The sequence below is a fragment of the Lithobates pipiens genome, unplaced genomic scaffold (genome assembly GCF_037356315.1).
Source record: "Lithobates pipiens isolate NorthernLeopardFrog02 unplaced genomic scaffold, aLitPip1_a1.2 Scaffold_190, whole genome shotgun sequence".
Taxonomy (NCBI): Eukaryota; Metazoa; Chordata; class Amphibia; order Anura; family Ranidae; genus Lithobates; species Lithobates pipiens.
In genome coordinates this window covers 61627-133715 of record NW_027507765.1, presented here as the reverse complement: position 1 = coordinate 133715, position 72089 = coordinate 61627, and the positions used below count along the sequence as shown (strand labels likewise).

General features: G+C 39.1%; 2 protein-coding genes across 2 annotated transcripts; both read right to left on the bottom strand.

Annotated features, from left to right (window-relative positions):
* Positions 1-24664: 24664 nt before the first annotated feature.
* On the bottom strand, positions 24665-37467 carry LOC144000168 (uncharacterized). Its single transcript, XM_077493988.1, has 3 exons — positions 37356-37467; positions 26814-29494; positions 24665-25111 (listed from the first exon to the last, which is right to left on the bottom strand). Exons 1-2 carry the CDS (start codon positions 37465-37467, stop codon positions 28776-28778), a joined length of 831 nt encoding a protein of 276 aa, XP_077350114.1. The 3' UTR covers positions 24665-25111; positions 26814-28775.
* A 234-nt stretch (positions 37468-37701) lies between these two features.
* On the bottom strand, positions 37702-39865 carry LOC144000167 (uncharacterized). The gene is made up of 2 exons (XM_077493987.1): positions 39295-39865; positions 37702-38519 (listed from the first exon to the last, which is right to left on the bottom strand). The coding sequence occupies exons 1-2, from the start codon at positions 39863-39865 to the stop codon at positions 38053-38055; spliced, it is 1038 nt and encodes a 345-aa protein (XP_077350113.1). The 3' UTR covers positions 37702-38052.
* Between the last annotated feature and the right edge of the window lie 32224 nt (positions 39866-72089).

The window sequence follows — 72089 nt, the reverse complement described above, 5'->3', positions numbered from 1 at the left end:
GTGTGAGGACCATTCTTCCCAATGACCACAAGTGTAAGGACCATTCTTCCCAATGACCACAAGTGTAAGGACCATTCTTCCCAATGACCACAAGTGTGAGGACCATTTTTCCCAATGACCACAAGTGTGAGGACCATTCTTCCCAATGACCACAAGTGTAAGGACCATTCTTCCCAATGACCACAAGTGTAAGGACCATTCTTCCCAATGACCACAAGTGTAAGGACCATTGTTCCCAATGACCACAAGTGTAAGGACCATTCTTCCCAATGACCACAAGTGTAAGGACCATTCTTCCCAATGACCACAAGTGTAAGGACCATTGTTCCCAATGACCACAAGTGTGAGGACCATTCTTCCCAATGACCACAAGTGTAAGGACCATTCTTCCCAATGACCACAAGTGTGAGGACCATTCTTCCCACCGACCACAAGTGTGAGGACCATTCTTCCCAATGACCACAAGTGTAAGGACCATTCTTCCCACCGACCACAAGTGTGAGGACCATTCTTCCCAATGACCACAAGTGTAAGGACCATTCTTCCCACTGACCATCACACTAATGTATCATGAGTTGTAGATTTCTAATTTTTAGCAGGGGGTTCCCCGAGACCGGAGAACTATTTCAAGGGTTCCTCTTTGTTGAAAAGGTGGAGAAAGGCTTGCCTATACGGTCCAGAGTTTCCAGTGGCCTTGCAAGTATCATATGAAGGACAACGTGGAATATGGCTGGAGATTTTATTCATAATTTCCTAAATGAGACGAGAATCTTCATACGCTACTTGTGTGAATATTCGCTTCAATTATCCAATCAAAAAAGCAAATCGAATTCCTGTTTACTTATTTCACCTGCACACGATTGATAACCGATAATTCACAAAACACGTTGGATGTTCTCCAGTCACATCTGGAAGTCCACGGAAGTCCACGGTTCTGGAAGCCACTGCACCTTGTGTGGTTCTCTTGGTTCTCCAAACTTAAGGGTGAAGTCTCATATTAGATCTCTTTTCATCAAGTTTACAGTCGTGTTATCACGTGAGGTTTGTGTGGTTTCTAGATCTTGTAGTCGTGTGAGGAGCTGCCCAAGATCTTTTCTCTCTCAATAACTTTTCCCGAACAGGCGAACATTACTGTGGTGTCCACTGTCCATGTCCCTATTGCTGAGGATTCCATATACACCACAGAGTCCACTGTCCATGTCCCTATTGCTGAGGACTCCATATACACCGCAGTGTCCACTGTCCATGTCCCTATTGCTGAGGACTCCATATACACCGCAGAGTCCACTGTCCATGTCCCTATTGCTGAGGATTCCATATACACCGCAGAGTCCACTGTCCATGTCCCTATTGCTGAGGACTCCATATACACCGCAGAGTCCACTGTCCATGTCCCTATTGCTGAGGATTCCATATACACCGCAGAGTCCACTGTCCATGTCCCTATTGCTGAGGATTCCATATACACTGTGGTGTCCACTGTCCATGTCCCTATTGCTGAGGACTCCATATACACCGCAGAGTCCACTGTCCATGTCCCTATTGCTGAGGACTCCATATACACCGCAGTGTCCACTGTCCATGTCCCTATTGCTGAGGACTCCATATACACTGCACAGTCCACTGTCCATGTCCCTATTGCTGAGGACTCCATATACACTGCACGGTCCACTGTTCATGTCCCTATTGCTGAGGATTCCATATACACCGCAGTGTCCACTGTCCATGTCCCTATTGCTGAGGACTCCATATACACCGCAGAGTCCACTGTCCATGTCCCTATTGCTGAGGACTCCATATACACTGCAGAGTCCACTGTCCATGTCCCTATTGCTGAGGATTCCATAGTCCATATACACTGCAGAGTCCACTGTCCATGTCCCTATTGCTGAGGACTCCATAGTCCATATACACTGCAGAGTCCACTGTCGCCGCTATTACTAGTATAAAAGATATAATAATAATATAAATCGAGTATAATAACAATAGTTATATCGATCCTGTAAAATAATAATATAAATCGAGTATAATAATAATGTGAATCGAGTATTATAATAATAATAATAATCTAAATTCTATATAATAATAACATAAATTGAGTATAATAATAAGCTCTAATGAGCAGATTCCTCCTGTATAGAATTGTATTGTAACTGTACTGTCTGCCCTCAAGTTATAAAGCGCTGCGCAAACTGTTGCTGCTATATAAATCCTGTATTTTAATAATAATAATATAAATCCTGTTTATTATTATTAATAATAATAATAATAATAATGATAATAATAATATAAGTCTTGTATAATAATAACAATACTAATATAAGCTGTGTATATTAATACTATAAAATGAGTATAATAATAATATAAATCCTGTAAAATAATAATAGTTATCTAGATCCTGTATAATAAAATAAATCCTGTATAATAATATTAATCATATTATAAGTCCTGTATAATAATAATAATATAAATTGAGTATAATAATAATATAAATCCTGTTTATTATTATTATTATTATTATTAATAATAATAATAATAATAATAATAATAATAATAATAATAATAGTATAAGTCCTGTATAATAATATTAATATAAATTGAGCATAATAATATTATAAGTCCTGTATAATAATAATATAAATTGAATATAATAATAATATTAATCCTGTTTATTATTATTATTATTATTATTATTATTATTATTATTAATAATAATAATAATAATAATAATAATAATAATAGTATAAGTCCTGTATAATAATAGTAATATAAATTGAGTATAATATTATAAATCATATATAATAATAATAATAGTTATATAGATCCTGTATAATAATGATATAAATCCTGTATAATAATAATAGTTATATAGATCCTGTATGATAATACAAATCCTGTATAATAATATTAATAGTATTATAAGTCATGTATAATAATAATATAAATCCTTTTTATTATTATTTTATTATTATTAATAATAGTATGAGTCCTGTATAATAATAATATAAATTGGGTATAATAATAATATAAATCCTATATAATAATAATAATAATAGTTATATAGATCCTGTATAATAATAATAGTTATATAGATCCTGTATGATAATATAAATCCTGTATAATAATATTAATAGTATTATAAGTCCTGTATCATAATAATATAAATTGAGTATAATAACAATATAAATCGTGTTTATTATTGTATTATTAATAATAATAATAATAATAATAATAATATAGTATTATAAGTCCTGTATCGTATTAATATAAATTGAGTATAATAATAATATACATCTTGTTTATTATTGTATTATTATTAATAATAATAATAATAATAATAATAATAATAATAATAGTATAAGTCCTGAATAATAATAATATAAACTGAATATAATAATAATATAAATCATATATAATAATAATAATAATAGTTATATAGATCTTGTATAATAATAATAATAATATTATTAGAAGTCCTGTATAATAATAATATAAATCGAGTACAATAATTATATAAAACCTGTATAATAATAATAATAATTTCCTGAACAATTACAGAACTTTCTGCTGCAGATTGTTCTGCACACAATTGGGGTGAAGAAGGATTTCAAGCACCATGGGGATGGAAGGTGACTCCAGTCGGCACATAATAAGGAAGTGCTGGAAGTAAATATTGGTCGGTGTTTATAGTCGCTGACCTCATCTTCTGGAGTTATTGATGGAATTACATCGCTCCCATAATGAGGAGGCCTAATAAACACAGGATTTCACCTCCTCGGAATAATCAAAGTGTAAGCCCTGTGTGAGACACATCTCAGCCCCGTACATTATAGCAGTTATAGGGCGAGACATATGAAACACTTTAATACCTGCAGGACCAGCGGGGTGAGGAGAAGGAAATTGGTATTTGGTGGATTTTACTGGGATTTTATTCCCGCCGTTCGCTTCCCATTTCCTGCCAATAATATTCCTTCATGCAGCAAGAAAGCAATCTGTGTGACTGACATTGCTGATTGTGAGGGGGGATATCCCAGAAGGTCCTCCAGCCGGCCGGGCACTCCGCTCCATACGCATTTAATAACCACAAAGACCCTCCCGTAGCTTTAACAGAACTCTGTGTTCAGCAGAAAGAAAGAGCTCGGCTTTTCCAGAAAAATTACACCTAAATCTTCCCATGGAGGGACACAAGGACCAGATACATCCCAGATATTCCACATATGAGTGTCTGTGTACTGGAGGGACATGGAGGGACACAAGGACCAGGTACATCTTAGATATCCTACATATGAGTGTCTACAGATTACAGGAATTATAGATATGAGTGTCTATAGATTACAGGAATTATAGATATGAGCGTCTATAGATTACAGGAATTATAGATATGAGCGTCTATAGATTCCAGATATTTTAGATATGAATGTCTATCGAAACTATTCTCAACCAGGGTTCCTCCAGAGGTTGGTAGGGGTTCCTTGAGCTGTGGCCGATGAACCACCTATTTGATGATGCCTATAGAGTTGAAGGTTCAGCATCACTTAGCAAAGCCAACAGCAGCAGCATGACACCAAATATCTTTTCAGCTGTCTTTAATGGTGGCATTCTGAAGAGCACTTTAAGGGGGACATTCCTCCTATTGGCCGCCAGTGTAAGGGGCATTGTTCCCATTGACCCCTGATAAATTGGTTTAAGTAAGGGTTCCCCGAGACCTGAAAATTATTTTTGGGGTTCCTCCAGGGTTAAAAGGTTGAGAAAGGCTGGTTTATAGATTGGAGGAATTATAGATATGAGCGTCTATAGATTACAAGTGTTTTATATATGAGCGTCTATAGATTGCAGGAATTATAGATATGAGCGTCTATAGATTGCAGGAATTATAGATATGAGCGTCTATACATTGCAGGAATTATAGATATGAGCGTCTATACATTGCAGGAATTATAGATATGAGCGTCTATAGATTGCAGGAATTATAGATATGAGCGTCTATACATTGCAATAATTATAGATATGAGTGTCTATAGATTGCAGGAATTTTAGATATGAGCGTCTATAGATTGGAGGGACACAAGGACCAGGTACATCTTAAATATCCTACAAATGAGCAGCTATAGATTACAGGAATTGTAGATATGAGTGTCTATAGATGGCAGGAATTGTAGATATGAGTGTCTATAGATTGGAGGGACACAAGGACCAGGTACATCTTAAATATCCTACATATGAGCATCTATAGATTGCAGGAATTTTAGATATGAACGTCGTCTATAGATTGCAGATTTGTATATATGAGCGTCTATAGATTACAGATTTGTATATATGAGCGTCTATAGATTACAGGAATTGTAGATATGAGTGTCTATAGATTGGAGGGACACAAGGACCAGGTACATCTTAAATATCCTACATATGAGCATCTATAGATTGCAGATTTGTATATATGAGCGTCTATAGATTACAGGAATTGTAGATATGAGTGTCTATAGATTGCAGGAATTGCAGATATGAGTGTCTATAGATTGCAGATTTGTATATATGAGTGTCTATAGATTGCAGAAATTGTAGATATGAGTGTCTATAGATTGCAGGAATTGTATATATGAGTGTCTATAGATTGCAGGAATTGTACATATGAGTGTCTATAGATTGCAGGAATTGTATATATGAGTGTCTATAGATTGCAGGAATTGTAGATATGAGCGTCTATAGATTGCAGGAATTGTATATATGAGCATCTATAGATTGCAGGAATTGTAGATATGAGTGTCTATAGATTGCAGGAATTGTAGATATGAGCTTCTATAGATTGCAGGAATTGTACATATGAGTGTCTATAGATTGCAGGAATTGTAGATATGAGTGTCTATAGATTGCAGGAATTGTAGATATGAGCGTCTATAGATTGCAGGAATTGCAGATATGAGTGTCTATAGATTGCAGGAATTGTATATATGAGTGTCTATAGATTGCAGGAATTGTATATATGAGTGTCTATAGATTGCAGGAATTGTATATATGAGTGTCTATAGATTGCAGGAATTGTATATATGAGTGTCTATAGATTGCAGGAATTGTAGATATGAGTGTCTATAGATTGCAGGAATTGTAGATATGAGTGTCTATAGATTGCAGGAATTGTATATAGGAGCATCCATAGATTGCAGGATTTGTAGATATGAGTGTCTATAGATTGCAGGAATTGTAGATATGAGCGTCTATAGATTGCAGGAATTGTAGATATGAGTGTCTATAGATTGCAGGAATTGTATATATGAGCGTCTATAGATTGCAGGAATTGTAGATATGAGTGTCTATAGATTGCAGGAATTGTATATATGAGTGTCTATAGATTGCAGGAATTGTAGATATGAGTGTCTATAGATTGCAGGAATTGTATATATTTTTTTTCATTTAATTCATTATTCTTTATTCATTCTTTTCTTCCATTACAACATATTAAAAAAAAAAAACGATTCAAGTATTCCATGTGTGATATTTGTCCAGCGTAGTTTCTATCACCGGCATTGTTATACTTTCCAGCAAGCTTTCCCCTTCCCTCCCCATTAGAGAAATACTCGCTGTTTATAAACAACCGTGCTGGTTTTCTCATTTTTCTATATTTCACTGCTTATGCCGCACCACGTCTTGTCTTCATTTTTAAACTTTGTTAAAATTCAGTGTTCCCGTCTACTAATATTAACTTATCTAGAGATTATCTTTCATATTTATCCCTTTTGATAGTTCGCAGCTCTTACTCTAAGTTTAAGCCACTAGGGGGAGGGGGAGGGGGGAGGCCGATTCTCACCAGCCGCGCTCTCCACGTCTTTTCAAATTCTCGAATTGTTCCCCTCTTTATATAAGTTAGTTTTTCACTTCAATATAGTTTCTTTCATTGTATTGATCCTTTCGCTCACTTGCTGGGGGTTTCCTCGACTGCCATCTCAGAGCTATCAGTTTTCTAACCTGGAATAAGCACCTTAATAAATGCGACTGTCATGCTCTGACCCTCATCTAGTTTCTCCCTGTATCCCAACACACAGAGCTTAACCTCCTGACCCAAGGATGTCCCAAAGATCCCATTTATGATATCCAAGACCCCCTCCCAATAACGAAACAGCTTTGGGCATCTCCACATCATATGTATGAGGTCCCAAGTTTCCTGGCATCTAGGGCATTTTGCGTCCGATCTCTTGCCATACCTGTATAACTTCTTGGGGGTATAGTAAGCTCTGAGTGTCAACATTAAAGGGGTTGTAAAGGTTTGTTTTTTATTTTCTAAATAGGTTCCTTTAAGCTAGTGCATTGTTGGTTCGCTTACCTTTTCCTTTGATTTCCCTTCTAAATGTTGTTTTTCTTTGTTTTCTTTTGTCTGAATTTCTCACTTCCTCTTCCTCCTCAGTAAGCTGTTCTGGCTGACTAAACACGGCTCGGATGATGGTGTGAAGTTTACTGAGGAGAAACAGGAAGTGAAAAATTCAGACAAAGAAAAAAAAAATTTAGAAGGCAAATCGAAGGAAAAGGTAAGTGAACCAACAATGCACTAGCTTAAAGGAACCTATTTAGAAAATAAAAAACAAAGCTTTACAACCCCTTTAAGTGGGAAACCTTCTGTGAGGGTGATACCGATATCTTAGGACCCATCTCCAGTATTCTCCTCCACTGTTCTTCCATTATTTCTCCAGTATCCACTTCCCATCTCTCTCTATAGTTATCAAGGAGATCCAGCCTAGACGTTTCTCCTTTACACAGTTGACCATATATTTTGGAAATGTGCCCCTTGGTTGTCTCTGTTTTAAATTACTTTTGAAAAAAACAAGGTCTTAAATTGAGGAATTGTATATATGAGCGTCTATAGATTACAGGAATTATAGATATGAGTGTCTATAGATTACAGAAATTTTAGATATTAGCATTTATAGATTACAGGAATTGTAGACATGAGCGTCTATAGATTACAGGAATTGTAGACATGAGTGCCTATAGATTACAGGAATTATAGATATGAGTGTCTATAGATTACAGGAATTGCAGATATTAGCATTTATAGATTACAGGAATTATAGATATGAGTGTCCATAGATTACAGGAATTATAGATATGAGTGTCTATAGATTACAGGAATTATAGATATGAGCGTCTATAGATTACAGGAATTATAGATATGAGTGTCTATAGATTACAGGAATTATAGATATGAGCGTCTATAGATTACAGGAATTATAGATATGAGCGTCTATAGATTACAGGAATTGCAGATATGAGTGTCTATAGATTACGGGAATTGTAGATATGAGTGTCTATAGATCACAGGAATTATAGATATGAGTGTCTATAGATTACAGGAATTGCAGATATTAGCATTTATAGATTACAGGAATTATAGATATGAGTGTCCATAGATTACAGGAATTATAGATATGAGTGTCTATAGATTACAGGAATTATAGATATGAGCGTCTATAGATTACAGGAATTATAGATATGAGTGTCTATAGATTACAGGAATTATAGATATGAGCGTCTATAGATTACAGGAATTATAGATATGAGCGTCTATAGATTACAGGAATTGCAGATATGAGTGTCTATAGATTACGGGAATTGTAGATATGAGTGTCTATAGATCACAGGAATTATAGATATGAGTGTCTATAGATTACAGGAATTGTAGACATGAGCGTCTATAGATTACAGGAATTGCAGATATTAGCATTTATAGATTACAGGAATTATAGATATGAGCGTCTATAGATTACAGGAATTATAGATATGAGCGTCTATAGATTACAGGAATTGCAGATATGAGTGTCTATAGATTACGGGAATTGTAGATATGAGTGTCTATAGATCACAGGAATTATAGATATGAGTGTCTATAGATTACAGGAATTGTAGACATGAGCGTCTATAGATTACAGGAATTGCAGATATTAGCATTTATAGATTACAGGAATTATAGATATGAGCGTCTATAGATTACAGGAATTATAGATATGAGCGTCTATAGATTACAGGAATTGCAGATATGAGTGTCTATAGATTACGGGAATTGTAGATATGAGTGTCTATAGATTACGGGAATTGTAGATATGAGTGTCTATAGATTACGGGAATTGTAGATATGAGTGTCTATAGATTACAGGAATTATATATATGAGTGTCCATAGATTACAGGAATTGTAGACATGAGTGCCTAAAGATTACAGGAATTATAGATATGAGTGTCTATAGATTGGAGAGACACAAGGACCAGGTACATCTTAAATATCCTACATATGAGCAGCTATAGATTACAGGAATTATAGATATGAGTGTCCATAGATTACAGGAATTATAGATATGAGTGTCTATAGATTACAGGAATTATAGATATGAGTGTCTATAGATTACGGGAATTGTAGATATGAGTGTCTATAGATTACAGGAATTATAGATATTAGTGTCTATAGATTACAGGAATTGTAGACATGAGCGTCTATAGATTACAGGAATTGTAGACATGAGCGTCTATAGATTACAGGAATTGTAGACATGAGTGCCTATAGATTACAGGAATTATAGATATGAGCGTCTATAGATTACAGGAATTGCAGATATGAGTGTCTATAGATTACGGGAATTGTAGATATGAGTGTCTATAGATTACAGGAATTATAGATATGAGTGTCTATAGATTACAGGAATTGTAGACATGAGCGTCTATAGATTACAGGAATTGTAGACATGAGTGCCTATAGATTACAGGAATTATAGATATGAGCGTCTATAGATTACAGGAATTGTAGACATGAGTGCCTATAGATTACAGGAATTATAGATATGAGTGTCTATAGATTGGAGAGACACAAGGACCAGGTACATCTTAAATATCCTACATATGAGCAGCTATAGATTACAGGAATTATAGATATGAGTGTCTATAGATTACAGGAATTATAGATATGAGTGTCTATAGATTACAGGAATTATAGATATGAGTGTCTATAGATTACAGGAATTATAGATATGAGCGTCTATAGATTACAGGAATTATAGATATGAGTGTCTATAGATTACAGGAATTATAGATATGAGTGTCTATAGATTGGAGAGACACAAGGACCAGGTACATCTTAAATATTCTACATATGAGCATCTATAGATTACAGGAATTGTTGATATGAACATTAATAGATTTCAAGAATTGTAGATATCAGTGTCTATAGATTACAGGTACAGTGGGGAAAATAATGATTGTCTCCCCTGCAGATGGTGTAAGTTTTGCCCACTTACATAGAAATGAAGGGTCTATAATTTTTATCAGAGGTGTATTTTATATGATAGAAACAGAATATCAACCAAAATCCAGAAAAAAAACACAGGATACAAATGTTATAAATTGAGTTGCAGTTCAGTGAGTAAAATAAGTATTTGATCCTCAAGAAAAACATGACTTAGTGGTTGGTGGAGAAACCCTTGTTGGTGATCACAGAGGTCAGACGTTTCTTGTAGTTGGTGATCAGGTTTGCACACATCTCAGGAGGGATTTTGCTCCTCTCTTCTCTACAGATCTTCTCTAAATCCTTAAGGTCTCTTGACTGTCACTTGGCAACTCGAAGTTTCGCTCCCTCCATACATTTTCTATAGGATTAAGGTCTGGAGACTGGCTAGGCCACTCTATGACCTTAATGTGCTTCTTCTTGAGCCACTCCTTTGTTGCCTTGGCGGTATGTTTTGGGTCATTGTCATGCTGGAAGACCCATCCATGACCCATCTTTAGTGTTCTGGCTGAGGGAAGAAGGTTCTCCTCCAAGATTTTACAATACATGGTCCCGTCTATTGGCCCCTTAATGCGGCAAAGTTGGCCTGTACCTATGCACAGATATATGTATAGATCTGTATAGTATGTATAGATTTGTATCGACAATTATCCCCCACATTACATCACCAATCTTGTCTCCAAATACCACCCAAACCATCCGCTCCTTCCAAGACCTCCTGCTCTCTAGCTCCCTTGTCTCCTCCTCCCATTGCTTGTCTCCAGGACTTCTCCAGAGTCTCTCCCATCCTCTGGAACTCCCTACCCCAATCTGTCTTGCTATTTCCTACACTGGACGCCTTTAGGTTATCCTTGAAAACTCATCTCTTCAGGGAAGCCTATCCCGCCTCCAACTAACTGAACTCTATCACTTTCCACCAACTCATCCCCACCCCCCCACCCACCCCCAGTTATAACCTTTTGTACCACTTGCCCCACCCTATTAGATTGTAAATTCTTATGAGCAGCGCCCTTTTATCCTCCTTGTATTGTAGTGTAACTATACGGTCTCCCTTTATAATGTAAAGTGCTGCTCAAACTGTTGGCACTATATAAATTCTCTATAAAAATAATCAGAATATAGATATGTATAGATTTGTATAGACATCATGGGCGGCCCGTCCACTAAGGGTGCATGGGCGGCGCCCCCCCCCCCCTCCCATCTGTGCATCTGGCCCCTATGCAGGGCACTGGATGCATGAATTCCAACGGGGGGGGGGGGGGGGGGATGTTGAAGCACCTAATTAGAGACAGAGACTCTAATGGGTTTAAAAATAGGGTGGGCTCAGGGCGCAGAGAATGCGAACGAGCCCATCCAGGTGTGTTACAATAGTGAATGAATAAATGAGCCTCCTCCCGGCCAATCAGGAAGTGGGTCATCCGATTGGCTGAAATGACAGGCGATCCCATTGGACACCTAGGAGGAAGTGAGGAGATGTACGGCGGAAGCTGCCGTAATGGAGAAGAGGACGCAGGAGCCGCTGCCCGCCACCTAGATAGGGTAAGTTTCAGACCAATCAGCAGACAGCGGGTGGGTGGAGGAGGTGGTTGTTTGCTGCCCCCCCAAAAAAACAAAACCCACCAGCCGCCACTGATAGACATGTATAGATATATGTATACAGTATGTAAAGATGTGTATAGATTTATATACTTAACCTAAAAAGTCAACTGTCAGCGCTTGAGTGGTCTGGAAAAAGCAGCAATATGTGCAAATATACAAACACAAAAAGTGCATAAAAAAGAAAAAAAGCAGCGCTGTATGGATAATAATAAAGCGACTAAAAGTCCATGAATGTAAATGAAATAATTCCAATGTTGTTACTCCACCATCTGCGTGTTGCCTCCACCAAATATAATAAGTGCGCACTCACCAGAACCGGTTGCTGTCCAAGTTATAGGACAGAAAAAGCGCATTCAGTATTCAATGGTCTTCCTTATGAAGATACATCTGATTCTCTATGGATGTGAATCTAATCCCCCCGTACACACGATCGGACTTTCCAAAAACAAAACCGTGAAATTTTGTTTCGAAGGGCGTTGGCTCAAACTTGTCTTGCATACACACACGGTCACACAAATGTTGGCCAATGACGTACTACGTGTTTTTTCAGCTCTTTAGCGCCACCCTTTTGGGCTCCTTCTGCTAATCTCGTGTTAGTAGAAGTTTGGTGAGTGTTGATTCAGGCTTTTTCAATTCGCACTTTTCAGTTTGTTTCTGAACGGCCGGTCGTCATCCAACCATGTTGTGGAATCGGAGGAGATAACGTGTTATCGGCCTTGGAGTTATTGCTTTGACATTATTTTTTGGTTGAATAATAATGATTTGATTTGTTATATTTTCTATATTTTTGGATGCATAGAATGCAATTGTTGGTGAAGTTTTATTGGCAGACAGTATGTCTAATGTTATTTGTTTTCTTTTTTTAATGCACAATAAAAAAAAAATTGTGTAGAATAATACTTGGCTGTGTGTTTTACTTCAAATGACAGTAAAAAAAAAAAAAAAAAATATTATTCTTGATATCACAAAAAAAAAAAATCCTTTTAACCACTTGAGATCCGCGCTATAGTCAATTGACGGCTACAGCGCGGATCTCCTTTTCCGGGACTACATCTATTGACGTAGTCCCGTGCACGAGCGGCCTGCACGCCCCCTGAGGGGCGCGCTCTGTGATCGGCGAGTCTACGAGACCCGCCCCCTTATCACGTGATCAGCTGTCAGCCAATGACAGCTGATCATGTGATATAACGAAGCCGGTAATCGGCTATTATTCCTCCTCGCGCTGTCAGCGCGAGGAGAAAAAAAAAAAGCCGATCACCGGCGGCCGTGATCGGGACATCAGTCCCGATCATGGCCAGCAATGCTAGTGCCCACCTGCAACCCTGTCAGTGCCCACCTGCCCCTGCCAGTGCAACAATAAAAAAAAGTAAGTGCCCCCCGTCAGTGCCACCCAGCAGTGCACATAGTGCCACCCAGCAGTGCCCACAGTGCCACCCAGCGGTGCCCACAGTGCCACCCAGCAGTGCCACCCAGCAGTGCCCACAGTGCCACCCAGCAGTGCCCACAATCTGCCTTAACAAAGGTGCTGCACCCGTGCCACATATCCGTGCCCATCAGTGTCATCTACCAGTGCCCAGCAGTGCCGCCCATCAGTGCCCAGCAGTGCCACCTATCAGAGCCACCTATCAGTGCCACCTATCAGTGCCCATCAGTCCCATCTATCAGTGGTACCTATCAGTGCCCATCCGTGCCACCCATCCGTGCCACCCATCTGTGCCACCCATCCGTGCCATCTTATGTGCCCATCTTTGCCCATCAGTGCCGCCTTATCTGTGCCCATCGGTGCTGTCTTATCTGTGCCTATTTGTGCCGCCTTAACTATGCCTATCAGTGCCCACCAGTGCAGCCTATCAGTGCCCACCAATGCAGCCTATCAGTGCCCACCAATGCAGCCCATCAGTGCCCACCAGTGCAGCCTATCAGTGCCGCCTCATCAGCGCACTTCAATGAAGGAGAAAAATGACGTGTTTGCAAAATTTTATAACAAACTTTTAAACATGATTTTTTTTTTTTGCATCTTTTTTTGTTTGTTTAGCAAAAAATAAAACTCCGAGCTGTAACTAAATACCACCAAAAGAAAGCTCTATTTGTGGGGAAAAAATGATAAAAATGTCATTTGGGTACAGTGTTGTATGACCGCGTAATTGTCATTCAAAGTGCATCAGCGCTGAAAGCTGAAAATTGGTCTGGGACTGAGGGGGGTTTAAGTACCCAGTAAGCAAGTGGTTAAAATTAGTTTGCAATAACTCCATCAGTATCACCAGCAAAGCAGCTTCATTATTATCCCATTACAGAAGAAGAGAATTGTGCGCTGCATTTCCAGATTTCATAATTTGCCACGTCACGAACGTTAATTCTCCATTACGATCGCTAGTTTACAAGACCGACCGCTTCCCGGCTCGTCCTTGTTTCCCGAGCAATGCGCATTTGTACTTTGGACTTTTGTCCGACGGACTTGTGTACACGCGCTCGGAAAAATCCGACAACGCACATTCATCCGTGGAAAATTTGAAAACCTGCCATCCAACATTTGTTCAACGGAAAATCCGACAACAATTGTCCTATGGAGCGTACAAACGGTCAGATTTACCGACAACAGCCCGTCATCGCACATTCCCCGTTGGAAAGTCCGATCGCGTGTACGGAGGGTGAATGCCCCCCGTACACACACACACACACACACACACACGGTCGGATCTTCCGACAACAAATGTTGGATGTGAGCTTGTTGTCGGAATGTCCGACCCTGCGTACGCTCCATAGAACATTTCTTGTCGGAAATTTCCGCCCAACAAATGTTTGAGAGCAGGTTCTCAAATTTTCCGACAAACAAGACTTGTTGTCGGGGAAATTCCGAGCGCGTCTGCACAATTTCCCACGCACACAAAAGTTCCACGCATTGCTCGGGAATCAAGCAGATGAGCCGCACTGGCTATTGAAACTTCCTTTTTCTTCGGCTCGTCGTGCGTGTCGTTACGTCACCGACGTTCTCGACGTTTCGGGGAATTTCCGACAACGTTTGTGTGACCGTGTGTATGCAAGACAAGTTTGAGCCGACGTCCGTCGGGAAAAAAAAATAAATCCACGGTTTTGTTGTCGGAAAATCCTATCGTGTGTACGGGGCATAAGAGTTGTCAAAGCACCAACACGGGATTGAGCGGTGGGTGCTTGTGGAAGCGGAGTGCCGCGTCCTAAACGTCAATCGATCAAGTATTGAAAGTGAAAAAAATTGACTTTCTAGGCACCAATCATAAGAAAAATAAACAATAATTTTTTTATTAACAATTGATACATAGAAATTTAAAAGCATCAAAATACTGTAGTACTGTATTACTACAGTGGCAACTAAGTGATTAGGGATGGTATCACCACAGAGCAGTGCTGTGTATATACGAGAATTGAATATATAATGTCCCGATAAATTGGATTTTAACCACTTCAGCCCCGGACCATTTTGCTGGCCAAAGACCAGAGCACTTTTTGCGATTTCGACACTGCGTCGCTTTGACTGACAATTGCGCGGTCGTGCGACGTGGCTCCCAAACAAAATTTACATCCTTCCCCCCCACAAATAGAGATTTCTTTTGGTGGTATTTGATCACCTCTGCGGTTTTTATTTTTTGCGCTATAAACAAAAAAAAGAGCGATAGTTTTGAAAAAAAAAAAAAAAACGCATTATTTTTTACTTTTTGCTATAATAAATACCCCCCGAAAATATATTAAAAAAAAACATTTTTTTTCCCTCAGTTTAGGCCGATACGTATTCTTCTACATATTTTTGGTAAAAAAAGATCACAATAAGTGCTTATTGATCTATGTCTTTTACAGTTTATCCCTGTATTACCTGCAATCCGTAAATAAAGAATTTAAAAAAACAAAAAAAAACAATAAGTGCTTATTGATTGGTTTGCGCAAAAGTTATAGCGTCTACAAAATAGGGGATCGTTTTATGGCATTTTTATTAATTATTAACTTTTTTTTTTTTTTTACTAGTAATGGCGGCGATCAGCGATTTTTGTCGTGACTGCGACATTATGGCGGACACATCGGACACTTTTGACACATTTTTGGGACCATTGGCATTAATACAGCGATCAAGGCTATACAATTGCATTGAGTACTGTAAAAATGGGACTGGCAGTGAATGGGGTTAACCAGGAGGCGGCGCTGTAAGGGTTAAGTTACATAGTTACATAGTTAGTAAGGTGTGAATAAAGTGAATAAAGACACCATCCAGTACAACCTGAGTGAGGTGTCTACAATTATCCCTATCCCTGTACATCACACACTCACATCGGTCCCTACCCTCAAGGAGCCCACAATCCAAGATCCCCATTCATAGGGGCCAATTTTTTGGACAGAAGCCAATTAACCTACCTGCATGTCTTTGGAGTGTGGGAGGAAACCGGAGTACCCGGAGGAAACCCACGCAGGCACAGGGAGAACATGCAAACTCCATGCAGGTAGTGTCATGGCTGGGATTTGAACCAGCGACGCTTCTTACTGCTAGGTGAGAGTGCTGCCCACTACACCACTGTGAAAACCACTGTGCCACCAAAGTGCGTCCCTCATTGTAAATATATTACTTTATATATAGTACCTGATGTGTTGTTTGCTTCAAGGCATATTTGTGAATAGCCAACGAATTTTCATGTAATTGTCTTGTATACAGTGCCAACTAGATCTCTCCAGTATTGGTCATAGATGTCAAAACATGTCATAATAGACACGTGGGACTAAACTATAATGTAACAATCTATTAAGCTCTACATGTTTTCACAAGAATGGCTTCTTCAGGAGGTTGTGTATATTCTTTATAAGAGCGTTAAAGTGGTTGTAAACCCTTACAGACCACTTTGACCTACAGGTAAGACTAGATTAACTCTTACCTGTAGGTGCAAGAAATATCTCCTTAAAGCGGGAGTCCACCGGGACTCCGCGTTTTTTTTTTTTTTTTTAAAAGCCAGCAGCTACAAATACTGCAGCTGCTGACTTTTAAATAGTGACACTTACCTGTCCAGCGCGCCCGCGATGTCGGCACCCGAAGCCGATCGCTCGCTCGGCTGCCGGGTCCCGCCGCCATCTTGGGTATGGGAATCAGGAAATGGAGCCTTTCGGCTTCATTTCCCGGTTCCCTACTGCGCATGCGCGAGCCGCGCGGCGCAATCCGGACGGTCCCCGCTGCCTCTGGGAGCTGTGTGTTTCCCAGCAGGCAGCGGGGCACTTGCTGAAGGGGGCGGGCGCTTGCGGAACGGGGGCGTAACCTACGCTCGTTCCGCAGAGAGCTAGCCCGGAAGTGGGTGCAGTTACCTGGATTATCCAGGTAACTGCACCCCCCTCCCCCCTGAAAGGTGCCGATTGTGGCGCCGGAGGGGGGGGGATTCCGATGAGCGGAGGTCCATTTTAGGGTGGACCTCCGCTTTAACCTACACGGTTAAAGCGGAGCTCCACCCTAAAGTGGACCTTCCGCTCATTGGAACCCTCCCCCCCTCCGGCGCCACAATTGTCACCTTTCAGGGGGGAGGGGGGTGCAGGTACCTGTACAGTACAGGTATCTGCACCCACTTCCGGCATAGATATCTGCAGAAGGTACGCCCCTTTCCGCAGAATCTACGTCCCTTTCCGAAGGTTCCCCCGCTGCCTGCTGGGAAACACACGGATCCCAGAGACAGCGGTGACCATCCTTATTGCGCAGCGCGACTCGCGCATGCGCAGCAGGGAACCGGGAAATGAAGCCGCAAAGGCTCCACTTCCTGATTCCCATAACCAAGATGGCGGCGGCAGCACCCGAGAGACGATCGAGAGATCAGCTTCGGGTGCCGACATCGCGGGTGCGCTGGACAGGTAAGTGTCACTATTTTAAAAGTCAGCAGCTGCAGTATTTGTAGCTGCTGGCTTTAAAAAATAAAAATAAAAAAAACGGCGGAACTCCCGCTTTAAGGAGATATTTGCAGGAAAGATAGGCACCGATGCCTTACGGTGCATGCGCGCCGTAGACAACGGCGCAGGCGCACCGAGCGTTTCCCGTTTAATGAATGGGATCGTACCGGCACTGACGGCTCCCGCGCGCGTGTGCGGGAGTGACGTCATCGTGGCCTCCGGCCAGCCACAGCGCCGGAGCAGCGATACCCCGGAAGACACGCCGAGTCAACATGTCGGCGATGGAGGAGGTGAACGAGGGTCACTGCGGGGGGCCGCTGCGGGGGGCTTCGAACTCAGGTAAGTAATTCATAATGAGCTAGTATGAGCTACGACATAACCTGGTTAGATGGTGTGGATTTGACCACTTTTGCGCTCTCTGTGCCTGGAGTTTTAGTGCTACGCTTGAAAGACTCTTATATGATGAGCTTCTCCCTTGATTTAGTATATGTCCAGCTCTATTAAAGCGGGAGTTCCGCCGTTTTTTTTTTTTTTTTAAAAAGCCAGCAGCTACAAATACTGCAGCTGCTGACTTTTAAAATAAGGACACTTACCCGCCCAGCGTGCCCGCGATGTCGGCACCCGAAGCCGATCTCTCGATCGTCTCTCGGGTGCTGCCGCCGCCATCTTGGGTATAGGAATCAGGAAGTGGAGCCTTTCGGCTTCATTTCCCGGTTCCCTATTGCGCATGCGCGAGTCGCGCTGCTCAATACGGATGGACCCGCTGCCTCTGGGATCTGTGTGTTTCCCAGCAGGCAGTGGGGGACTTTCAGAAAGGGGCGTAGATCTACGCCCCTTTCCGCAGAGAGCTATCCCGGAAGTGGGTGCAGTTACCTGGATTATCCAGGTAACTGCACTCCCCTCCCCCCTGAAAGGTGCCAATTGTGGCGCTGGAGGGGGGGGAGGATTCCAATGAGCGGAAGGTCCACTTTAGGGTGGACCTCCGCTTTAATCCTGGCTACTTATATTACTCAGTTATATTTTCTTTTGCCGCTAGCCACATTTGATGTTATACGCGAAGGTCCCAGCCACATACTGCAGAGAAAATACCTTTAGTCCCCAAATACTTAACGCTCTTATAAAGAATACACACAAGCTCCTGAAGAAGCCATTCACGCGAAACATGTAGAGCTTAATAGATTGTTACATTATAGTTTAGTCCCACATGTGTATTATGACATGTTGCCACTGTAGTAATACTACAGTATTTTAATGCTTTTTAATTTTCTATGTATTAATCGTTAATAAAAAATGTATTGTTGATTTTTCTTATGATTGGTGCCTAGAAAGTCCATTTTTTTTCACTTTCAATACTTGATCAACTCTATGGATGTGGTAGATCTTCCAACCTCACAGGTAAAGTCATCAGGGAAAACTGCCTGATCTCTTCCAGCCGGACAGAAGGATCACCGACACTAGAAAAAAAAAATTGCTCATAGTGCAGCATTTATTAAAATGTGTAAAAAAAAAAACAAATTAAAAAAACACCACCAAACCACAAACTGCGGGGAATGGTGTTGTGGACTCTACAGCTAAGAGTGCAAGTAGTCCAAATAAAGTGCATAAGAAAGCACGAGGCGCATAACCTTACATAGTATTCCGGCAGGACCTCTGGCATATAAGTCAAGCTCTATGGTCGTTTCGCGCCATGTGCATCATCAGGAGCATGGAGCTTGACTTATGTGCCAGAGGTCCGGCAGCCGCCATTCTGGGCTCAGTTTGGCGGCATACTATGTAAGTTTGTGTACCTGTGAGGTTGGAAGATCTACTACCCCATCCATAGAGTATCAGATGTATCCATTGAATACGGAATGCGCTTTTTTCTGTCCAGCAACCGGTTCTGGTGAGTGTGCCTTTATACATATAGGCAACACGCAGATGGCGATTCACTGGAATTGTGGAGAAACAACACTGGAATTATTTCATTTACACTTGTGGACTTTTATTCACTTTATTGTGATCTATTTGATTTAGTTCAGAACTCTTGTTTATGCACATTTGTATAGTTGTTGAAGAGTGTCGCTATTATCCATACAGTGCTGCTTTTTTCTTTTTTATATAGATTTATATAGATATGTATATGTATGTATAGAAATGTATGGAGTTGCATTGATATGTACAGAGAAATATAGATGTATGTATAGTATGTATAGAATTGAATAGATATGTATAGATGTATATGTATGGAATTGTATAGATGTGTATATATTAGTATAGATGTGTATATATTTTTATAGATGTGTATATATTTTTATAGATGTGTTTAGATGTGTATAGATATGTATAGCTATGTATATATTTGTATATAATTTGTATAGCTATGGATAGATTTGCATATAATTTGTATATATATGTATAGATTTGCATAGATATGTATATATTTGTGTAGATTTGTATAGGTTTGTATAGAGATGTATACATGTGTATAGATATGTGTACCTATGTATAGATTTGTACAGAATTTGTATAGGTATATATAGATGTGTATATATTTGTATAGATATGTATAGAATTTGTATAGATTTGCATAGCTATGTATGTATTTGTATAGATATGTGTACCTATGTATAGATTTGTATATGATTTTTATAGATATGTATAGATGTGTATAAATAGGTATACATTTGTATAGATTTGTATAGATATGTAGAGATATGTGTACCTATGTTATGTATAGATTTGTATATATTTGTATAGATATGTATAGATTTGTATAGATTGTTATAGATTTGTATAGAGATGTATAGATATGTATATATGTGTATAAATATGTATAGATTTGTATATATTTGTATAGATATGTATAGATTTGTATAGATTTTTATAGATTTGTATAGAGATGTATAGATATGTATAGATTTGAATATATTTGTATATATGTGTATACATATTTATAGATTTTTATAGAGATGTATAGATGTGTATAGATTTGTATAGAGATGGATAGCTGTGTATAGATTTGTATAGATATGTATAGATTTGTATATATGTGTATAGTTATGTATAGATTTGTATAGAGATGTATAGATGTGCATATATTTGTATAGATGTGTATAGATATGTATAGATTTGTATAGAGATGTATAGATATGTATAGATTTGTATATATTTGTATATATGTGTATACATATTTATAGATTTTTATAGAGATGTATAGATGTGTATAGATTTGTATAGAGATGGATAGCTGTGTATAGATTTGTATAGATATGTATAGATTTGTATATATGTGTATAGTTATGTATAGATTTGTATAGAGATGTATAGATGTGCATATATTTGTATAGATGTGTATAGATATGTATAGATTTGTATATATTTGTATATATTTGTATATATTTGTATAGATTTGTATAGATATGTATAGATTTGTATAGAGACGTATAGATTTGTATAGCTATGTGTACCTATGTATAGATTTATATATATTTGTATAGATGTGTATAGATATGTTAGCTATGTATACATGTGTATAGATATGAGTATGTATAAATGTGTACAGGTTTATATATATATATATGGATATGTACAGATATGTTTACATTTATACAGCTTTGTGTACATTTATATAGATTTGTGTAGATGTGTATAGTTATGTATAGATTTGTGTACAATCGATGAACAGAATCATTGTCAGCACTCCGACATCCGATCTCCATAGAATCGATCCTGATCGGAATTCTTACAGATGATCAACGTTTGTCGGATGGTGTGTGGGGTATTCCTGATATACAACAGATCCTATCATCTCATCCCTCATTGCAATTATCTTATAATGTATATTTCTCGCTGACAAGTAAAACGAATTCGGACGAAGAACAGAGGAGATAATAATAATAATCATCATCATCATAATAATAATAATTATGATGAGGACGAAGTTTTCATTTCTCTGATATTTCAGAAACAATTATTGCACTCCGGGGGGATGATGGGGATTGTAGTCCCAGGAAATCGTCTTCTCTCGCTCCTTAGTACATGGCGATGACAGACACAGGATGCGATATTTGATTTGTCGGCCTCAGATAGGAAGAAATACGATTTATCCATCGTCCGATGTCTGCTGATTGTATAACTGTATACATCGTCCGATGTATGGGTCGCTGAGTCGGTATTGATCAGCAATGTGGGTGTTGGGGGTAATCTCCTCTGCCGGTACCGGGCGATCAGCTCGGAAAAATTGTGTGATTTCTATTCTCCGTAAATGCCGACAATTCCGGGACCTCTGTCTTCTACAGACTATCCGATTCTGAGGATCACCGACCGGATACCGACCAACCGGAGGGCCGGCCAGGGAAAGGTTAAGAGTAAAGCGAGCTGTGGGGGTCCCAGACACGGGGGGAGGGGGTCATGGACTGGAATTGGGGGAAATATAGACGTGACACACAATGCAGCTCACCCACCATCGGCCGATATTTCTACCAATTTTCTGATCAAATATTGAGATCGATTATTGCCCCCCGGAAACCATTAATTGTATTAAATGCGAGAGAAAAACTTTTTTTATTATAATCCTCATAAAAAATAATATTGTTATTATTATCCTCATCATCTTTATGTTTACTATTATTGCTATTTTCATTTATATTGTATTAACATTATCCTAATTGTATTCGTTTATTATTATTATACGACACCAATATTATCCTTTCTCTTTCTTATTTATTATTATTAAAATTATTTATTATTTATTATTATACATCAAACCAGTGCTCGTTACTGGGGGGTCCTCCAATATTATCCTCGTTACTGGGGGGTCCTCCAATAATATCCTTTATTATTATCGGGCCGGTCCTGATTACTGGGGGGTCCTCCAATATTATCCTCATTACTGGGGGGTCCTCCAATATTATCCTCATTACTGGGGGGTCCTCCAATATTATCCTCATTACTGGGGGGTCCTCCAATATTATCCTCATTACTGGGGGGTCCTCCAATACTACCCTTTATTATTACCAGACCGGTCCTCATTACTGGAAGGAATTCCTCTACTATGATTATTCTTATTACAAAACATCAGACGGGTCCTACTCATTACTGGAAGAGATTCTTCTATTACTATTATAATTTTTTAAATTACTAATATTATTATTACAATTATCATTATTTTTTTTATTATTATTATTATCATCATTCGTATTCTTCTTCTTATTGTTGTTATTAAACATCAGACAGGTCCTTGTTACTGGGTGAGATTCTTCTATTACTATTATTATTTTTTAAGTTATAAATAGTATAATTAAATGATCGTTATTATTATTATCAGCATTCGCATTATTTTTATTCTTATTATAAAATATCAGACAGGTCCTCATTACTGGAGGAGAGTCTTCTATTACTATTATTATTATTTTTTTTTAATTATAAATAGTATCATTAAAAATATCCTTATTATTATTATCATCAATATTCGTATTATTTTTATTCTTATAAAATATCAGACAGGTCCTCATTACTGGAGGAGATTATTCTATTACTGTTATTATTCTTTTTAATTTTTTTATTAAAATTATTATTATTATTATTATTATTTTATAAAACATTTATTTACTGGAGGAGATTCTTCTATTACTATTATCATTTTTTAAATTAATAATAATAATATTATTATTACAATTATCATTATTTTTATTATTATCAACATCATCATTCGTATTATTATTATTATTATTATTATTATTGTTTTAATTAAACATCAGACAGGTCGTTATTATTGGAGGACATTCTTCTATTACTATTATTATATTTATAATTATAAATATTATTATTAAAATTATCATTATTATTATTATTATTATTATTTTATTATAAAACATTTATTTACTGGAGGAGATTCTTCTATTACTATTATCATTTTTTAAATTAATAATAATAATATTATTATTACAATTATCATTATTTTTATTATTATCAACATCATCATTCGTATTATTATTATTATTATTATTATTATTGTTTTAATTAAACATCAGACAGGTCGTTATTATTGGAGGACATTCTTCTATTACTATTATTATATTTATAATTATAAATATTATTATTAAAATTATCATTATTATTATTATTATTATTATTTTATTATAAAACATTTATTTACTGGAGGAGATTCTTCTATTACTATTATCATTTTTTAAATTAATAATAATAATATTATTATTACAATTATCATTATTTTTATTATTATCAACATCATCATTCGTATTATTATTATTATTATTATTATTATTGTTTTAATTAAACATCAGACAGGTCCTTATTACTGGAGGACATTCTTCTATTACTATTATTATATTTAAAATTGTAAATATTATTATTAAAATTATCATTATTATTATTATTATTTTATTATAAAACATTTATTTACTGGAGGAGATTCTTCTATTACTATTATCATTTTTTAAATTAATAATAATATCATTATTACAATTATCATTATTTTTATTATTATCAACATCATCATTCATATTATTATTATTATTATTATTATTATTGTTTTAATTAAACATCAGAGAGGTTCTTATTACTGGAGGACATTCTTCTATTACTATTATTATATTTATAATTATAAATATTATTATTAAAATTATCATTATTATTATTATTTTATTATAAAACATTTATTTACTTTAGGAGATTCTTCTATTACTATTATCATTTTTTAAATTAATAATGATATTATTATTACAATTATCATTATTTTTATTATTATCAACATCATCATTCGTATTATTATTATTATTATTGTTTTAATTAAACATCAGACAGATCCTTATTACTGGAGGACATTCTTCTATTACTATTATTATATTTATAATTATAAATATTATTATTAAAATTATCATTATTATTATCATCATCATTGGTATTATTATTTTTAAACATCAGACAGGTCTTAGTGGAGGAGATTCTTCTATTACTATTATCATTATTTATTTTTACTTATTATTATTAACATTATCGTTATTATTATTAGTAGTATCTTTATTATATTCAGTATTATTATTGTTATTATTATATAATCATAAGTATTACTTTCATTTATATTATTATTATAATTATCTCATCCAGGAGTTTAGTATCTGGCTCTGTGCGTACAGCGCTCTGGCAGTAGGAGGCGCTATTGTGCTGAGGCTGATCCTCCTCCGGAGAGAAGTTATCGCTCTATTTACAGACAGTCAGATTTTCGTCGCTCAGCATCACCATCCGGAGAACGATAGAGATCGCACAGATCGCTGATGTGGATGTCATTGTCGGTGTATCTGGCTGTCGGATTGTCCGATGGGCAATGCTGGCCAACCTCTCTGCGGTATATGTGAGAGACATCCGGACCTCCTTTCCTAAAATACACAAATATATGAATATACTGTATATCTGTTACCATGACGTCACCAACTGTCGATTTGATCTAAATTGTGTCTTCTTCTATATTCGATCATCGCCGATCTTTTCCTATACATTTCACCCAATAATGATCCGTCATGTGATCGATTCATATATATCTACCCTCTGCAGATTAGTGATATCGATTGATCTATAATCTGTGATATCTATTGATCGATAATCTATTCCATTTATTGATCCATACTCTGTGAGATCTATCTATAATCTGTGAGATCTATTGATCAATAATTTGTTAGATCTATTCACCTATAATCTATAAAATCTATTGATCCATAATCTGTGAGAGCTATTGATCAATAATCTGTGAGATCTATTGATCTATAATCTATGAGATCTATTGATCCATGAGACCAATTGATCCATAATCTGTGAGATCTATTAATGTATAATCTATCAAATCTATTGATCCATAATCTGTGAGATATATTTATCTATAATCTTTGAGACCTATTGATCCATACTCTGTGAGATCTATCTATAATTTGTGAGATCTATTGATCTATGAGCCTTGAGACCAATTTGTCCATAATCTGTGAGGTCTATTGATCTATAATCTATGAGATCTATTGATCAATAATTTGTTAGATCTATTCACCTATAATCTATAAAATCTATTGATCCATAATCTGTGAGATCTATCGATCTATAATCTATGAGATCTATTGATCCATGAGACCAATTGATCCATAATCTGTGAGATATATTTATCTATAATCTTTGAGACCTATTGATCCATACTCTGTGAGATCTATCTATAATTTCTGAGATCTATTGATCTATGAGCCTTGAGACCAATTTGTCCATAATCTGTGAGATCTATTGATCTATAATCTATGAGATCTATTGATCCATAATCTGTGAGATCTACTGATTTATAATCTATGAGATCTATTGATCAATAATCTGTGAGATCTATTCATCTATAATATATTAGTTCTATTGATCTATGAGCTATGAGACCAATTGATCCATAATCTGTGAGATCTATTCATCTATAATCTATTGATCCATACTCTGTGAGAGATATCTATAATCTGTGAGATATTGTTCTATAATAGGTGATATCTATTGATCTATAATCTATTCGATTTATTGATCCATACTCTTTGAGATCTATCTACAACCAATGAGATCTATTGATGTGTAATAGGTGATATCTATTGATCTATAATCAATGACATCTATTGATCTATAATCAATGACATCTATTGATCTATAACAGGTGATATCTATTGATCAATAATCTGGGAGATCTATTGAGTATGGTGTCTGTATTTCTCTACCCCAATCTCCGTGTCTATGGAGTGATCTTCTGGGGTGATGGAAGTCTACGGTGTGATATTTTATGGGGCGAATTTCTAGATATCGGTGTGTTGGTAGTGATGATGTCATCCCATGGATGTGATCAGAAGTCTTCGATCCTCTCTGGTCACCATGGTGATGAATGGAGGGGTCAGGCTCATTATGGGATGTTCACAGGCCTGGCAGTATATTGTACTCACAGTGTTCACCAAAATGTACAGAAAGATCCCCCATAACCGGAACACAACAATTTAATCGATTATCGTTTATGATTATTTTGTTGCTCTGGATCAATAAATCAATGTAGGGAAAAAAAATATATAAAGACGGAATTACCTTTTATTTCTAACCACAAATGATCCGTTAGATGCCAATAGATCAATACAATCTAAGAAAGCGATCTGATCTCTTGCGATCATTATCCGCTATAAATATTGATGACTGACTCCAGGGTCCGATCAATATATACAAATCATTGATTATAGGACGGGTGTGATAAGAGAGCAGATCTGCAGGAAATCCCTGTTTCAGCACATCGGTCACTTCCCTCCAATCAGATCGATTTTCCGACAATGCCATCACTATAGATGTATAGATCACACGAATAATCCCAAAGGCCGATCATTCTATGTTATACGACCCATCGATAGATATATGTCGGGTGACTGGATGTATACATGACAGGACCGATCGGTGCACACACATCCATTCACAGATCTTCTGTAATATGTATATATATCATCTTTCTCCCAGGAATTATATATACACAAAGAAACATTCCATCGTCCGACCAGAGTATCCATCTACCGATATAAGAGTATAATACATGGATCGATCCCGAGGAGGAGGACGATCTCATCATACTAATAAATAGAGATGATGGTGATGATGAAGATAAGAAGAAAAAAAAAGATGATGAAGATATCCTGATCTGATCGTACTAATGAATAACAATAATAATCAGGTGGATGATGAATGATGAAGATCAGTGATGGCGAGGATGATGATGATGATGAGATATCCTGATCTGATCGTAATAATAAAGGATGAGGATAACGATGAGGAGGATTGAAGATGATGGTGGTGATGATGAAAATGAAGATGATGGGGATGATTGATGGTGGAGCTATCCTGATCTGATCGTTCTAATAAATGATGAGAATGATGAAAAAGATGATGAAGAGGTTGATGATGAGGAGGAGGAGGAGGAAGATGATGATGAGAATAAAAATGAGAATGTTGGCGATGATGACGATGGACCTATCCTCATCTGATCGTACTAATAAATGATGAAGATGATAATGAGGAGGGGGCAAGTTGAAGAGAACGATGAGAATGAAGATGAGGAGGATGGTGATAACGATGGAGATATCCTGATCTGATCGTACTAATAAATGATGAAGATGATGATGAGGAAAATGATGAAGATGACGAGGAGGAGGAGGTTGATGATGATGATGATGAGGAGGAAAGTTGAAGATAACGATGAGAATGGAAATGAAGAGGAAGGTGATGATGTTGAAGATATCCTGATCTGATCGTACTAATAAAAAAAAAGTGATGATAAGGAGGAGGATAATGATGAAGATGATGTTCTGATAGTGCTAATAAATGACGATGAGGATGATTATAGGAATGAAGATAGGAGGGGGAGCTCTGATCGTACTAACAAAGGGTGGCGGTGATGACAATGACGATGAGGATGATGATGATTATTAAGAAGATGAAGATGAGGATGCTGGGATAGTACTAATAAATGATGACGATGATGAGGATAATGATAATGAAGATGATGTTCCCACCGTACAAACAAATGGTGATGAGGAGGAAGATGAGGAAGCTCTGATCGTACTAATAAAGGAGGGTGATGACAATGACGATGAGGATGATGATGATGATGAGGATGTTCGGAATTGATCATCCTAATAAATTATGAGGATCGTGATGGTGATGAGGATGTTCTGATCCTACTAATAAAGGGTGATGAGGAGGAGAAAGGATGATGGGGAGGTGATAAAGGATGATGATAATGAAGCTGATGATGAGGATGTTCTGATCATACTAATAAAGGGTGATGAGGAGGAGAAAGGATGATGATAATGAAGATGATGAGGATGTTCTCATCATTCTAATAAATTATGAGGATGATAATGATGAGGAGGATTTTCTGATCGTACTAATAAAGGGTAATGAGGATGAGAAAGGATGATGATGATGGTGGTGATAAAGGATGATGATAAAGGATGATGATGATAAAGAATGATGATGATAATGATGATGATGAGGAGGATGTTCTGATCATACTAATAAAGAGTGATGAGGATAACAAAGGATGGTGATAAAGGATGATGATGAGGATAAAAGATGATAAAGATGATGATGATGATGATGATGATGAAAAGGATAACGATGATAATGAAGACGATGGTGATTATGGTGATAATGAAGATGATGGTGATGATGGTGATAAAGGATGAAGGTGATGATAAAGATGACGATGATGATAATGATTAAGATGATGATGAGGATGATGAAGGATAATGATGATAAAGGATGAAGGTGATGATGAAGATGATAAAGGATAATGATGATAATGAAGACGATGGTGATGATGATGATGATGATGGTGATGATGAAGATGACGGTGATGATGATAATGATGATGATGATGATAATGAAGATGATGATGAGGATGATGAAGGATAATGATGATAAAGAATGAAGGTGATGATGAAGATGATAATGATGATAATGATGATAATGAAGACGATGGTGATGATGAAGATGATGATGATGATGATGATGATAAGGGATAACGATGATAATGAAGACGATGGTGATGATGATGGTGATGATGAAGATGATGGTGATGATGATGATGATAAGGGATAACGATGATAATGAAGACGATGGTGATGATGATGGTGATGATGAAGATGATGGTGATGATGATGATGATAAGGGATAACGATGATAATGAAGACGATGGTGATGATGAAGATGATATTCTAATCGCACTAATCAATGGTGACATCGGTCGGATGCAGAGACGACAATCCAGAGAAGAGAAGAGCTGGGGGGTTATTATGGGATGTTCCATCCTCCGATCTCTGACACAAAGTCGCAGTGTGAGTGTCGCAGGCTTCTGGGATGTGTCGCACGGGGGTCGGCCGGTGATGACACTGATTGGTCGCATTCACCTTACCTTTCACCAGCAGCAGCAGGAGTCCAGCGAATGTCGGAGGAATGTGTCGGGGGGGCGGTGCCGGGCTCCTCTTGGCCCGATGACAGGGGGTGGGTTTCCCCTCCACCAAAACACAGCAAAATCCTCCTCCGACCACCAGAGATCAGAGTCCGCCGACCGTCGGTGTGTGTGTAGAGCCCGGACGATGCCCCCCCTCCGCACCGCTCATCTGCTACCCATCCTCCTCCTCCTTATCCTGTCCCGTGGACCGACCTCTGCCCACCCTGGGGGGGAAAGGAGGGGACTCCCATCATCATCCAGAGGAAGGACCCTCATCCTCCTCGATGTTAACACCAAGAGCCCGACCAGGATCGTCAGCGACAAATTCCTCTCCGTCCAGCTGGACCCGGCGATCATCCGCGACGGATGGCTGGACTTCCTCAGGTAGGTCTGCAACAAACCCTGCTGGATCCATATATACTCCATGTATATTGTATATACTCACACCTAGACATAGGTGTGCGACAAACCACCGCTCCGGGAGTGCCGGGGGACTCCACATGTACTCTGTATATACTCCATATACTCTAGATATACTTCAGATATACTCCACATGCACTCTGTATATACTCCACATGTACTCTATTTACTCAATGTACTCTGTATATACTTCATATGTACTCCACATGTACTCTATATACTTCATATGTACTCCCCATGTACTCTATATATACTTCATATACACTCCACATATACTTCATATATACTCCACATGTACTCTATATATACTTCATATACCCTCCACATATACTTCATATATACTCCACATGCACTCTGTATATACTCCACATGTACTCTATATACTTCATGTACTCTATATATACTTCATATGTACTCCCCATGTACTCTATATATACTTCATATGTACTCCCCATGTACTCTATATATACTTCATATATACTTCCCATGTACTCTATATATACTTCATATATACTCCACATGTACTCTATATACTCCATGCACTATATATAATTAATATATACTACATGCACCCCTATATGCTCTATGTAATCTTTGTACTCCATATACTTCATGTACCTTATATACTTTATATATACTCCACAAGTACTGTACATTCTATCTATATCTATCTATCTATCTATCTATCTATCTATCTATCTATCTATCTATCTATCTATCTATCTATCTATCTATCTATCTATATATATATCCCACGTACTCTAACAACGTCATATAATATAATGTATTATTATTAGTATATATAATGTACTCAAAATAATCCATTTATACTCATATAATTTAACCTATATACCCCACATACCTTATACAATTCATCACTCTTTCTCCCTCTATTTATATATATATATATATATATATATATATATATATATATATATATATATATATATATATATATATATATATATCATATATGCTCCATATACATTATATTCCCTATATACTCCATATACAGTACCCCCATACCCTATATCCTCTATCTATACTGCATAATAATTATATACTCTATATACCCATATACCTTATATCTTCTGAATAAAACATACAGTATATACACACCATATGTCCCACATACTCTATATATCCTCCACATACATCATATACTCCCCTATTTATATAATCCATATATGCTCCACATACATTATTTACCCCATATATTCCACATATTCTATATACTCCATATCCTCTATATATACTCCATATAATCCATATATACCTCATATACATGATACACTTAATGTAATGTATATGTCCCCTATACTCTATATACATTATATACCCCCCCCCATCCCCTATATTCTCCATGTATCCTCTCCCTCTCTCTCCTCCATGTGTAAGGTTGTCGGGGGTTGTGTCTCTGGGTCTGGTGTACACAGAATGGTTTCCATTAAGTTGCACATGTTTGCAATGTACAAAGCATCTCAGAAATTTATCAGTTATGACTGAAGAGAACTCTCTGCTCTCCGGGCCGACAGTGACAGTTCTGGGCTTTCCGGTGGATCTCTGAGCAGGAGGATCCCATGTGATCTGGACTTTCTGATGGATCTCCAAGGCAGCAAGAGGATCCCATGTGATCTGGACTTTCTGATGGATCTCCAAGGCAGCAAGAGGATCCCATGTGATCTGGGCTTTCTGATGCCTCCCTGGCTAGGAGGATCCCATATGATCTGGGCTTTCTGATGGATCCCTAAGTGGGAGGATCCCACGTGATCTGGCCTTCTGGTGGATCTCTAAGCTGGAGGATCACATGTGATTTGGACGTTCTATTGGATCTCCAAGCAAAAGGATCTCATGTGACCTGGGCTTTCTGTTGAATCTCTAAGTGATCTGGTGAATCTCTGATGTGATCTGGGATTTCCCCTTATTCCTAATATTTCCATGTGATATTGGCTTTCTGGTGGGTTTCTGAACAGGAGGATCCCATGTGATCTGAGCTTTCTGATGGATCTCTAAGTGGGAGGATCCCATGTGATCTGCGCTTTCTGATTATTTTCTAAACAGGATGGTCCCATGTGATCTGGGCTTTCTGATGGATCCCTAAGTGTGAGGCTCCCACGTGATCTGGACTTTCTAATGTATCTCCAAGAAAGAGGATCCCACGTGATCTGGGCTTTCTAATGGATCTCCAAGCAAGAGGATCCTATTTGATGTGGGCTTTCTGGTGAATCTCTGAGTGGAAGGATCCCCCCCCCAATTTGGACTTTATGGTGGATCTTTGAGCAGGAGGATCCCATGTGATCTGGGCTTTCTAATGGATCTCCAAGCAAGAGGATCCTATTTGATCTGGGCTTTCTAATGGATCTCCAAGCAAGAGGATCCTATTTGATCTGGGCTTTCTGGTGAATCTCCGAGTGGGAAGATCCCATGTGATCTGGGGTTTCCCCCCTATTCCTAATATCTCCCTTTTCTCTCTCTCTCTGACTCGACACGTAATTATGAGAAGCTGAGAGATCTCTCTGCAGTAACATCCAATCAATACCTCTGTGATCAATACATCCTCCTAAGATGTCTTCATCACTACAGAGCCTTCACTGGGTGCTTGCTTACACCTTCTCCGACAAACCATTCCCTCCATGAAGTCATTCAATGAGTTTTCATTCCTCTTTACACTTCTACGTCATTCGATTGTTGTCCCGATCTGTGACATACAGCGCCTTGAAAAAGTATTCATACCCCTTGACATTCCCCCACATTTTCTCATGTTACACCCAAAAAACGTAAATGTATTTTATTGGGATTTTATGTGATGGACCAACACAAAGTGTCACATAATTGTGAAGTGGAAGGAAAATGATACAAATAAATATATGAAAAGTGGGGGGGGAGGGGCATTTGTATGGCGCCCCCCGGAGTCAATACTTTGTAGAACCCCCTTTCTCTACAAGTCTTTTTGGGGGTGTCTCTACCAGCTTTGCACATCTAGAGAGGACATTTCTGCCCATTCTTCTTCTTTGTAAAATATCTCAAGCTCTGTCAGATTGGATGGAGAGCGTCTGTGATCAGCAATTTTCAAGTCTTGCCCACAGATTCTCAATGGGATTTAGGTCTGGACTGTGACTGGGCCATTCTAACACATGAATATGCTTTGATCTAAACCATTCCATTGTAGCTCTGGCTGGATGTTTCGGGTCGTTGTCCTGATGGAAGGTGAACCTCCGCCCCGTTCTCAAGTCTTTTGCCGACTCTAACAGGTTTTCTTCTAAGATTGTCCTGTATTTGTCTCCATCCATCTTCCCATCAACTCTGACCAGCTTCCCTGTCCCTGCTGAAGAAAAAACCATCCCCACCACATGATGCTGCCACCAACATGTCTCACGGTGGGGATGGTGTGTTCAGGGGGATGGGCAGTGTTAGTTTCTCCCACACATAGCGTTTTTCTTTTAGGCCATAAAATTGAATTTTGGTCTCCTCTGACCAGATCACCTTCTTCCACATGTTTGCTGCCCCCTCCCCCACATGGCTTCTCACAAACTACAAACAGGACTTCTTATGGCTTTCTTCCTCCAATGTCTTTCTTCTTGTCACTCTTCCATAAAGGGCAGATTTGTGGAGAGACGACTAATAGTTGTCCTGTGGACAGATTCTCCCCCCTGAGCTGTGGATCTCTGCAGCTCCTCCAGAGTTACCATGGACCTCTTGGCTCTTCTCTGATGAATGCTCTCCTTGCCCGGCCCGGTCAGTTTAGGTGGACGGCCGTGTCTTGGTAGGTTTGCAGTTGTGCCATACTCTTTCCATTTTCCGATGATGGATTGAACAGAGCTCGTGAGATGTTCAAAGCTTGGGAGATTTTCTTATAACCCAACCCTGCTTTATACTTCTCCACAACTTTATCCCCGACCTGCCTGGTGTGTTCCTTGGCCTTCATGATGCTGTTTGTTCACTAAGGTTCTCTAAGAAACTTCTGAGGGCTTCACAGAACAGCTGTATTTATACTGAGATTAAATGACACACAGGGGGACTCTATTTACTAATTAGGTGACTTCTGAAGGCAATTGGTTCCACTAGATTTTAGTGAGGGGTATCAGAGTAAAGGGGGCTGAATATAAATGCCCCTCCCCCACACTTTTTTTTTATTTGTAAAAAAAGTTTGAAAACCATTTATAATTTTCCTTCCACTTCACAATTATGTGACACTTTGTGTTGGTCCATCACATAAAATCCCAATAAAATACATTTATGTTTTTGGTTGTAACGTGACACAATGTAGAGCATTTCAAGGGGTATGAATACTTTTTCAAGGCTCTGTACATTGTATTGTCTGTGGGGTGCTGGATATTCTATAGAGATTCCGGAAATACACTTTTTCTGATGTTGGGGGTCACCCGAAGAAGAAAGGACTGGTGTTCACACCTGATTGGATGATTGAAGTCAGCACAGCCTCAGATCCTTCACTAAACTAAATTCACTTTTAGGAAAACTCTTCAGTAAATCTCCTCCCCGTAGTAACTCCTCCGGCCGTTGCTGAGTAATATCCGGTGGAAAATCAGAGCTTTGGATCCTTTTATTGGGCTCTCTAATGGATTTCCAATAATGTGGAAGATTTTGTGACTCCAGACTGCTGAGTGCCTGTATGAGGAGCGCGGCCTCCTCGCTACGTCCGCGGGCCTCCTCGCTACGTCCGCGGGCCTCTTGTGGGGACACAGCGGGTTGTAGAACTGCCGCCGGTCATAAAAATAACCAGAACTGCTTCACATAACAGATCGCTGTTTGGAATCTCACCGGGGATTCCTGATGTGGTAATGTAATCAGTCTAACATATGTCCAGCGCCGGGAGGAGGATTTCTTCACCAAATACAGGACTGTCATTGTTGTATACTACTACTAATGTAATAATAACAGGGATATGCTACTACTAATATTACTACTAAAATAATAATAACATTTATATTACTTTTACTATTTATACTACTAATATACTACTATTACTAAAAATAATAATAACAGTAATATGCTGCTACTACTACTAATATACTACCACCACCACTATTATTACTACTACTAATATAATAATAAAAACTGTATTACTCCTACTACTTATACAACGAATATACTACTAATAATATAATAAATAACAGTAATATGCACCTACTACTACTGATATACTAACACCACCACTACTACCACTAGTACTATACTGCTACTACTAATGTAATAATAACAGTAATATGCACCTACTACTAATATACTACCACCACCACTACTACTACTACTACTACTACTATACTACTACTACTACTAATGTAATAATAACAGTAATATTCTACTACTAATATTACTACTAAAAAAATAATACGATTTATATTACTTTTGCTATTTAAACTACTAATATAGTACTATTACTAAAAATAATAATAACAGTAATGTGCTGCTATTAGTACTACTAATATACTATCACCACCACTACTACTTCTACTATCACTACTACTACTACTACTACTAATATAATAATGAAAACTATATTACTCCTACTACTTATGCTACTAATATACTACTACTACTACCACTACTAATAATAATATAAGAAATAACAGTAATATGCTACTACTACTACTACTAATATACTACCGCCACCACTACTACTACTACTACTACTAATGTAATAAACACAGTGATATGCTACTACTAATATTACTACTAAAATAATAATACCATTTATATTACTTTTACTATTATTATTATACAGGATTTATATAGCACCAACAGTTTGCGCATCTCTTTACAACATGAAGGCAGACAGTACACTTACAATACAAATCAATACAGGAGGCACTAGAGGGCCCGGCTCGTTAAAGCTTAGAATCTAGAATGTATACTACTAATATACTATTATTACTAAAATCAATAATAACAGAAATATGCTGCTACTACTACTAATATACTACCACCACCACTACTGCTTCTACTATTACTACTGCTACTAATATAATAATAAATATATATTACTCCTACTACTTATACTACTACTACTACCACTACTACTAATAATATAAGTAATAACAGTAATATGCTACTACTGATACTAATATACTACCACCATTACTACTACTATTATACTTCTACTACTACTACTACCACTAATGTAATATGCTACTACTAATATTACTACTAAAATAATAATAAAAATGATATTACTTTTACTATTTATACTACTAATATACTACTATTACTAAAAATAATAATAACAGTAATATGCTGCTACTACTAATATACTACTACCACCACCACTACTACTACTAATATACTACCACCACCACCACTACTACTACTACTAGTACTAATATACTACCACACCACTACTACTACTAATATACTATTACCAGTAGTACTACTACTACTACTAATATACTACTACTACTACTGATATAAAAATGACAATAATATACTACTACACCTATTAGTATACTACTTCTAACACTAATATATTACTACTACTACTAATATAATAAAAACAATAATATACTACCACTACTACTATTGCTATACTACTAAAACTATTAATGTACTACTACTAATAATAATAACAATAAAATAATACTAATGATATAAGTGTATAAAGTAAAGTAATAGTATGTAGACATTATAATCTTCGGATAACCAGTTGTATGAGTTGCATCTGCGATTGCGGCAGACAAGGCGCCCTAAGGAAAGCCTCCCACACACATTGGGATTGATTTACTAAACCTGGAGAGTGTAAAATCTGGTTGCAGCTCTATATAGAAACCAATCAGCTTCTAACTTCACCCTGTGTAGTTCAGCTCTGACATTACAAAAAAAACCCTGGAAGCTGATTGGTTTCTATGCAGAGCTCCACCAGATTTTGCACTCTCCAGTTTCAGTGAATTACCCCCCCCCCCCCTCCCCAGGTATAAGATGATCTCACGGAAATTGTCATACACCTGATTTTACAAAAAATAAAGAAAACTTCCCCTACACATTTGTAGTGTACACATCTAGACATTTGTAGTGTAGACGCGGACGCACGGGGCGGGATAAACGTTATAAAACCACCAACACCGACAACAGCCGAATATTATTCCTGATGATGGGAACGTCTCTCAGTCATTTGCAGAATGGAAATACAAGTCCCGCTCCCCATGTATCCTACATAAGACCAGAGCCCAGGAGCGCCCAATCCGTCTACCCGGAGACATTACTTGATACGTTTGGACTGAGGTTCAGTGTGGTCAGTCGTCCTCCACACTCTTCATTCCATGGGACATATCGGAAGAAAGGTCTGGAAGCATCTCGGAGGCTTAAAGTGGCCATCCAGAGATACGAGTTTGAATGAAAATTCTTAGGAAAAAAACGAGTACAACATTTTTTTTTAGAAAATTCTAAGAACATTTTGGGAATGAATGGACTTTACCGGACGAAGACCACATTGACTGTTAGAAATGTACTCGTTGGAGGAAGATTTTCCATCCCGCTCCTTAGAATTTTCTCATCACTGCAAACAAAAACCAACGTCGATTTGACCCCCCCCCCCCCCCCCCCATAATGAATTGTAAAGCAAACCAAATTTCTTAGAACATTCTTTTCCTAAGAAATGTCGTTCAAAATTCTCCCAATCTGTGGCCAGTGTTAGGTCTTTCAATGTTCTGACCTATATGAGTTCTGAATAGGGATGAGTAGTGATGATGTATGAGGAGTAATGTGTGGGGGTCTCCTCATGGTTCTCATTCGTTTCCCTTCCTAACTTAAACTGTATCGTCTCTCTTCACATCTCATACACTCCTAATTGTGGTTTTCAGGGAGGGAGAGAATGTCCGAGTAGCACGGGACAGAATACATTTCTGGTACAAGGGGAAGGAGACATTGTCATCCCCAGAACATGGAAATCTATTAATGATATTATTTTTTATCGTTTTTGTTTTTCTTATTATTATTATTGTTGTTTTTCTTCTTCTTCTTCCTATTATTATTATTATTGTCGTTGTTCTTCTTTTTCCTCTTATTGTTATCATTGTTGTTGTTGTTGTTCTTCTTCTTATTATTGTTATCATTTGTGTTGTCCTTTTTACTCTTATTGTTTTCCTTGTTCTTAATGTTCTTCTTATTATTATTGTTATTATCATTGTTGTTGCTCTTCTTCTTCTTATTGTTATTATCATTGTTTTTGTTGTTCTTCTTCCTATCATTATTATTATTGTTATTATTACTGTTGCTGTTCTTCTTCCTCTTATTGTTATCATTGTTGTTCTTCTTCTTATTGTTATTATCGTTGCTGTTCTTCTTCCTATCATTATTATTATTGTTATAATCATTGTCCTCCTTCTTCCTCTTATTGTTATCGTTGTTGTTGTTGTTGTTGTTCTTATTGTTTTATAGTTGCTTATCTTCTTCTTCCTATAATAATTGTTATTGTTGTTATTATCGTTCTTGTTCTTCTTCTTTCTATTACTATTATTATTATTGTTCTTGTTCTTTCTATTACTATTATTATTATTATTGTTCTTGTTCTTCTTCTTTCTATTACTATTATTATTATTGTTCTTGTTCTTCTTCTTTCTATTACTATTATTATTATCATTCTTGTTCTTACTAGTATTATTGTTATTATCGTTCTTGTTGTTGTTAGCCTTCTTATTGGTATCATAGTTATTGTTGTTCATCCTATTATTATTGTTATTATAGTTCTTGTTGTTGTTGTTCTTCTTCCTCTTATTGTTATCGTTGTTGTTCTTCATCTTCTTATTGTTATCATGATTGCTGTTCATCTTCTTCCTATAATTATTGTTATTATAGTTATTATCGTTCTTGTTGTTGTTTTCCTTTTTATTGTTATCATAGTTATTGTTGTTCATCCTGTTATTATTGTTATTGTTATAATCGTTCTTGTTGTCCTTCTTCCTCTTATTGTTATCATTGTTGTTCTTCTTCATCTTCTTATTGTTATTATCGTTGCTGTTATTCTTCTTCCTATTATTATTGTTATTGTTATTATCGTTCTTGTTGTTGTTCTCCTTATTGTTATCATAGTTATTGTTGTTCATCCTATTATTATGGTTATTGTTATTATCCTTCTTATTGTTAGCATGGTTATTGTTGTTTATTTCCTATTATTATTGTTATTATCGTTCTTGTTGTTGTTGCTCTTCTTTCTCTTATTGTTATCATTGTTGTTCTTCTTCATCTTCTTGTTCTTATTATCGTTGCTGTTCTTCTTCTTCCTATAATTATTGTTATTATTGTTATTATCGTTCTTGTTGTTGTTGTTCCCCTCCTTATTGTTATCCTTGTTAGTGTTGTTATTATTATTATTATTGTTATTATCGTTCTTGTTGTTGTTCCCCTTCTTATTGTTATCCTTGTTAGTGTTGTTATTATTATTATTATTGTTATTATCGTTCTTGTTGTTGTTCCCCTTCTTTTTGTTATCCTTGTTAGTGTTGTTATTATTATTGTTGTTATTATCGTTCTTGTTGTTGTTCCCCTCCTTATTGTTGTTATTATTATTGTTGTTATTATCGTTCTTGTTGTTGTTCCCCTTCTTATTGTTATCCTTGTTAGTGTTGTTATTATTATTATTATTGTTATTATCGTTCTTGTTGTTCTTCTTCTTATTGTTATCATTGTTGTTGCTGTTCTTCTTCTTATTGTTACTATCGTCCTTGTTGTTCTTTTTCATCTTCCTCTTATTGTTGTCGTTCTCGATGTTCTTCATCTTCTTCTTCTGTTATTATCATTCTTGTTGTTATTATTATGATTTCTAAGTCCAAAAAGATTATTATGCAGGATTTCTATAGGGTTTGCCCAGCACTATACAGAGTTAAGGGAGTTGGTACAGATACAATACAGTATAAGAGGGTTTAGGAGGGCCCTGCTCCGGAGAGCTTACAATCTAATGTACGGATCTGTTGCCTTCAGCAGCTTTTCGTCTTCTAGTTTTCCTTCTGCTTTTGTTGGACCCTTCATCTGGTTGCTGCAGCCTCCACTTTATCTTTGTACTCGTTGTCACAATAAGTCACGTTGTGTTTATATGATGTTCTCAGGCTCCCATCCCCCCTATCCTTCCTCTGATGTCCCTTTTCCATAGATGGTTGGTCGGTTGTTTTCTCAGGTAGCTGAGCGGATTGCGCGGTTCTCTGCGGAAAGTTCTGTTACCGCGCAGAGAGGATAACGTACCCGCAGAATGCTTTGTTTTATGTGAACGTTATCTCCCCTCGTCACGTGCCTCCACATTGATCCTTTGATGGGGAGATCATTCTTATTGGGATTCCATGGAGACTCGCCATCAAATGTCACTCTGATTCTCCGACCGCTTACTTCTCTGCTGAGTTTTTCATTTCAATATGTCTTTATTAAGGACTTTAGGTACAGAACGTGTTCACACTTGGAAGCGCGGTCAGTTAAAAAGGCAACGGTAAGAAACAGTCAGCATATGGTGTATGTACAGCGAAAGACGCCTAACATAGAACCTTTAGGCCTTTTATAAACGGGCAATTAAGAAACATATCAAGACACAATATGGGGGTTGATTTACTAAAGGCACATAGACCCTGCAAGTGCAATTGCATCAGAGCTTAGTAAATGAGGTGAAACTTCACTTTGCAAAGAATACCCAATCACCTGCTAGGAAAAAAACCCAAAAAACTGCTTTTGTTTGCTTGCACGTGATTGGATGATTCAAGTCAGCAGAGCTTCTGCTCATTTACTAAGCTCTGAAGCAACTGCATTTGCAGAGTGCACAGTCTGTTTTCCTTTAGTAAAGCAGCCCCATACAGTCAGGAGTCTATACACAAGAAGCAGTAATGTACGAGATACATTACATCTACTTGTTCTCATCCTACATGACTCTCCTGGCAGAAGAGATATGCTACCAGGTTAGTAAGTTAACTCTGTGGAGCAGGGCCCTCCTAACCCTCTTACATTGAATTGTATTGTATCTGTACCAATACACTTTACTCTGTATAGTGAAATCCTGGATAATAATCATTTTGGACTTTCTATAATAATAATAACAACAACCACAATCATAATAATAATAGAAGAAGAACAACAATGATTACAATACGAGGAAAAAAGAAGAACAACAATAGTGACAACAGTAACAATAATAAGAAGAAGGACAACAACAATGATTACAAATAAGAGGAAGAAGAAGAACAACAACGATGATAACAATAATAATAAGAACAACAATGATTACAATAAGAGTAAGAAGAAGAACAATGATAATAACAATAATAATAAGAACAACAACGATTACAATAAGAGGAAGAAGAAGAACAAGAACAATGATAATAACAATAATAATAATAAGAAGAAGTACAATGATAATAACAATAATAATAAGAAGAACAACAACGATTACAATAAGAGGAAGAAGAAGAAGAACAATGATAATAACAATTATAATAATAATAATAATAAGAAGAAGAACAACAATGATTACAATAAGAGGAGGAAGAAGAAGAACAAGAACAACGATAACAAAAATAATAATAATAATAATAAGAACAACACCAATGATTACAAAATGATTACAAAAGAAGGAAAAAGAAGAAGAAGAACAACAACAAAGATAATAACAAGAAGAAGAACAACAACAACAACGATAATAACAAGAAGAAGAAGAACAACAACAACGATAATAAGAAGAACAACAACAACGATAATAACAAGAAGAAGAAGAACAACAACAACGATAATAACAAGAAGAAAAAGAAGAAGAAGAATGATTAGAATAATAATAATAATAAGAACAATGATAATAACATTAATAATAATAAGAAGAACAACACCAATGATTACAAAATGATTACAAAAGAAGGAAAAAGAAGAAGAACAACAACAACGATAATAACAAGAAGAAGAACAACAACAACGATAATAACAACAAGAAGAAGAAGAACAACAACGATAATAACAAGAAGAAGAAGAACAACAACAACGATAATAACAAGAAGAAGAAGAAGAACGACAACGATAATAACAAGAAGAAGAAAAAGAAGAAGAAGAATGATTACAATAATAATAAGAAGAAGAACAATGATAATAACATTAATAATGAGAAGAAGAACAACACCAATGATTACAAAAAGAGGAAAAAAGAAGAAGAACAACAAGAACAATGATAATAACAAGAAGAAGAAGAATGATTACAATAATAATAATTAGAAGAACAATGATAATAATAATAATAAGAAGAAGAAGAGTTACAATAAGAGGAAAAACAAGAAAAACAAGAACAACGATAATAACAATAATAATAAGAAGAACAACACCAATGATTACAAAAGGAGGAAAAAGAAGAAGAACAACAATATTATTATTAATAATAATAATAATAATAATAAGAAGAAGAAGAAGAAGAAGAAGAAGAAGAAAAAGAAGAAGAAGAATGATTGCAATAATAATAATAATAATAATAATAATAATAATAAGAACAACGATAATAACAATAATAAGAAGAAGAACAACATCAATGATCACAATAAGAGGCAAAAGAAGAACAACAATGTTAATAACAATAATAATAAGAGGAAGAAAAAGAACAATGATAACAATATGAGGAAGAAGAAGAAGAAAAACAACAAAAATTATAATAATATTAATAAGAAGAATAAGCAAAAACAACATATAGAAAGGGTGGAAATCACGAGCACTAAAGTTTGAATAGCAATCGAATCAAGGCCGCCACAATTCAATGGTTGTAGAGTACTTTTTCATGAGCTAGATGTAAATAGCATTGTATGTACAGTGAACATGTGTAGTGCTTCACCTCCCTGAGTTCTGGAGTGTTTGAGTCTTTCTGGTGTCTGACTAGGGTTAGCCGTGCAGCTAAAATGATGTGTAATACTACATTTCTTAATGGAAGGGGGGGGAGGGTATAGCCTCCACTTCCAGGGAAAGCAGAGCCAATCCCAGAGAAAGTGGGATAGGAAGTCCCAGGACTTGCGCCATGAGGCCAAAAGACAGGAGGCCAAAAAGTGGAAAGATGTTGACAGGTCCATAAGATGTGGACTAGTGTACCAGACGCTCCACACCCTCTCCAACAATTGGGAGATACGTGTGGTGTGAATTTGGATATGCGGTGTGGAGTTAGATACCACCTCATAAAAAAAAAAAATGGGGGTTAATTCCCATTGGTTGATGCTTCTGCTAGCTGCATAGGTGGTGTTCAAAGCTCTCTGCCATTGGTGATTTACAGAGTTCTCATTGATCAGATCTCTAACATAGAATAAATATTGAGCTCACATAATAGCAATCAATCTATTGGTAAACAAGTGCAGTGCTTCTAATATCATTAAAAAGTGAACCCTTTCCCACCTTTTACCCTTTCCCAAGGGTAAACCAAATGTTAATGCACAAGCACAAATGTGCAACTTTGATGTGTGTTAGTATAACTGCACATATCATCACAAACTGCTTTTGGCATCCAGGTGGATTATACCGCGTTTTTTTCCCAGGACAAATTGGGCTTTCATTTGGTGGTAAATGGTAATGGATATCTCCTGATTTTTTTTTTTATTATGAATGGAAAACTGTTCTAAAAGATTAAAAAAAAAAAAAAAAAAAGAAATATATATATATATATATATATATATATATATATATATATATATTATTTATTTATTTATATATTTAATTTAGCTTCATATTTCTTGCTACTAACATAACCTTCCACCAAAAAACAACACAAAATAAATTCTCCTGTTCATGACGATTGCAATGGTGCCACATATGTGTATGTTAGTAGGTGTTTGGACCGTAGTACAGCCCAGAAACAATAGTGCACATTTTACTTTTTATTTATTTATTTTGTTTTTTTATCCTGCCTAAAAGACATTGACACTACCTGACACTAATTAAAAAAATAAAATAGTGACCCTGACCTTGACCCAAACACTAACCCTGTACTGACCTAGATCAAACTTTGATGTAGGTTTTTTTTTTTATTATTATTATTATTATTTTTATTATTTTTTTTATTTATTTATTTATTTTTTTTACACACTTTTTTTTTTTTCTCTCTCTGCATACAGGGAGAGAGGGAGATACAATGTATCTCTCTCCTCCATTTAGAGAGAGAAAACACAGGGATGGGCTTCACAGTGACAGATCACTATAATAGCCAATCAGAGGCTATCACAGCAATCAGGTGACCTGGAATCAGGAGTTCCTTTACGTTAGTACGGGGGCCCGGGGCTCTCGGTGAGACCCCCGGTCTCTGTGCTGGGAGCCCACCACGCGGCGCACTCCCAGCACGAAGACAGATACATATTACACATTGTTAGGCACATATTTAACTCCTTTATTGCCCCAGATGTTACCCCTTTCCCAGCCAGTATCATTAGTACAGTGACAGTGTATAGTATTATCACTGATCGCTGTATTAGTGTCATTAGTGATGTCAGTGTTAGTCCCCCCCCCCCCCCCCAGTTTCAGTTACTGTCAGATTGCCCATTGCAATATCACAGTCCCCTTCATAGGTGTGCGCAGCCTATTGCATTAGGGTGTGCACCCCAAAGCTCAAACGTGCGTGTGTGTGTGTATGTATGTATATATGTATGTGTAATATATACTCCCGCACTCTTATAAATAAATGTAAAAAACATTTTAAAATGTATTAAAACATGGACGTGTTAGTAGGGCAGAGGTTGGTGTCAGTAGTTTTTTTTATTATTATATTTCTGTAATATTTTTTACAATTTTTTTTAGGAGCCCCATTGGGTGGCTTTGGGGAAACATGAGCAGGGGGAATTTGCGCCGCACGGGGTGATTAGGGTGTGCCTGGGCACACCCAGCACACCCCCTGCGCACACCTATGGTCCCCTTATAAGTCACAGATCGATGTCATTAGTAGTAAAAAAAAAAAAAAAAAAATGTAGCAAAATACATATTGGCCAAAACTGATGAAGAAATTATATTTTTTTAAATTTTTTATTGGATATGTTTTATAGTACAAAGTAAAAAATATTTTTTTTTTTCTAAATTTTTTTATTTAAATCACAAAAAAAAACAAAAAAAAAAAACAGTGTTGATCAAATACCACCAGAAGAAAGCTCAGTTTGTGGGGAAAAAATTCTATAAGTTTCATTTGGGTACGGTGTTGCATGACCGGCTCAATTACCCGTTAAACTAGTGCAGTGCTGAATAGCAAAAAAAATGGGCATGAAGGGGGGTAAAACCTTCCGGAGGTCAAGCGGTAGAAGACTTATGCCCCATATACACGGTCGGAAATTCCGACGGAAAAGGTTGGATTATGTTGTCGGAAAATCTGATCGTGTGTGGGCTCTATCGGAATTTTTCTGTCGGTATTTCCGCCGAAAAAGTTTGAGAGCAGGATCTAAAATTTTCTCGACAACAAAATCTGATCGGATTTTTTCCGATCGTGTGTAGAGAATTCCAACGCACAAAGTGCCACGCATTGCTCAGAAAATATTTAAACTATGTAGAGGGTTCTTTACTGTAAGAGCGGCAAGGATGTGGAATTCCCTTCCACAGGCAGTGGTCTCAGCGGGGGGGGGGCATCGATAGTTTCAAGAAAATATTAGATAAGCCCCTGAACGACCGCAACATACATGATGTACAATGTAATACTGACATATAATCACACAACATACAGGATATACAATGTAATACTGACATATAATCACACTACATACATGATATACAATGTAATACTGACATATAATCACACAACATACAGGATATACAATGTAATACTGACATATAATCACACTACATACATGATATACAATGTAATACTGACATATAATCACACAACATACATGATATACAATGTAATACTGACATATAATCACACAACATACAGGATATACAATGTAATACTGACATATAATCACATTACATACATGATATACAATGTAATACTGACATATAATCACATTACATACATGATATACGATGTAATACTGACATATAATCACACAACATACAGGATATACAATGTAATACTGACATATAATCACACAACATACAGGATATACAATGTAATACTGACATATAATCACACTACATACAGGATATACAATGTAATACTGACATATAATCACACAACATACATGATATACAATGTATTACTGACATATAATCACACAACATACATGATATACAATGTAATACTGACATATAATCACACAACATACAGGGATATACAATGTAATACTGACATATAATCACACAACATACAGGATATACAATGTAATACTGACATATAATCACACAACATACAGGATATACAATGTAATACTGACATATAATCACATTACATACATGATATACAATGTAATACTGACATATAATCACACAACATACAGGATATACAATGTAATACTGACATATAATCACACTACATACATGATATACAATGTAATACTGACATATAATCACACAACATACATGATATACAATGTATTACTGACATATAATCACACAACATACAGGATATACAATGTAATACTGACATATAATCACACTACATACATGATATACAATGTAATACTGACATATAATCACACAACATACAGGATATACAATGTAATACTGACATATAATCACACTACATACATGATATACAATGTAATACTGACATATAATCACACAACATACAGGATATACAATGTAATACTGACATATAATCACATTACATACATGATATACAATGTAATACTGACATATAATCACATTACATACATGATATACAATGTAATACTGACATATAATCACACAACATACAGGATATACAATGTAATACTGACATATAATCACACAACATACAGGATATACAATGTAATACTGACATATAATCACACTACATACAGGATATACAATGTAATACTGACATATAATCACACAACATACATGATATACAATGTATTACTGACATATAATCACACAACATACATGATATACAATGTAATACTGACATATAATCACACTACATACATGATATACAATGTAATACTGACATATAATCACACAACATACAGGATATACAATGTAATACTGACATATAATCACACAACATACAGGATATACAATGTAATACTGACATATAATCACATTACATACATGATATACAATGTAATACTGACATATAATCACACAACATACAGGATATACAATGTAATACTGACATATAATCACACAACATACAGGATATACAATGTAATACTGACATATAATCACACAACATACATGATATACAATGTAATACTGACATATAATCACACAACATACAGGATATACAATGTAATACTGACATATAATCACACAACATACAGGATATACAATGTAATACTGACATATAATCACATTACATACATGATATACAATGTAATACTGACATATAATCACACAACATACAGGATATACAATGTAATACTGACATATAATCACACAACATACAGGATATACAATGTAATACTGACATATAATCACACTACATACAGGATATACAATGTAATACTGACATATAATCACACAACATACATGATATACAATGTATTACTGACATATAATCACACAACATACATGATATACAATGTAATACTGACATATAATCACACTACATACAGGATATACAATGTAATACTGACATATAATCACACAACATACATGATATACAATGTAATACTGACATATAATCACATTACATACATGATATACAATGTAATACTGACATATAATCACACAACATACAGGATATACAATGTAATACTGACATATAATCACACAACATACAGGATATACAATGTAATACTGACATATAATCACACTACATACAGGATATACAATGTAATACTGACATATAATCACACAACATACATGATATACAATGTATTACTGACATATAATCACACAACATACATGATATACAATGTAATACTGACATATAATCACACTACATACAGGATATACAATGTAATACTGACATATAATCACACAACATACATGATATACAATGTAATACTGACATATAATCACATTACATACATGATATACAATGTAATACTGACATATAATCACACAACATACAGGATATACAATGTAATACTGACATATAATCACACAACATACAGGATATACAATGTAATACTGACATATAATCACACTACATACAGGATATACAATGTAATACTGACATATAATCACACAACATACATGATATACAATGTATTACTGACATATAATCACACTACATACAGGATATACAATGTAATACTGACATATAATCACACAACATACATGATATACAATGTAATACTGACATATAATCACACAACATACATGATATACAATGTATTACTGACATATAATCACACAACATACATGATATGCAATGTAATACTGACATATAATCACACTACATACATGATATACAATGTAATACTGACATATAATCACACAACATACAGGATATACAATGTAATACTGACATATAATCACACAACATACAGGATATACAATGTAATACTGACATATAATCACATTACATACATGATATACAATGTAATACTGACATATAATCACACAACATACAGGATATACAATGTAATACTGACATATAATCACACTACATACATGATATACAATGTAATACTGACATATAATCACACTACATACAGGATATACAATGTAATACTGACATATAATCACACAACATACATGATATACAATGTAATACTGACATATAATCACACAACATACATGATATACAATGTATTACTGACATATAATCACACAACATACATGATATGCAATGTAATACTGACATATAATCACACTACATACATGATATACAATGTAATACTGACATATAATCACACAACATACAGGAAATACAATGTAATACTGACATATAATCACACAACATACAGGATATACAATGTAATACTGACATATAATCACACTACATACAGGATATACAATGTAATACTGACATATAATCACACAACATACATGATATACAATGTATTACTGACATATAATCACACAACATACATGATATACAATGTAATACTGACATATAATCACACAACATACATGATATACAATGTATTACTGACATATAATCACACTACATACAGGATATACAATGTAATACTGACATATAATCACACAACATACATGATATACAATGTAATACTGACATATAATCACACTACATACATGATATACAATGTAATACTGACATATAATCACACAACATACAGGATATACAATGTAATACTGACATATAATCACACAACATACAGGATATACAATGTAATACTGACATATAATCACACTACATACATGATATACAATGTAATACTGACATATAATCACACAACATACAGGATATACAATGTAATACTGACATATAATCACACTACATACAGGATATACAATGTAATACTGACATATAATCACACAACATACATGATATACAATGTATTACTGACATATAATCACACAACATACATGATATACAATGTATTACTGACATATAATCACACAACATACATGATATGCAATGTAATACTGACATATAATCACACTACATACATGATATACAATGTAATACTGACATATAATCACACAACATACAGGATATACAATGTAATACTGACATATAATCACACAACATACAGGATATACAATGTAATACTGACATATAATCACATTACATACATGATATACAATGTAATACTGACATATAATCACACAACATACAGGATATACAATGTAATACTGACATATAATCACACTACATACAGGATATACAATGTAATACTGACATATAATCACACAACATACATGATATACAATGTATTACTGACATATAATCACACAACATACAGGATATACAATGTATTACTGACATATAATCACACTACATACAGGATATACAATGTAATACTGACATATAATCACACAACATACAGGATATACAATGTAATACTGACATATAATCACACAACATACAGGATATACAATGTAATACTGACATATAATCACACAACATACAGGATATACAATGTAATACTGACATATAATCACACAACATACAGGATATACAATGTAATACTGACATATAATCACACTACATACAGGATATACAATGTAATACTGACATATAATCACACTACATACATGATATACAATGTATTACTGACATATAATCACACAACATACAGGATATACAATGTAATACTGACATATAATCACACTACATACATGATATACAATGTATTACTGACATATAATCACACAACATACAGGATATACAATGTAATACTGACATATAATCACACAACATACATGATATACAATGTATTACTGACATATAATCACACAACATACATGATATACAATGTATTACTGACATATAATCACACAACATACAGGATATACAATGTAATACTGACATATAATCACACAACATACATGATATACAATGTAATACTGACATATAATCACACACATAGGTTGGACTTTTGTCCTTTGTAACTATGCAATACTATTTAACTATGTAACTAAACAGTAAAGTTAGCCCAATAATAAGCATAAATGATGATGTTACACCGAGTAAATAGATACCTAACCTGCTACGCTTTAAAATTGCGCACGCTCGTGGAATGGCGACGAACGACAGCACTTAAAAATCTCCATAGGGGCGCGTAAATTTTTTTTTTTTTTTTAACGGTCACCAATTTAGAGTTACAGAGGAGGTTCTTTTGCTAGAATTATCGCTCTCACTCTAGTGGTCGCGGCGATACCTCACATGTGTGATTTTAACACAGTTTACATTTGCGGGCGTGACTTACGTATGCAATTTCTTTGGCGCGCGAGCACGCGGGGATGGCGGGAGCTTTAAAAATTATTTATTTTTTTTCTCTTTTTTCTTTCTTTTTTTTTTTTTTTTTTACATGGTCCAAAAAAAAAAAAAAAAACACATCTGATCACTTTTATTGCTGTCACAAGGAATTGTGACAGTAATAGGTGGTGACAGGTATACTTTATGGTGAAATCGAGGGTCTAAAAGACCCCAAATCCCTCCTCTGCGTTTCAAAGTCTGTGTTTTTGGAACCAAATCTGCGTTTTTGAATACTTTGAATTTTTTTTTTTTTAATCGGCGCCGTTTTTTTTGTTTTGGATAGAGTGGAGATGGATTAGAACCCCTGTCTGTTTTTATTGCTGTCTGTGTCCCCGTTAGGTAGATTCCCCTTCTCTATTTGTCCTGTTTATCAATATCATTGAAAGTGAAACTTAAGCCTCATACACACGATCGGACTTTGTACAAACTTTCCAGTGGATTTTTGTACAAAGGGCGTTGGCAGTGAACCTGTACTGCATACACACTGCAGGACATTTTCAGCCAACTTTCACCAAATCACGTGGGTTTTTCTGCTCTTTACCGCCACCCTTTGGTCAACTTCTGTATTGTTGTCTGATCTTTTGCATGGGTTCTGAACATGCGTGTTTGTACTTTGTACAAAAGTCCGATGGTTTTCCGTACACACACGATCGGACTTTTCTCCTTCGGACTTTTGTTGTCCGTTCGCACAGCCAACAAAAATTCGATGAAGGCCGAAAACGTTTTATCCGATGGAGCGTACACGCGGTCGGATGTTGCCTTAACCACTTCAGCCCCGGACCATTTTGCTGGTCAAAGACCAGACCACTTTTTGCGATTCGGCACTGCGTCGCTTTAACTGACAATTGCGCGGTCGTGCGATGTGGCTCCCAAACAAAAAATTGACGTCCTTTTTTTCTCACAAATAGAGATTTCTTTTGGTGGTATTTGATCACCTCTGCGGTTTTTATTTTTTGCGCTATAAACAAAAATAGAGCGACAATTTTGAAAAAAAAAACGCATAATTTTTTACTTTTTGTTATAATAAATATCCCCCAAAAATATATATCAATTTTTTTTTCCCTCAGTTTAGGCCGATACGTATTCTTCTACATATTTTTGGTAAAAAAAAATCGCAATAAGCGATTATTGATTGGTTTGCGAAAAAGTTATAGCGTTTACAAAATAGGGGATAGTTTTATGGCATTTTTATTAATAATTTTTTTTTACTAGTAATGGCGGCGATCAGCGATTTTTATTGTGACTGCGACATTACGGCGGACACATCGGACATTTTTGACACATTTTTGGGACCATTGTCATTTATACAGCAATCAGTGCTATACAAATGCAGTGATTCCTGTGTAAATGACACTGGCAGTGAAGGGGTTAACCACTAGGGGGCAGTGTAGGGGTTAAATGTTCCTAGGGACGTGTTACTAACTGTTGGGGGCGTTGGGCTTTCTTTTAGTGAACACTGATCTCTGCTCCAATCACATGGAGCAGAGATCAGCGTCACTTGTTGCTAGGCAGAACGGGGAGATGCTGTTTACAACGGCATCTCCCAGTTCAGCTGCCCCGTGAGACGATCGTGGGTACGCCTGCGGCGATCGAGTCCGCGGGACCCACGACCGGACTCACGGGGGTCCCGACTGGCACGATGGCAGGGTGGCATTAAAGATTGGACGTACCTGTACGCCAATATGCCTGCCCGTGCCATTCTGCCGACGTACATCGGCGTTCGCGCTGGTCGGGAACCGGTTAAAACAGCTAATTTGCATGTTTGTTGTCAAAAAGTCAGATCGTGTGTACGGGCCTTAAAAGACAGTTCCAAATTTTGGGTTGTCCCCAGAAAAATAATGGAAATCTTCCAATAGGGACACTAGTTCTGGTGACCTAGGGGGTCCCTAAGGAATTCCCTTGATTTGCACGGATTTCCTCTCACTTCCTGTTTAGGCTATGGAACAGGAAGTGAAGGGAAATCTCCCCAAATGGGGACAGAGATGGTGGAAAAAATAAAATCTGACAGAGGTTATGACCCTCCTTGCTCTTTCCAAAAAAAAAAAAAAGGGTTGATTCTACTATAAAGAATCAACGTATTACATTTCTGGCCGGAGCTTCGTATTGTGAGACGTGAAAATTCCATCCCGCACTGACCTCTAGAATTTTTCTAGAATTGTTTTGCCAATTCCGCAGATAGGAAACCACAAAGAGACGATCGCGTTCTCCTGGCTCCTGCTAGTTGCTTCACTTCCTCAAACGTTTCTTTTAGAAATTCTGAGAATCTTCCAGGTCATCAGGATTGGGGAAAGTATCATTACCGCTCACTGAGTGGTTGCTAGAGGTTACAGTGTATCATTACCGCTCACTGACTGGTTGCTAGAGGTTACAGCACACATTACGGCTCACTCATTAGTTGCTAGAGGTTACAGCACATGATTTCTGTTTGTTGATTGGTTGCTAGAGATTACTGTGGATATGACCTCATGGGGGCATGACATACATATGAATGCCATTGGCCGCCGCTATTTACATATGAATGCTGCCGCTATTTACATATGAATGCCGGTAATTTACTTGTACACACAGGGTCTGCAGGTCTCCAACGTATCATGCAGGGCCGTCTTTAATATTGATTGGACCCTGGGCAAAACTTTTCTTGGGGCCCCCCCCCCCCCCCCCCCCCCCATGCAGTTTTGCTCTCCACCTGCTCTGAGACATACAATAAATAGCAGCTAGATCTGTTTACTGAATCAGATCGGGCGACTATTGCAATTGTTTGCCAGAGGTTACAGTGTATCATTACCGCTCACTGACTGGTTGCTAGAGGTTAGAGCACACATTATGGCTCACTGATTAGTTGCTAGAGGTTACAGCATATGATTTCTGCTTGTTGATTGGTTGCTAGAGATTACTGTGGACATAACCTCAGGAGGACATGATATACATATCAATGCCACTGGCCGCCGCTATTTACATATGAATTCCGGTTATTTACGTGTAAACACAGGGTCTGGAGATGAGTCACCTGTACACAATAGGGCAGAGCTGGGTAGCATTAGTAGCAGCACTTCACACTGAGATATTGGGACACAGCACAGGGCTAAAACCTCAAGGGACGAGGGAATTTAAACCAGGATAGTTAGCAAGTATGAGGCAGCTGTTTTGGGCCCCACAACAATGACAGGGCCCAGGGCAGCTGCCCCTTTACCCCGCCTTAAAAACGGCCCTGCCCACGCGGATCAATCAATTATTCTGTGTTCTAGCATAAACGTTACTTATTGCGGCCTTTTCCACCATATTTATGGACTTACTGTAGATAACACCATCTACATCAGGGCCTCTCAACCAGGGTTCCATGAAACCCTAGGGTTCCTCCAGTGGTTGCTATAGGTTCCTTGAGAAATGAGCAATTTCTGCCTCTCAGATAAGTTCCATCTGCCACCATTGATCTTTTTAGCTATTTGTAAGGGGGTAATTCTTCTCAGTGTCCACAACAAGCGTAAGGAACATTCTTCCCACTGGCCATCGCACTAACGTATCATGAGTTGTAGATATAGTCATTTTTAGCAGGGGTCCCCTGAGACTAGAATGGGGGGAGGGCAAGGGGGCGGGACTTTAAATGAGGCATGTGGTAGCAAAAGAGTAATTTGGTGAACATAATTGGAATTTATTGGTTGCCATAAAATACAAGTTGGATACATTGAATATAGACATATTGAGGTGATGCATAGGTAATACAGTACATCTCAGTCAAAACATGAATGTCACGTAAAACAGCAAGCAACAACTTTCCAAAGTGCACCAAAACCGTGAGTAAAATTGTAAAATTTGGATAATGCCTGCAAAAACTCGGGCCTCTTGGATCTTGAGTAAAATATAGAGTTAGCTGGCAAAGCTAAACGGGTATTGATGAATAACATGGCGTATGGCGTCTCTACGCGTTTCGTGGCTAGGGGCCCACTCGTCAGGAGCCAGCACTTAATGTTTCTAAAATTAGAAATATTGTCATTAATTTACTTAGTAAAAATAAATGTAAATATGGGCAGGGGTGATACTGAAAACCCCCGTACCAAATACAATTAAACTTACTCGAGTACAAAAGATGGTGGTGTGGCGCCAGGCGACACTAGCCATCCGAGCTGCAATCCCCACCGGGAGCCACGGAGGGCAGTCCAGCGGGGGCACCCCATAGGCACCAACCAGGGCGGGCACGGAACCGTGGCAACCTAAGTGTAAAGTGAAGTATACGGTGAATCAAGATATTCACATAGGAAATGTGAAAGGTGTGGAGGGGAGTGAAAAAGGGGGGAAGTGAAGGTGAAAACTAACACTAGAAAGGAGGGGGTGGGGTGGAGGAATAGAATGGAGACAAGATGACACCGGTGAAGAAGGAAGGTGAAGGGTGGAACAGATGCAGATAAAGAAGTGACTGAATACCTGAGATGCCTCATTTAAAGTCCCGCCCCCTTGCCCTCCCCCCCATTCTTGTTCCCTGAGACTAGAAAGTTATGTCAAGGGTTCCTCTGTGTTGAAAAGCTTGAGAAAGGCTGATCTAGATATACCACACATTCACAATAGTCCCCGCCCCCGAGGTGCCTACAATCCAAGGTCTCCACCCCCCACATACCAAGACCAATTTTCCCACCAGAACGTCTTCAGAGTATGGGTGGGGGAAGGACCCACCAAGCACAAGGAGAACATGCAAACTCCATGCAGGAAGTGTTCTGGTTGGGATTTGAACCGACAACTCGAGTGCTGACGGGAGGGCTGTGCTGACCTCCGGGACCCCAGGATCCCGAGCTGATTACTGATCACTTCATCTATTACCCAACATCAGTGTGGACAGCTGAGACATAGACTGAGACTATAGACAATGCCAATCACTTTGTGTGTGTGGCGCAATAACAATACGCTTAATACGTGTAGCCATAATAATAATGGCGGTACAGTGGTGTAGTGGGTAGCACTCTCACCTAGCAGTAAAAAGGGTCACTGGTTCGTATCCCCAACACTACCTGCCTGGAGTTTGCACGTTCTCCCTGTGCCTGCGTGGGTTTCCTCCGGGTACTCCGGTTTCCTCCCACACTCCAAAGACATGCTGGTAGGTTAATTGGCTTCTGTCCAAAATTGGCCCTAGTATATGGATGGGGACCTTGGATTGTGGACTCCTTGAGGGTAGGGACCGATGTGAGTGTACAATGTACAGGGATAGGGACAGTTGTAGACATTCACTCAGGTTGAACTGGATGGACTGGTGTCTTTATTCAACCTTACTAACTATGAAACTAAACAAAATAATTATTGTAATGATGACCAGCCATTTGAAATGATAATGTGTTCTCCAACATTAGATCAATGTTGTCCTCAATGCCAAGAGAGGCAACATGGTGGAGGTTTCTTGCAAGTTTAGGGCCGCATTTCTGCGAATGGAGTTGGAGATTTGGTCAGGATCAATGGTGTCCTCAAAGCTGAGGAATACAAGTAGATCCTTCTCCATCATGCCGTACCATCAGGGAGGCATGTCATTGGCCCCAAATTTATTCTCCAGCAGGGCAACCACCCCCCAAACATACAGCCAACGTCATTAAAAACTATCTTCAGTGTAAAGAGGAACAAGGAGTCCTAGAAGTGATGGTTTGGCCCCCACACAGAGCCCTGATCTCAACATCATGGAGTCTGTCTGGGTTTGCATGAAGAGACAGAAGTTTTTGAGGCCACCGACATCCACAGAAGATCTGTGCTTAGTTCTCCAAGATGTTTAGAACAACCTACCTGCCGAGTGCCTTCAAGTCTACCTACAACAGTGATGGGGAACCTCGGCACTCCAGATGTTTTAGAACTACATTTCCCATGATGGTCATGCCCTCTGCAGTGTAGTGGAGCATCATGGGAAATGTAGTTCCAAAACATCTGGAGTGCCAAGGCTTGCCATCACTGACCTAGAAGAAGGTAATTGTGGGTCAATCCAAATATTGATTGGATTTGGATTCCGCTTCTCTGCATTTACTGTACTTTCCATTGTGTTCATTGATAAACATAAACTATTAACACTTCGATGTCTGAAAGCATTGTTCCTTTACAGCATTAGCATCACACCTGCACAAAACTTTTGCACAGTACTGTATATTATCATTATTATTCCAAATTATTTATATAGCTGAATATATATATATATATGCTACTGTATATATTCTGTATCTAGACTAGAGACAGATGTATTTCTGCCGTATTGTTATTATCTCACATGCACAGTGCCAGATAGATTGGTCTGTGCTCCTCTATGTGTGTAGTGGTCACCTTCCATAGAATAATGATTGCTGATTGTAGAGGAATGATTTCTGACTGTAGGTTGATGATTGCTGATCATAGATTAATAATTTCTGATTATAGATTGATGATTGGTGATCGTAGATTAATGCTTGCTGATTATAGATGAATAATAACTGATCATAGATTAAAGAATGCTGATTGTAGATTGATGATTACTGACCATAGATTAATGATTGTTGATTGTAGATTAATGATTGCTGATCATAGATTAATGATTGTTGATTGTAGATTAATGATTGCTGATCATAGATTAATGATTGCTGATTGTAGATTAATGTTTGCTGATCATAGATTAATGATTGTTGATTGTAGATTAATGTTTGCTGATCATAGATTAATGATTGTTGATTGTAGATTAATGATTACTGACCATAGATTAATGATTGCTGATCATAGATTAATGATTGCTGATCATAGATTAATGATTGCTGATCATAGATTAATGATTGCTGATCATAGATTAATGATTACTGACCATAGATTAATGATTGCTGATCATAGATTAATGATTGCTGATCGTAGATTAAAGATTGCTGATTGTACATGAATGATAATTGACCATAGATTAATGATTGTTGATTGTAGATTAATGTTTGCTGATCATAAATTAAAGATTGATGATTATAGATTACTGATAACTGACCATAGATTAATGATTGTAGATTAATGATTACTGATCATAGATTAATGATTGTTGATTGTAGATTAATGATAACTGACCATAGATTAATGATTGCAGATCATAGATTAACGATTGCTGATTGTAGATGTAGATTAATGATTACTGATCAAAGATTAACGATTGCTGATTATAGATTAATGATTACTGACCATAGAATAATGATTGCTGATAGTAGATTAATGATTACTGACCAAATAATAATGATTGCTGATAGTAGATTAATGATTACTGACCAAATAATAATGATTGCTGATGGTAAATGATTGATTTCTGACTATTGCTGATCATAGATCAATGATTGCTGATTATAGGTTAATGATCACTGGCTGTAGATTAATTGTGGCTGATTATAGATGAATGATTTCTGATTAATGATTGCTGACCATTGATTCATGATTACTGATCATAGATTCATGATTACTGATCATAGATTAATGATTACTGACTATAGGTTAATGATTGCTGACTGTAGATTAATGATTGCTGATTATAGATTAATGATTTCTGATTAATGATTTCTGATTAGTGATTGCTGATTAATGATTTCTGATTTCAGATTAATTATTTCTGATTTCAGATTAATGATTGCTGATTATAGATTAATGATTGCTGACCATAGATTATTGATTGATGACCATAGATAATTGATTTATGATTATAGATTAATGATTGATAGAATTTAAATTTTTAGGTAGTGTACAGTTTAAGTATTATTATGTTATATTGTAATCTGGAATGAAAAAATGTAATGATCTACATTATATTATATATACATTATACACAGATATAGCTGTGTATATATATATATATAGGAAGTGGCAATACATTGAAGAAATGTAGAATTATTGGCAGCTGATTAAACAGAGATCTGTTTGATCAGCTGCTTTCCTGGCTGTACCGGGTAAGATAGCTCTGACACCAGAAGTGACGAAATCCACATCACTTCCAGCTGCAGTCAACAGATGTTGCTCCATCAACTCTGTGGACAGCGGACCCAACCGCTTATCATGGTCCTGGGCCCCCATTGTAAAACAAGTGAGCCCGGGAATAGCAGCGGGCAGCTGGGGGTGGGGTAAAAGTATAGCGGATAGGCATACACAGAGGAGATGGAGAAGAGAATTGCTAAGAACGGGGGCTGCCCAGGACAAATATTAAAGACTGGCATGGGATGATGGTGCTAGTGAGGAGGTCAGTGGAGGAACATTGATGGTGGTTCGCGAAAAATTTTCTGGCAGGGTCAGAGGTACATGGAGCACATTGGTTGCAAATAGTTTTGTAGTTAAAGCCCAGTGCCATGAATGGGATAGAATGAAGCCAGTGTGTGCTTGGAGGAGCATTTGTACTAGATTAATAGAAGATGAGAGTACGTTTGTGTAGCCAGGTGCATAGTTAGCAGGAGGAGGCAACCATAAAGGCACTGTGCTACAGCTGTTTTGTGTGCCTATACAAGATTTTTATGCTGGCTTTCGATGCCATTCAGCATCCATCCAGTAGAGGGAGCTGGTGGACATGAAGGATTTGAGAGAATGTGATGCAGGCCACACTGAATATTGCATAAGAGTAAATGGAATGATGGACTTCGCCAAATAGACTCTTAACAGGAGGGGAAAGGAGCAGCTTTTCTCCTGGGCCTTAGAAAGAGAACTTCCTCTGGCTACAAGGAGACCAGAGAGTGTTCTAATGTTCTCAATTGCCTGCTACAATCGAAGGGTCTTAGTGCTAGGACCAGAGTCGTCCAGGTGCAGTGCTGCTAAGGTTGCTGACAGCTGATGAACCTGGATTGAGGTCTGCTTTATCGCCAGGACTGGTGAGAGGCCACAGCTGCTATTGATTTATCGCTGCTTGCAGAGACTGACACTATAGAGACACTGTCCACCCACTTAGTGGCTTTTATCACTTCATGGAGAGGTTGAAGGGACTGTAGTCACGTGCACCACCTTAAATACTGGGCCCCACCATTAGCCGGCTTAGGGTTTAGAGCTAATAACTGCCTATGAGCTGTCTGCTTTAGAGGGACTTTGCCTTAATCACTGATAGCTAGAAGTACCTCTCTGGGGACATACATAGATGTACAGTTATCCATATAGAGTGCAATCTGAAGTGGTACTGTTGGTCGCAGAGGAGTTACTGTGGAATTGTTCATTATTGCTAATACTGTTTACTACTGATACTGTTGATTGTTGGGTTGGCTTTATTGGTACTAAGGTCTATTTTAAGCTGCTATAACCCAGTAATTACATTGGTTAGATTACTGTGAGTGAACTGATTATTCCACCTGCTCATTTATGTATGCATATGACCCCCTCCCCCCTTGCCATGTGCTCCCATAGCATTGCTATGGGGGCACTTGTGCGTGCCCGCTCCCGAGCCGGCTCTCTGTGCCCAGCAGGTGCTTCAGCCTTTAGAATCACTTTAATCTGTGACAATATACTCACTTTACTTCCAGTTGATTGTTCTGGTGCTTATTCCCTGGTGCTACAGCTTAGTTGAATGCCGGATATTTATATACCAAGCGGCTCCTGTGGGGTAGCGCTAAATTAGTGTACAACCAGACGGCAACAAAGAAGTTTGCAGTTGTTGAAATGAGAAACTATAAGGTCACAGACTAGAAATGTAGCAGTCTTTGGAGTTAGGAAACTTCTGATTTTGGCCTAGATGTAGGATTATCAGCAGTTAGACCTGATCTGGGTGTGAGAAATGGAGAAGATCCAAGACCGTTGAAGTGTTAGTTCAGACATCCATGGAGAAATGAACCATGAGCAATGGTAGCCATGATTGAGGGAGAGGTCAAAGGTGGATAGGTAGACCTGAAAGTAATGAGCATATCTTGGTACTGGAGGCCAAAGGAAGGGAATGTATATCTTAGTGATAAGGAATAGTATGGGGTCAATGGCTGAACCCCAGGGGGATTCTGACTGAGAGGGAGAGGAAGAGATATGACAGTGCAGAGGAGAGATGGGGAGGGGGATGAGGAGGAGGGATCAGAGAGGAAATTTGGGAGAGGAAAGATCGAGGAGGAGAAAACAGGGAGTAGAGATTGGGGAGGAGAGATTGGGTGAAGGGATCAAGAAAGAAAGATTGGGGAGGAGGGATTGGGGTGGAGAGATCAAGAAGGCAAGATCGAGGAGAAGTGATCCAGGAGGAGAGATTCAAGATAGATCGGGGAGGAAAGATCAAGAAGGAAAGATCAGGGAGGAGACATGGGGAGGAAAGATTGAGAGATCAGAGAGGAGAGATCAGGAGTAGAGATTGAGGAGAGATCGAGGAGGAGAAATCAAGGGGGAGAGATCAGGGAGAAGAGATTAGGGAGGAGAGATTGGGGAGGAGAGATCGAGAGATCAGAGAGGAGAGATCGGGAGTAGAGATTGAGGAGAGATCGAGGAGGAGAAATCGAGGGGGAGAGATCAGGGAGAAGAGATCAGGGAGGAGACATGGGGAGGAGAGATCGCGAGATGAGAGAGGAGAGATCGGGAGTAGAGATTGATGAGGAGAAATCAAGGGGGAAATATTGGGGAGAAGAGATCAGGGAGGAGAGATCGGGGAAGAGACATGGGGAGGAGAGATTGGGGGAAGGGATGAAGAAAGAAAGATCGGGGAGGTGGGATTGGGTGGAGAGATAAAGGAGGAAAGATCAAGGAGAAGTGACTCAGGAGGAGAGATGGAGGAGGAGAAAATGAAGATAGATCGGGGAGGAAAGATCAAGAAGGAAAGCTCAGGGTGGAGACATGGGGAGGAGAGATCGAGAGATCAGAGAGGAGAGATCAGGAGTAGAGATTGAGGAGAGATTGAGGAGGAGAAATCGAGGGGGAGAGATCAGGGAGAAGAGATTAGGGAGGAGAGATTGAGGAGGAGAAATCGAGGGGGAGAGATCAGGGAGGAGAGATCAGGGAGGAGACATGAGGAGGAGAGATTGCGAGATCAGAGAGGAGAGATCGGGAGTAGAGATTGATGAGGAGAAATCAAGGGGGAAATATTGGGGAGAAGAGATTAGGGAGGAGAGATCGGGGAAGAGACATGGGGAGGAGAGATTGGGGGAAGGGATGAAGAAAGAAAGATCGGGGAGGTGGGATTGGGGTGGAGAGATAAAGGAGGAAAGATCGAGGAGAAGTGACTCAGGAGGAGAGATGGAGGAGGAGAGATTGAAGATAGATCGGGTAGGAAAGATCAAGAAGGAAAGATCGGTGAGGAGACATGGGGAGGAGAGATCGAGAGATCAGAGAGGAGAGATCAGGAGTAGAGATTGAGGAGGAGAAATCGAGGGGGAGATGTTGGGGAGAAGAGATCAGAGAGGAGAGATCGGGGAGGAGACATGGGGAGGAGAGTTTGAGAGATTGGAGAGGAGAGATCGAGGAGGAGAGATCGAGGAGGAGAGATCGTGGAGGAGAAATCGAGGAGGAGAGATCGAGGAGGAGAAATCGAGGAGGAGAGATCGAGGGGGAGAGATCGAGGGGGAGAGATCGAGGAGGAGAGATCAGGGAGGAGAGATCGAGGAGGAGAGATCGAGGGGGAGAGATCAGGGAGGAGAGATCGAGGAGGAGAGATCAGGGAGGAGAGATCGAGGAGGAGAAATCGAGGAGGAGAGATCGAGGGGGAGAGATCGAGGGGGAGAGATCGAGGAGGAGAGATCAAGGGGGAGAGATCGAGGAGAAGAGATCAGGGAGGAGAGATCGTGGAGGAGTGATTAAGGAGGAGAAATTGAGGGAGAGAGTTGAGAGGGAAAGATTGGGGAGGATAGAATGAGGAAAAGCAACATTTTTCTTTCTAGAGTTAATGAACCTTTTCAGGGAAATCTCTGTTATCTAATAAACATTCCTTTCTCTTTCTCCAGTTCCAAAAGACTTGTGACTCTAGCGCGAGGTCTGGCTCCAGCTTACCTGAGGTTTGGAGGCCCGAGAACAGATTTCTTACAATTCCAGAATGTCAAGAACCCAGCAAAGAACAGAGGACCTGGACCTGATGACTATCTAAAAAACTACGAGGACGGTAAGGACCGTCTCCCTTTACTGACTGCTTTCTAAAGATGAAAGATCTAGAGATGAACAATTGGCACTGAGGAGCGCCTGCTCCTTCCTAAATCATGAGATTAGACTCCTTCTGGACAACTTTTTGTAATTTTTCCTAGAAAATTTTGATTGCTCAAAAATGGATATCCTCAGTAATTCCAGCCATGGGGGGGGATGGGTAATGGTAGTAATAAGTTAGGGACGGGATGGCCAAAAAGGAGGTTATATGTACACATTTTGGAAGAAATAGATTCACCGGGGGTTGATCCAGCATGAACCCTAATGTTATTCATTACCTGTGTGATTTCAACTGGTTTAGAATGGAGGCAGTGGGTTGGATGTACCGATATACTACTGTGCAAAAGTTTTAGGCAGGTGTGATTCTAATGCTGTAAATGTTTTCAGAAATAGAAGTGTTAATAGTTTTATAAAAGAAGAGAAGAGAAATCCAAATCCAATCAATATTTGGGGTGACCCCCCCCCCTCCCCTTTGCGTTCTTCTAGTTAGAATTGCACACAGTTTTTGAGGGAACTCAGCAGGTAGGTTGTTCTATGTACATCTTGGAGAACTAAGCACAGATCTTCTGTGAATGTCAGCTGCCTCAAATCCTTCTGTCACTTCCTGTAATCCCAGGCAGACTCCATGATGTTGAGATCAGGGCTCTGTGGGGGCCAAACCATCCCTTCCAGGACTCCTTGTTCTTCTTTACACTGAAGATAGTTCTTAATGACATCGGCTGTATGTTTAGAGTGGTTGTCCTGCTGCAGAATAAATTCGGGGCCAATCACATGCTTCTCCTGATGGTATGGCATGAAGGAGAAGTATCTGCCTGTATTTCTCAGCATTGAGGACAACATTGCAGCCCCAAACTTGCAAGGGACCTCCACCATGCTTCACAGTTGGCTGCAGACACTCATAATTGTACCTCTCTGCAGCCATTTGCCGACAAACTGCCTCCTGCTACAGCCAAATATTTTTTTTACATTTTGACTCATCAGTTCGAAACATCTTCACCCCAGTTCCTATATTTTCTAGCATAGATGGATTTTTGGCCCGCAATTCTTCCATGAATACCACTTCTGGCCCAACGCCTCTGGAGAGTAGGTAGGGTTACCAGTGTCCCACTGGTTTTAGCCAGTTCTGTGCTAACGGAACTGCTGGACATCTCCCGATGTGGAAGGGAAGGAAGCATGATGGGATTGATTTACTAAGACTGAAAAGTGCAAACTCTGGTGCAGAATTTCTTCACACCTGCCTAAAACTTTTGCACAGTACTGTATGTACAGATATACTATATATATAAGAGATATGCAATTAGAGGACCTCCAGCTTTTGCAAAACTACAAGTCCCATCATGCCTCTGCCTCTGGGTGTCATGCTTGTGCCTGTCAGATCTTGCTATGCCTCATGGGACTTGTAGTTCTGCAACCGCTTGGGGTCCGCTAATTGCATATCCCCGCTATATATATATATATATATATTTATGGTCGTGGCCCTAAGACCAAGACAGATGTGGATCACATAAACACGCAACAAGACTTACAACATAAATAGACGGGTGTGGCTTTTGGTCGTCTGGTAGGTAAGCCAAGAAAAGGCCCATACACAAGATAAGACATATGACAAATGCTGTAAAAAGGGTTATGGCAGGGATAGAGGGAACAGACAGAAAGCAAGGACGAGCGGCCAGCTTAAATATCCACCGGGCTCCTCCCATAAATTCAGGCCACCATACTGGCCTTCTAATTTATGGTCACGGTCCTAAGACCGAGACAGATGTGGATCACATAAACACGAGACAAGATTTACAACATAAATAGACCTCAGGTGCGGCTTTTGGTCGTCTGGTAGGTTAGCAAAAAGAAAAGGGGCCGAAAAAAAAGCAGGTAGGGAGTATATCTTTATTGGTTCTAAGCTCATTGAGCAAGCTTGGAGAAGGCTGGGGCCATCTCCACTTGAGGGTTCGGAATATATCTGGTGAAGCAGGCGGACTTCCATCTGCCTAACTTCTTGATGACCGAGTGACAGCGGGCCTGGTGAGACAGAATCCATGTGAGGGCCTGAGCGAAAATGTTGAACAGCCACAGGCTGCTCTTGGACCCGAAGGGCAACTTGGCAGTAGTAGGACTCCCGCCACTTAATACTGTGCCACCGCCAGAGGGATGGTTCGATAGGGAGGAGTTTGAACGCATCAGATATACCTGCTTTGGATAGTCAGGCACCGGGACCTATCCCAATGATGGTTTGGATGGCCAAGTCAACTGAGGCGTACTCGAGGGAAAACTCCTCGGAGGGAATCAGGGAGTTCAGGCTTGGTATGTGAGAAGAATGAGGCGCACTAAGCGGAGTCTATTACTGAACTTACCCTTGACAAGCCCACAGGGCAGGACTTAGGGTGGTAGGGGCCCCTGGGCTTGAGTCACTTTTGGGCCCTACGTTCTATACATTACCGTATTTATTGGCGTATAACACGTGCCGGCGTATAACACGCACCCCAAGTTTAGGAGGGAAGTTTAAGGAAAAAACATTTAAATGTCCATCAATGCAGCCGGATCAGTGTCCATCTGCAGCTTTGCCCATCCATCTGCAGCCTTGCCCCAGTGTTATTTGCAGCCTTGTCATTGCAGTCTTGAAGTTTAAAAATGGCGCCGCCGAGATACAGAGTCCTGTGTATCTCGTGGCTCTCGGGTCCTCTTGGCGGCTCTCGGGTCCTCTCGCAGTCCCAAACGGAGCCGAGAGTAGCCGAGTGCACTCGGCTCAGCTCACAGTCATGCCCAGTCCCTGTGTTATGTCCATCATAGGGTGGGACTGAGCGTGACTGTGAGTGGAGCGGAGCCAAGTACACTCGGCTATGTATCTCGGCAGGGCCATGGGGCCCCCTATTGGGCAGGGGCCCATGGGCTTGAGCCCAGTCAAGCCCAATGGTAAGTCCAGCCCTGCAAGCCCAATAGGGCTGACTCTGCAGACTGGGAAAGGTGACCGTTGGAAGGGGCCGATCATAAGGCTTTTATCCACTTCTGACTGCAGTAAGGAGTCAATTGCTTGTGTGTCGATGGATGCTGACTGGAGGTTCCTGCATTTGTGTGTAAGTGAGGGGTAAAGTGATGAGGCCTGTGTGGAACCCTTCTCTGAAGCCATGCACCGGGAATATGGCCAGTGAGGGAGTGGGGTGTGTAGAGAGGTAGAACCCCCAACCAGCTGACATCTAGTCAGGACTTACCCTCCTGTTTGACTTGACAGTAATGAGCTTTATGGCACTGGCTATGGAAGCATCTGCCGTGATTAAAATTGTTGCAAATGAGGGCTTCTCCTAGAGAAAAGATAGGCTAGAGCTTCTCCTAGAGAAAAGATAGGCCATCCTAGTCTATCCACTGGTCGTGGGCCGGGAGGCCCTGACTGGTGCCGTAGGAGGAAGGAGGGTAGAAGGGACGTCTTGTAGTCGCTTCAAAGCACCAATTCGCCATGTGGCTAGTGGACTGGCAAATGCTGCACATCGGTGAGCGGAGGCCTGTGAAATGGCAGCAGAATAGCTCGGTGGCAGAAATGCTCCAGTCTGTCTTGACCTGGAACTGGCTGAGCTTGGCAGCTGCCCTGGCCAAAAATGAGCAGTCGTAGTTATAAAAGGCATGCCCTCCATACATCCCTCCTGTTGGGGGTGGCAGAGCAGACAACATCCCTGAGCATCCCAAAAGCCAAAACGAATTCGTTGACTGTAAGTTTGCGGGTGAGCCTAGGGTCTTTCGTCTTAATGACCACGAGACATCCCCCCAGGCATATGCTCTATTGTCGGCCACATCGTGCACAGAAATCTGCGGAGATACTAAATTTATGTCCTTGCCCTTTAAGATGTTCTTCCTGAGGCTGGCAGGGACAAGGGGAGCAGGGAGGATGGTAGAAGAGGACCCTGGCATACCTGCAGGAGGGGATGCCAGTGTCGTGACCACGACTGGGTCAGGGAGGGTCGTGGGAGGGCAAGCTTCCAGGGCTGCGACTCTGGTCTGCATGTCAGTAATTGTTGCGGACAATGAGGAGTCCATGGAGTGCAGCTGGGAGATGGCCCTGGATATGGACTGCAAGGACGCCTAAAGGGCGCTGGGACCTGTAGCAGCTGTCAGCGGGAAGAGTAGCCTGAATAGCTCTGCCTTCCTGGCCATAGCTGGGTAGGGGATGGCCTTGCGTCTAAGCTCAGCTATGATCTTGGAAATGGTCCAAGTGTGGAGGGACTGCAGGCTGCCACTCTCTGAGCCCATAGAGGGTGACAGACATGGGCGTCCGCAGGTAGGGACAAGGGGGGTCAAGTGCCCCCCCCCCCTGGAATTGGGGATCAGATCTTAAATTTAGCACAGTTGCATCGCTATCGGGGCTTCCTGCTCACTCCGTTCCTTCCCTATTGGCCATAACTGAGGGCCAATCAAAGGAAACCAGGAGAGCAGAGCATCATGGGACATGTAGTCCCAAAGATTGTCAGCCACATTTTCCACAGGGAGGATGCTACAGCTCGATCAAGAGAGAAATTGAGAGACTGCAGCCTGGAAAAAAGCCGAGGGAGAGAGTGCTACAGGACAAAGAATGAGGAGTGTGCTGGGGCAGAAGCCAGAGAGAAAGCCACACTTCCCAGTGCCACCAGGGAGAGCCACACTGCCCAGTGCCACCAGAGAGAGCCACTCTGCCCAGCACCACCAGCGAGAGAAACACTGAGCCACTGCCAGGGTACAGACATGCTACACTACTGACCAGAGTCGCCCCCCAGGGAACCCAGAGTGAGCGATCGTCCAGCCGGAGGGATCACGGTTGTAGTTTCGCTGGGTCTGGTAAGAGGGGCTGTTGGTCATTATCCATTACTTATCCTAGGAACTGTACTACGTCTGCGGTCTCTGACCATGATAATGTGATAATGACATTATCGAAAAGGGGCGGTGAATGGGTGACCCTAAAATGATGCCCCCCCCCCTGAAAAAAGTTCTGCGGACACCCTTGGTGACGGAGGGGCGGGTGTGAGGTCATCATTGCCGGTCTGCGACATGACTCCGACTGAGTGACGCCCTAGCAGCGAGGTCCTGGCATGGATCAAGACTGGGTTGACCGGAAACCTGCAATGAGGGTGACATAACAGTAACATGTATGTTCCTTTAGCTTAGAAGAAAATTACCTACCCTAGCTAAGCCAGTCCGTAGGGATCAATATTGAGTTGGCCCCACCCTTTGCAGCTATAACAGCTTCAACTCTTCTGGGAAGGCCGTCCACAAGGTTTAGGAGGGTTTCTATGGGAATTTTTGACCATTCTTCCAGAAGAGCATTTGTGAGGTCAGGCACTGATGTTGGACGAGAAAGCCTGACTTGCAGACTCCGCTCTAATTCACCCCAAAGGTGTTCTATCGGGTTGAGGTCAGGACTCAAGGTCAGAACTTGACTGCAGGCCAGTCAAGTTCCTCCACCCCAAACTCGCTCATCTATGTCTTTATGGACCTTGCTTTGTGCACTGGTCCAAATAATTTGGTGGAGGGGGGATTATGGTGTGGGGGGTTGTTTTTCAGGGGTTGGGCTTGGCCCCTTAGTTCCAGTGAAGGGAACTCTTAAGGCGTCAGCATACCAAGACATTTTGGACAATTCCATGCTCCCAACTTTGTGAGAACAGTTCGGGAACGGTCCCTTCCTGTTCCAACATGACTGCCCACCAGGGGAAACCCACGCCGTGTTTCTTAATGGTTTTTATGTATATTGCCGAGATCCAACAATACATTATAGCCACGAGCAATTTTAAGGCTACTTTCACACTGGGGCTTCACCGTCGTTTTTGCGGCGCTATTCGGCTGCTAGCGGGGCGGTTTTAACCCTCACTAGCGACCGAGAAAGGGTAAAAACCTTTTCAATGGGAAGGGGCGCTTTAGGAGTGGTGAATACACCGCTCCTATAGCGCTGCAAAGACGCGGCTTGCAGGACTTTTTTGTCCGTTCCTGCAAGCGCACTGCTCCAGGTGAGGCGCTGTACAGGCGCTATTTTTAGCGCTGTAGCGCCTGTAAAGCGCCTCCGTGTGAAAGTAGCCTTAAAGCGGGAGTCCGCCGGGACTCCGCGTTTTTTTTTTTTTTTTAAAAAGCCAGCAGCTACAAATACTGCAGCTGCTGACTTTTAAAATAGTGACACTTACCCGCCCAGCGCGCCCGCGATGTCGGCACCCGAAGCCGATCTCTAGATCGTCTCTCGGGTGCTGCCGCCGCCATCTTGGGTATGGGAATCAGGAAATGGAGCCTTTCGGCTTCATTTCCCGGTTCCCTACTGCGCATGCGCGAGTCGCACTGCGCAATAAGGACGGTCCCCGCTGCCTCTGGGATCTGTGTGTTTCCCAGCAGGCAGCGGGGCACTTGCGGAAAGGGGCGGGCACTTGCGGAAAGGGGCGTAATCTACGCCCCTTTCCGCAGAGAGCTATCCCGGAAGTGGGTGCAGAATACCTGTACTGTACAGGTATCTGCACCCCCCTCCCCCCTGAAAGGTGCCAATTGTGGCGCCGGAGGGGGGGAGGGTTCCGATGAGCGGAAGGTCCACTTTAGGGTGGACCTCCGCTTTAATTAAATTTTTTTTCCCTTTAGAAATGTGATTTTGCTGTGGTAATGTTATGAACACGGGAAAGATGCGCTACTTTACAGGCAGACTAAGGAGAACCCCCCACGCACAATATTTAAAGGAATATTTCATTTTTATTGTTTCACTTATTAAAATCACTGCTCCCGAAAAAAACTTCAGTTTTTAAAATTCGGCTCATCCCTAGTCCTTGGATTGGATTCTTCTTTGTACGCAGAGATCTTTCCATGTCGGTCTCTTCAGATTCAGGGCAGTAGTAGCCGCCTCTGACAATGAACCTTTCCGCAGATCATGTTCATAGAGGTTTTCATCACCTCAATGTGGAACAGAACTCCGCCAACTGCGTCTGGGAGAGCGAGCGGGGGGAGGGCACATGTGCTGCAGATTTAGTCTACCGTAAATCAAAAAAGGAGATTTCCTACCCCACACAAATACAGAATTATCCTTCACTAGAACAATTGGCTCACACGGAGGGCAGGTTCCTTTAAGGTGGAACTTCAGCCACAGATGATCCGTCCACAGATCCCAGAAAACGTAGACGCTGCAGACCAATGCAGTTCCTTCAGGTCGATGGATAAATGTTTCTGTGGCATCATTAAAATTTAAATGGGAATTCATTCATTAATGTTTTCAGAACCAATCAAGTCTTCTATTCAGTGGGGAATGCGGGGGGAACGCACCTCCCTCACTGAATGTCTGTACTGGCACGGGGTGCTGGGGTATTCCAGAGGGTCTATTGATACTGGCTGCTGGGGGTGTGTAGTGTTTTTGGGGGTCCATTGTTGCTGGGGGAGATCTACTGTTGTGGTTGGGAGGGTTAGTGTTGCTGAGGAGGGCCTATTGTTGCAGGGGATCTACTGTATTGGACAGGATCTGGTGTTGCTGGCTGCTTAAGGATCTATTGATGCTGGAATTGATCTGTTGTTGATGGGGGGGGGGGGTCTATTGCTGATGGAGGGGTCTAGTGGAGCTGAAGTGGCTCTATTGTTATTGGTGGGGGTCTATTGTTGTTGGATGGGTCTGGTGGTGCTGAAGTGGATCTATTGTTACTGGTGGGGATTCTGTTGCTGCTGGAGGGGTCTAGTGGATCTGCAGTATATCTATTGTTACTGGTGGGGATTCTATTGTTGCGAGAGGGGTCTATTGTTCCTAAGGAGCCTATAGTCGCTGGGGGTACCTATTGTCGCTTGGGAGGTCTATTATCACTGAGGCCGCATACACACGCGGGGACTGTTCGCTCAACTTTGTCCGTCAAACAGTTTCAGCGGACAGTCCGCTCAAAATTAGCATGGACGGACTTGCCCACACACGACGAACGAACAGTCCGCTGAAACCGTGCGCGATGACGTGAACGGCACGTACGACGGGACTAGAAAACGACGTCCTATACACTGCAATGCAACCTTCGGCGTGTAAATCCTTTCTGAGCATGCGCGGAACTTAGTTTGACGAACAAGCCTACACACGAGGGGACTGTTCGCTGAAACAAAGTTTCAGCGGACAGTTTTTCGGAATTTCCGAAAAACTTTGTTCAGCAGACTGTCCGCTGAAACTGTCCGCTGAAAGCCCACACACGAGCGGACTGTCCGCCGAAACACTGTTCAGCGGACAAAGTTGAGCGAACAGTCCCCGCGTGTGTACGCGGCCTGAGAGTATCTATTGTTGTTGCTGGGGGTAACTATAGTAGCTGGGGGTACCTATTGTCGCTTGGGAGGTCTATTATCACTGAGAGTATCTATTGTTGTTGCTGGGGGTAACTATAGTTGCTGGGGGTAACTGTAGTTGCTGGGGGAGAGTCTATTTTATTGCTTTTTTTGTTATCATTAAGAAATTCCATCCAAATTGTTCAACACCACAAAACGATACTTTGTGATGTATTCACTAAAAGGGGTAATCCTGGCAGGAGGGAGGGTAGGGGGCCAGAACAAGGAAAGGTGCTTAGAGCTGGATAGGGGCAGAGACAAAGATCAATCCTCAGAGGTGGATAGGGGGCAGAGACAAAGATCAATCCTCAGAGGTGGATAGGGGGCAGAGACAAAGATCAATCCTCAGAGGCGGATAGGGGGCAGGGACAAAGAACAATCCTCGGAGGTGGATAGGGGGCAGGGACAAAGATCAATCCTCAGAGGTGGATAGGGGGCAGGGACAAAGGACAATCCTCGGAGGTGGATAGGGGGCAGGGACAAAGATCAATCCTCAGAGGTGGATAGGGGGCAGGGACAAAGGACAATCCTCGGAGGTGGATAGGGGGCAGGGACAAAGATCAATCCTCAGAGGTGGATAGGGGGCAGGGACAAAGGACAATCCTCATAGGTAGATAGGGGGTAGGGACAAAGGGCAATACTCTGAGATAGATAGGGGGCAGGGAGAAAGGGAAATTCTCAGAGGTGGATAGGGGGCAGGGAGAAAGGGAAATTCTCAGAGGTGGATAGGGGGCAGGGATAAACGACAATCCTCATAGGTAGATAGGGAGTAGGGACAAAC

Bases quoted from the DNA above. Each gene is read 5' to 3' on its own strand.
- LOC144000168 (XM_077493988.1), bottom strand. From the start codon at position 37,467: ATGGCCACTTTAAGCCTCCGAGATGCTTCCAGACCTTTCTTCCGATAT. The intron at 29,495-37,355 runs GTAATGTCTCCG...ACCATTGATTAG, and splicing joins CCTCAGTCCAAACGTATCAA to TGCGATTAGAATATCATCTT.
- LOC144000167 (XM_077493987.1), bottom strand. From the start codon at position 39,865: ATGAAGAACATCGAGAACGACAACAATAAGAGGAAGATGAAAAAGAAC. The intron at 38,520-39,294 runs GCAACAACAACA...AACTATAAAACA, and splicing joins TAACAATAAGAGAAAGAAGA to ATAAGAACAACAACAACAAC.